General features: G+C 40.8%; 1 protein-coding gene across 7 annotated transcripts; it reads left to right on the top strand.

Annotated features, from left to right (window-relative positions):
• The first annotated feature begins 22,240 nt into the window (after positions 1-22,240).
• Positions 22,241-68,945, top strand: LOC119493451 (transducin-like enhancer protein 4). Of its 7 annotated transcripts, none has more exons than XM_037778747.1 (20): positions 22,241-23,077; positions 23,563-23,648; positions 25,395-25,458; positions 25,606-25,650; positions 39,593-39,655; positions 44,756-44,830; positions 46,179-46,380; positions 49,323-49,339; positions 55,766-55,888; positions 56,696-56,749; positions 56,851-57,003; positions 57,819-57,951; positions 58,110-58,297; positions 59,537-59,613; positions 59,715-59,964; positions 60,062-60,309; positions 61,756-61,903; positions 63,092-63,242; positions 64,554-64,630; positions 65,065-68,945. In XM_037778747.1, the coding sequence occupies exons 1-20, from the start codon at positions 23,033-23,035 to the stop codon at positions 65,170-65,172; spliced, it is 2,307 nt and encodes a 768-aa protein (XP_037634675.1). In that variant the 5' UTR covers positions 22,241-23,032; the 3' UTR covers positions 65,173-68,945. The 7 variants fall into 7 exon arrangements, 6 of the variants coding, with proteins under 6 accessions (XP_037634675.1, XP_037634674.1, XP_037634671.1 ...); XM_037778746.1 differs by having other exon boundaries at positions 58,095-58,297; XR_005207968.1 differs by lacking the exons at positions 22,241-23,077; positions 65,065-68,945 and adding an exon at positions 62,320-62,404 and having other exon boundaries at positions 23,127-23,648; positions 58,095-58,297.
• Positions 68,946-72,089: the final 3,144 nt, after the last annotated feature.

Below are 72,089 nucleotides of genomic sequence, written 5' to 3'. Positions count from 1 at the left end.
ATGCAAGTGAGGTACAGTAAATCATGCAAAAAAGATTAATGTGAGATCTTTCCACTAAATATCTCTGTTTGTATAACGTGAGGTGTGTTTCAGGAGTGAAAAACTGAACAGTTATCTTCATGCAAAGCCAAGAGACCTTTTAAAGCTCATGGAACTAAAACTGGAGACAGAATGGGAACAAATCAGAAGATAGAAGAAGAAAAAACTCCCTCTGACAGATTTCAGATCGCTCATTAGAAGTGTTGATTATGAATCTGTAGAACTTGTGCAGTCTGCTGTGGGCTACATCAACCACTGGAGGGCGCATTATCTGATAGCAGTCATGCATTAATTGGAACAAGCCTGTCAACAATTTGTGCATGTTTGCAAGTGCATGACTGTGTTGAACAAACCTTTCTGTTTGTGCTTGTGGCTGTGAAATGGACTGTGTTAGTTTATGGCAGTCAAGAAAAAAAAAGGATTATGTTTGGGAAAGAATCTTTGTTAGAATAAATTAAGACAGTGATGAAATTAGGCTAATTTCAACAACTCATCTACATTTGAGAGGAGGGATATTTGCGAAGGAGATATGAGGAAATAGTATAGAGCTTTATGCATTGAATTTTCTTTCCAATGGAGATTTTACTCTCGTGTCTCAAGTTCTTTATACTCTACTCGCTACCTAAATGCAATTTGGCTTCCGACAAACTGCCTAACCTCTCAGCAATTTCCCCAAAAATATAGTCCACGACTCTACTGCTGCAGATCCACCTCAAAGCAGAAAAAAAAGCCAAGTGAAAAATAAGAAGAGGCAGAGGGGCTTTGAAATGCGAGTAGGGTTACAGCAGAGATGGGAGGTTGTGACAGGATTGTGTGGTGATTCTCGTCCCGTCAAGCCCACTAATGTCGAGGTAATGCCACCGGCAGGCTGCAGTAAGACGGTGATAATGAAAAACACCGGGGAAGACAATATCAAACGGCTCCTCTACATCCTACAGTGGAGATTAGTCGACACAAAAGTAGGGTGGCAGAGGCAGAGGAGGCAGAGGCAGGCTTTAGTGCTGCTGATTGAGTCTCTTGTCGAGGGCTCCGTGCTTGCAGCATGAAAAGTTACTGTGACTGACATCCTTTATACAGTCTACTACATACACACACACACAGTTTGCGTTGCCTCTGAGTCTGTTTTCTATAGATACTGTATATACGGTCTGCTCAAAGGCGATTTCTCAATACAGAATTTATCCTTGAACTAGTTTATTCCTTCTCCCTGGAACCGCCCAGTGTGCATCACAGAGCATTTAACACACTTTTCCACAAAAAGGAAAAAAAGAGTGATTGTGTTTCTCCTCCAAACCTGTGCTGCCACACTGCTGCATACAGACAAATGCATAGCTTTAAGTGGAATATGGAGATTTCATGTGGATGAAGTGTACCCTGTTTGACACCATAGCTGCTGCAGATCTATTATCCAAAATGTATGTATTCCTGTTTAAAATAGTTCCCTAGCCGAGCAATCATTAAAGCTGCATCAATTGATTTTTATATAAAAATCTGAATTAATGCAGCTTTAACTTGGTCAAACAAGCTCTTCCAGAACCAAGAGCCCAATAAACGCGCTTGTAGCGGTCATGGACAGCATACAAATTCAGTCTGGGATTTGTTTAAAATCTTTTGTTGCAAGCCTTATTATGCTATTTATGAACACACTAGACTGTTTTGTTTCAGTTTATTATCAAAGAAGCAACCAACGGGAAAGACACTGGTGCCTGTCTGCTTACTGTAAATGAGCTAGTTTGTTCAACAGTGCCACAACAAGCACAGCACTAGAACAAAGCACAGATTCATGCTTTAATTACAAAGAGCAAAGTTTGAAATCGAGAAATTGTTGTTGTTTTTTTGAGTGAAATATCTCAACTCCTATTAGATGGACTGCCATGAAATTCGGTACAGACATTCGTGCTTCCCTGGGGATGAATTGTGATGACTTTGGTGATTACTTAACGTTTCATCTAGCGCCACCATCAGGTCCAAATTTTAAATTGTCCAGTACAGTCAAGTACCTGCAAGTACCTGACATTCAGCCTCAACTGTACTTTATGTTTCGTGTTAATTTCCTAGCATGCTAACATGCTAAACTAAGGTTGGTGAATGTTGTAAACAGTATATCTGTTAAATATCAGCATTTGAGCATTGTTATTGAGAAGATATTAGCATGCTGACATTAGCATGTAGCTCAAAGCACTGCTATGCAGCCTCACCGAAACGTTAGCATGGCTGTAGGCTCTGTAGATTGTTAGTTTTTGCCATAGACTGTCTATAAGAAGTGGACGTAGTCACCGTGACGTCACCCATTGGTTTGTTGACTGCCGTTTTGAAGCCTGGAGTTCAGCATTTTGGCCATCGCCATCTTGTTTTTTTGCTACCAGAAGTGACATGAGAGGGTGGAGCTAAGTACGACTGAACGCTGAATAAGACATTTTTAAGGCGGTTATAATTAACTTCCATAAAGTGAAAACACACTGTGAAAGGGTTAAGTTGTAAAACGAAAACACGGACAACTCCCAGACCGGACAACGCTGTGGTAGCGACCTGACAATCACAAGGCAGCCACGCCTTAAAGCATCCCCTGCTTTATGTTGTATTTGACTCTAAATGGGACCATAATTTACTAAATGAACATCATGCTGTATTGAAGAAGACTTGAAACTAGCAATTGAGACCATAAACTCATATTTACAATGTTTACTGAGGTAATAAATCAAGTAAGAAGTATAGGCTCATTTTCTCATTGACTTCTTTTTGCAACCAGAGGAGTCGCCCCCTGCTGGCTGTTAGAAAGAATACAAGTTTAAGGCACTTCATCATTGGCTTCACTTATCAGACCCGGAGGTTAGCAACTGCGGGCACCAGAAGGGCTCTTGAGGCCTCAGTAGGCTACATACTGTAGCTACACTACGGTTGCCCTCTGGTCTTTGTCCATGAGCTTCAGTTAAACTGACAAACATCAACAGTTGTATCCTGCTCCAAATCACTCAGGCCACTAATTTAGCTCATCCTATTACTTAATTTAGTAGTAAGAAGCCCGTCGGTCTGCTTTTTCTAGCAAACCACAGCCATGTGCCTCGCTAGTGGTGATCTAATTCACCATGTTAACGTACTGATTGTTGTACCCACATGTAATTAACTGGTGCCTGAGTGTAAACATTACCTACATACTGCATTTTATTTACATCCTGAATTTGTTTATTACCTCCATAATCTCTCTCACACAGGCTCAAGTATTGTTGGTAATTAAAAGCTGTCAGAGGTGCACAGTCCCTTCCCCGGCCTCTGTTATTATTCAGTGAGCTCATGAAAATGAATGTCCTTTATGCAACAGCTCATTTAAAGGCCAATCTGGTGATTCATGCAGGGAAATGAAAAAATGAATCAGAAGCACACAATTTAACACACGTCTTCTGTCTCTTTCTTCCTCCTTCACTTCCTCGTCTTTCTCTTCCTCATTTAGCTTCGTTTGTCTTTTCCTCTTTTCTCTGCCTTCCTTCTTCCTCTTGTCTCATTTCGCCTCACACTATCTCTCTCCTTCCTTTCAACACCGTCTAATATCTTTCTCTCTCAATTTAATCTCTTTCCCAGCTTCACCTTTCCCTTTCTGTGTCTGTCTCTCTCGTAAACTCATTGCTCCATGAGGCTAATCTTGTTAGCACCAAATGCACCATGTTCCGCTAGCTCCTCTTAATTGCTGTTGTGTTATTAATGAGTGGGGAGCGGGGAAATCACTCTTAATTAGCTTGTCTCATTCGGCAGGCATCTCGAGTGCAGCGGCGGCGGCGGCGCTCAGGCACAAACACACTGGGGATAATTAAAGCACTTCACTTGTCGGAGTATTTATCTAAACCAAAGAGCAACAAGCCGTTCCCGCAATTAGCCTTGTCATTCATTAGCAGCAGAGTGCCATTGATTTTAGTGTTACGTTGTCATTTTGCCACTGCTGACACTCATTCATTCAGAGCCGCTGTGGTACAAGTGTGCTTAACTTATCCATGTGGCATGGAGTTACTGCACTTTTGATTTTTATGGTTCTGCTGAGTCATTAACTACATTAAGGGCGATTTTAGACTCCTTTTAGGGATGCTCAACCACACCTAAATTTCATCTCGGCACCCCTAAAAAATAATTTTAAAATCCTCTCAGACCGGCAACATAACCCTCTTTAAGAGGCTGTAGCGGACTCAGTCTTGACGCTAGTGAAGATACAGGTATCATATGAAACTAGAAAACCTAAGGAATCCAATGGTACCTGTCATGGCCAGTTTCAAAGGGGTCCCTTGACCTCTGACCTCAAGATATGTGTATTAAAATGGGTTCTATGGGTACCCACGAGTCTCCCCTTTACAGACATGCCCACTTTATGAGAATCACATGCATGCAGTTTTTTGCATGCAGTATAAGGTGTTAGTTTCGCCTATTTTAAACCGTGTTCGTCGGGTAACAGAGGCTAATTTAAGCTCTAAACTAAAACAGTATCAGTGTTTCACTTCCTGGTAAACATTCTTAATACAGTATGAAACTTGTTCGACTCTGAACTTCACTGAATTTGTTCCAACTTTACTTAAATCGGCCCATATTTTGTCTTGAGATCATCATTTTATGTATGAAAAGTATGAAAGGCCCCCTTGTCGCTAAAAACCTTCAAAAATAATTGCTTGTATGAAAGTAAAATTCACCTTGGGTAACTATTGAAATGGTTGTATAAAGTAAGCTTATACACTTTGCAGACCTCAGCTTACAACAGTTACAAAAGTCCCTTAATACTTGGCGGTGAACTTCAGCATTTTTTTAACTGGTTGTCTAAATTGTTCAAAAATTGGCAAAATTGTTGCTCTAAATTCATGTGAAATCTTCCATTTCCCCTTTACATATTGCAGTTTCACTATAAGCTCAGTTGTGTGATTTATCTAACAGTCTTTGTCAGCTCTCAACAAACGGAAAATGAATCCGTTCTTGAGAAAAAATCCCCTCTAATTATGTGATATTTTTGGTGTGTGCAGTGTGCATGAATGAGCACACCTGTCTTTGCCTCTGTGTGACCCTGACATGTTCATGTATGATGAGAGACCAGTGTCAGTGCATTCAGACAAATTTAATTTGCACCTACAGCTCAGTGAGATGAGGGGGTGAACTCTTATGGGGCAGGACTAATTGCTGCCTGGGGATCTGTGCGAGTGTGTGTGCACGACTGTGTGTGTGTGTGTTTGCCCGGCTGTCTTTCTGCCAACATAAACACTTTAGTGAATATTTAATGCACGTGTTTTATCTGTGTGTGTCTGTCAGTGTGTGATAACAGAATGTCACCAGAGACACGGGAGTTAATGAGGCTCTTTTTTTTGCCACCAGGAGTGGATTGAGCGAGGTGCACACAGCTCTGTGGGCATTATTTCTGTGTATAATCATGACTGTCATGACTAATCTGTGCAGCCGTAGTATCAGAACGGGTCCTCAAATTCATCACCGGTACAGTAAACTAATCAATCCTCTCGCCAAACATAACAGACGATTCTGCAGTCCCAGATACATCATTCATCCGAGCACAGAGAGAGAATGGTATCTGCCTCATCTTATCATGATTAAACAATTATCACCATCTTTATTTTTTAGTTGTGTAAGGGAGGATAATAAGGAGTAATCATACTATACAAATAATGTTGTTATGATCTTCTTTTTTGAGAAGAAAGCTTTGAAAATGCTGCTTGTTGTAAAAAACTGTCCTCCACTGCCGAACAGCTTTAAAGGGGACATATCATGCTTATTTTCAGGTTCATACTTATACTTTGGGTTTCTACTAGAACATGTTTACATGCTTTAATGTTCATAAAACACAAAATTATTTTTCTCATCCTGTCTGTCTGAGTATACCTGTATTCACCCTCTGTCTGAAACGCTCCGTTTTAGCGTCTGTTTCTTTAAGACCCCCTCCTAAAAAAAGCCCAGTCTGGTCAAGTCTTGTTGCAATTTGTAGACTTGATGATCTAGTAGTTTTACCGCCCTGTTTTATATTTCTTAATTTATAACTAATTATTTTTTAACATTTGCTTCTCTTAAATAGCGTAGTTTAGTGTTACACATAAAATATTAGCACTGGATTTAACAAATTAAGATAATTTCATCTTGCAAATCATGCTGACTTTGACACATTAAACCTGGGGTCGGCAACATTGGAGAAACCAGCAAGAGTACGCTAGATTTTAAATATTATAAATATATCCAACCGAAAAACCCAGTCCAGTGTTGCCAACTCTTTTCCAATAAAAGCAGCTAGCAGCTGTCCCTTCAGGCCTCCGTCCAAAGCCACTCCCCCAAAATTAGCATTACGAACTTAAACATATCATGATGAACGTAAACAACAAACATGGCTATTGTTAGAGCTTATTGCAGTCCTACAACAGCCATAAATACCAATTGTTTTTCCTTTTTTTATGGTCAGAGCATTGGATTTATTGATTGCTGTCTGGGTATAAAGACAATCTCAACAAATATAACAAAAAAGGTGTCTAAAATACATTACCTACCCTAGCTTTAATATTATTTCGTCTTATGATTCTACTTCTATGAAAACATATTAAAATTCAGACTTCAATTAAAGCCGGAATTTTTTTTTCCACAGATATATGATGATAGGAACGTCTTGTAGTTTGCGATGATCCGATTCCTTCACTTATTGTAAGAACAATCTAACACAATGTCTTGTGTTTGCATTTCAGAATAAAGCGAGAGAAAAAGTACTGTCAGGGGTAAAACTTTTTGTTCTGTGTAATCTCATCTGATGCAGTGCTGCAGTGTTTCCTCTGTCTCTGCACGCTCATGTCCTCAGCAGGCAGGCTCATAAATTGGACAGCTAAGCCTTTCATAAAGTTTAATAAAGCGCTGTTTCGTGGCTCAGGGGAGCTGGTATTAGTGACGAGAGCCGCTGCTGCCATTCCAGCAAATCACATCATCATAATGAGGCTGTACTATGGGAGTAAGACACCTCCCTTACCACCCACACATCCACCCACCTCCCCTCCACCCCCTTTGTTTTCTTTATCATTCCTCTGACACAATGCGATGTCTTCACTTCACAGCATTTTTCCAGTGGGAATTTGGGGATAGCGTTGTTTAAACGTCGTGGCCAGTGGACAGGCTAGGGTTATTTCTCATTTAGTAAAGATCACAGACGCTGTAAATGCTCCTGCGGCACGCCGTGAATGCCAAAAGCGTTGTGATTGGCAGCTTGACGGCAGCGGCAGCATTTGCATGGCATTTAGCTGGGCGGGCGATGGCCACCCCTAACACCAAGGTGGGTAAATAAGATGACTTCTCTGTTCACACAATGTACACACGCACAAACACACAGACGCCTGTGCACTCGCGCATGCAATCTCACTCCTCAACAACCCCCAACCATCTTGGTCTGCCAAACCCGGAGCCACTCATAATTGTGTGGCATTTAGGCCGAGGAAAGGGACATCTAGTCGTGTGGGGGCGAGAGCACCGCTGAAAAGTCTGAGCCTCCCCGTTTTACACTTAAGGCTGTTATTTGAGTATAATTAGGCACAGTGGCAATCTCCCTGATCTCAAAAAAGTGGACTACAAATATTAATGCAAGCTTGGATGAAGCTTGTATATTTTGACATTAATAAAATACCTTTTAGTTTTTTGCTGTCGGCCTTATTGCTGATAATCCTGAGAAACATTTTCAACTGAAGGTGCAGCAACCTAAAGCCTTGGTCACATAAGACACTGTGAAAATATATCCACATTTATAGCTACTGTAATCAATATTTCTATATCAACAATGGATCAAATGACTGTGTAGTGATAGAGGTCGCTCGCAGTGTTGAACCCACAGATTATTATCACCCTCTCTGCAGTTCCCATCAACTCTACACAGCATTTTAGCATCTTTCAGCTCATTGTTTTGGTTTTTCAGACTGCAGCTTTACTGTTTTGTTTCACTTTTTTTCGCTCTTAGTTGTGTCATTTATACCAGCAGCAGTCAGCTCTAAAAACACCACCACACACTGCTCAGCCCCAGACACAGTTAACGACTAGCTGGTGAACATAGTGGAGCATTTAGCAGCTAAAGGGACAGACATTTCTTTTAAAGGTGCAATGCGTAGGATATGGCCAGAATTTTTTAAAATTTAAAACATTCAAAAAATGAACTAAAATTATCAACAGAATGTGAAGAAGTAAAACTTTTGACGTTATCTCAAAGACATCTTTGTACTGTGTTGCAGAGATATCTACTGAAATAAGCGTGCTCAACAGCTAGCCCCGGTAGTGAGTCACTGTAGCGTCCAGTCTGCTCTCAGTGAACATGAGAAGATTAAATTCACCAGGTGGCCAGAAATACGACTGCAAATGATTACTTATGTTCCCCCGTGTAAAAAATATGAAATTGTTTGCATGTTCACCATGCATGCTAATATGTAAATTACGTTATAAGCTTGTTCCTCTGTCCCCTAGTGTCCAAAAAAGAAAAATAAATAAATTCAGCTTTAATACCTTTAATTCTTCTGTCACAAACTAGCTATGGAAAATTTCCATTGTGAAGAGATGAGAGGCCCCAGCCCAGTGTCTCTGAACAGAATAAGTTGTTTAGAAGAGGAATGGATGGATGGACGGACATCATAGGGAAGAAAACACACAAGCCCCAATAAAATCAAACATATCATTTTGATGTTGGCACTTGGGATCATATGAGAGAGACTTATGTTCTGACATTGATGTATGAGAACAGAATTTGTTCAGCACTGTCGCAATAAATTTGAACCGCATTTTACATTTTTGTTGACGCATTCTTGATAGTTGTTGTCTGTACTCGGCTTAAAAAGAAAATTATGGTTTCAGTTCACAAGACAGCACACTATTAGCCGAGTTGAGGTCCTTTATCCAGACGGTAAAATTTGACAAAGATGCTGGAGGATACTACAGAGATAACTTCTTTTAACAACCTTAAACATGGCACAAGAAGCAGCCCTACCTCTGGTGGAATCAATCAAATCTGTTTAACCTCCTTTGTATTATCAGGCTCTGATAACAACCTCTACGGTCCAATGATGCAAGTGCTGTTTAGACAGTTGCTTTCCCTGGACAGGATGAGCAAAGCAGACAAACAGCTGGTTGCATAAGCACAAAGCTGGCTGGGGGCAGAGTGCACGGAGCCTCTATTCAGTGGAGGCAAAAGTATGGAGGGAAAAGAGCTTCCCGGTCAAGAGACAGGTACCAAATTAAGTGCATGCTACGGTGCAATGTGACCTCAAACACTGCAGTGCAGAACGAGAGTGATGAACTAACACTGCATACATAATGCCTATTCTTCTGGCTGATGAGAAGCTTTATTGTAGGTGTACTGTGTAGAAAAACTGATAAAGCATTGTAAACTAAATGGGAATCTTTATGCACATGCTAGATTTTAGACATGAATCAGTTTATTTCATTTGTTGTAATTTAGATTTTTAATTTCATTAGCCTACAGTTGAAGAGACCTACAGTTTTTTTGTTTAATGTTTCTTAAATGTGATGCGGTTATGTGTAGTTCAGGGGCTTTTGAGATCAGTCTCTTTAAGCCACATGAGCAATGACTCTGGCATTTATAGTTAAAACAATTAAAAGTCAAACCAACATAGCTCTCCAACGCAAGACAGGATAATTTCTGCTTATGTAAAGGTCGCTCTGAATTTACAAGATAAACACAAGTCAACCGTGACGTCACCCATTGGTTTGTGGACTACAGTTAGGCATTTTGTCCGTCGCCATCTTGTTTTTTTGCAACCAGAAGTGACAGGAGAAGGTGAAGCTAAGTACAACCAAACGCTGAATAAGACATTTTTAGGTCTGCCAAAATGTTTTCATGAACTGAAAACACACAGTGAAAGGGTTAAAGTTGTAAGACAAAAACGCGGACAACACCCAGACCGGACAACGGCGTGCTGGCATTATTTGTTTTGTTTGGAGTCGTGTGTCTTACCATCCGACGAATGCAAGCTCAATATTCACTCTCCTTTTAAATGCTCCATTATATTCACCAGCTAGTCGCTAACTTTGTTTGCTGTTTGGTGCTGGTAGTGTACATTGGCTTTGTAGAGCTTTTTCACTGAAAACAACAACAACAACCGTAAAACCGAATCAATCAGCTGAAGGATGTTGTTGGATTTGGGTGATAATTATAATCTGTGTGTTCAGCATTATGAGTGACCCTTTTCACATATAGGCATTTGATTTATTGTAAATATAGAAATATTTATTAAAGCAGCTTTAAAGGAGCAGAAAATTAGAGAGTATTGACTATTGGCAGAAGTGGAATATAATATTAATAAGTATATTTTCTTTAGTCTATAATCACCTGAAGAATTGTTGTGTTTTAGTTACCTTAGAATGAGTCGTTCATATCTACATACGAAGTGGGTCCTCTCTTCACGGAGCCGGCCGCCATGTTCCTACAGTAGTCCAGAACGAACAAACCAAACACTGACTCTAGAGAGAGCCTTTCGCATTTTCTTGTCAGCCACCGTAGTTTTCCTACACGCTTGACACTGGGGAGAAGTTTCAGTTGGTTGCAATCTGCAACCTCACCGCTAGATGCCGCCAAATTCTACACACTGTACCTTTAAGAAAAGCTACTGTATATTTGTCTTGCATGTATAAGACTCAGATCAGAATCACTAAATTGTCTGCATCACAGTACATTGTCATTCATTTTTTTGACTAAATTAATGGTTAATACATTTTTTAAATATTTTACAGATTTTATAATACATACATAAAGAGGTCTTTTGGGTTACGAGCTGACATTTAAGCAAACAATCTCTTTGGTTTGTGTACATCTCCTGCCAATGTAACCTTCTGAGGTTTTAATTAATGAGGAAGGACACCTGCATGGGACTGTTTGACCACCTACTGAAGAGCATCTGGGCCTAACAGCTATTTTACTCACTAACATTTATACATACAGTATATAACTGTAAGCAATTTATAAAATAGGCCACTAAATCTTTCACTTTCAGCTCTTGTGTGATGATTTATTTCTTTATACAGTAGTTTTATGGTATGATTTGTTATACTTGTTGGTGTTGGTAGTAGTAGAACTGGTAGTTTAGTGTTTTTACTCGTGGCAATAATGAACCCATTTCATTGTTCACTCCTTTGCCTCTATTCCTACTCCCTATAAATTAACATCTTTGCATATGTTCGCACACCTCCTCTTCCTACTCCCGGAGCGGGAGATGTGTTTATGTGTCAGAAGTCACATTAACCTCTCCGAGTCATCTTATTTTTCTAATATTTTATCCAGCTGCAGAGCAATCACGCGCTCGCATTTACACGCCGTCCCTCAACTTTTATTCACCTGAAATGATTGTGAAATGACATTACCGGTGACAGCCAGGCAATAACAAAAAGTACAAAAACTTCTTTGAAAAACAATAAATCAATAAGCCTCGCCAACACATCCTGTTACATCCCCGACTCCTTGACACCTGAAGCTCATTAAACACAGCCTAACGTCAACTTAGAAGAAGGAGAGTACACAGAGGCTCGCCTTTTCACAGCCTATCACAATAAGAGCTACTGAGCAACCTTGATATATTGTATATACTGGAAATAAATATGATTGTCCTTTAATCTGATTTTATTATACTGGGGACTCCCGCTGGCAAATCTACTGAGGGCTGATAGCCTGTAATCTTATTGCAGGGAGCGCGGCGTGTTTCATATCCCCTTCTTGATGGTGTTTTATCATGTCAGGACTATTATTGTTCCTATTGGTATATGTGTGTTTCTGCGTTTATATGCGCTGGTGTATATAACCTCATAAATTGAGTTATTGCACATTCTTGAGCGACTGTCTCTGTTTGCATATGCATGTTTGCGTGCACCCTGAAGTCCCTCCGGCTCGGATGTGGGTGCTAATTTTGCCCCTCGGCGTGCCAGGGTGCTTTGAGGGTTCTGCTCTGTTTATGAACGAAGCATATTGACCCAATTTGTGGCCTTGGTGCTCTCTCTCTCTCTCTCTCTTTCTCTTTTCTCCCTCTGTGTCTCTCTCTCTTTGTCCGCCTGCCGGGGCATATTGTGAGCCAGCACGGCTGGAGAAACGGGCGCACTCAGACTGAACTAAACGCCATCCGCATCATTGAGCAGCATTACCAACCTCTCCCCACTCATCACTCTCGCTGGATGCTGCAAGTGTGTGTGCACAGCATGTGTGTGTGTGCATGTGTTAACTAGAAGGTCTAATACATCAACCTGTCTGTCCACAACCTCCTCCCTTTCCTTCGCTCTTACCTATTCCCCCATTACTCCTCCCCACTCGTCTTTTTTTTGCTCCCTCTTTCTTCCTCCATCGCTCTTTCCATCTCTCTCCTGTAATTCTTCTTTTTAAAGCTCAGGGGGTGGTGTTGGAGGCATTATGTGCCTCCTGATAAATCACTGTCTGGGAGCAGATCAGAGTAACATGGCCATCTGCAGATCAACTTACTGTCGTGTGTGTGCATGTGTGTGCGGATATTCTGGCGATGCATCGTATCGTTCGAGTGATTGTACGCTTGTGTGTATTTGTGTGCATGCATGTGTCCCAGGTATTTGCGATTGTACATTATGTGCAGCGCGTGCATGCATGAAAGTGAATGCAGTCTCTCTGGCCGGTACTGATCTCCCTGTCCTGCTGAATGGTGGCTGATTGAGACACATGGACTGCCTTTGTGCCCTGATCTAGTTGCCATTGATTACCTATCAGGGTTTTTGATTGCATCCTGGAAGTAATTCTTTTAAATAGGCCCTAATGGCCTCCAATCTGGGCTGATGACGACCTCAGAGAGTCCAATCGCGGATCCATTTAGGCCCTTTCAGACCCCTTCACGTACACTCTGAAACTCCCGCTCGTTGCTCACATCCCCCGTCCACCTCCAACTCCACCACCACCATCACCACCACTACTACTTCTACCTCTTTGCCTTGTGTCGTGTCAGTGCCACATCTCTACGCTCTGTGACAGTGAAAATCTGCCTCAAACTTAGAGATCTTACGTATCCTTTATAGCACAGACCAGGTCTTGGTAAAGATTAGAGAAGCTGATGATGGCAGGAGGGGAGCAAAGTAATTGAGAATGACAGTGAGACAGATAGAGTGAGGCTGAGAGAGACGCAAATAGAGCGTAATCCTGCTTTTAACCGAAAAAGACAAAGTAAGAGGGAGAAAAGTCCAGGTTTCAGATCTGCAAAAAAGAGGAGGAAAAGTAAGGTATGACAGATCTGTTAGGGATAACGGAGAGGAGGGGGGGGGCTGATCGTCAGTATGTCAGGCTGTGTTATTATAGTCTGAGGGTTGGATGGAGGCATGAGAAGGAGGAAGAAGAGGAGGAGGAGGGGGAGTTGCAGTAGACAGGAAAAGGGCTCGCCGTCTAATCCTCCAATTTTCTTACATTACTGCTCCCCCTCCTTCTCTCCACCTCCATCCTTCTCTCCACCACCACCACCCCTCCCTCCCTCCCTGCTGCCAGACCTGTCGACAAATGAAACTGGAGATAGCGGCAGCTTCACAGAGATTGACTTGAAGGAGTAAAACACACAGAGAGAAAAGAGAGAGCGAGACAGAGACCTCCTGCACCCCCTAACAACATAAATGTACCTAGAAAACCCCAGTGGCTCGCTCATCTATTGTTCTGTACTGGACACAAAAAACACACACACACACTACAGGCTCCTACATGTGCTATATGCTCTCCGCAAACTTTCCTCCACCTCCAGTCAAATAGTAAACCACGGCCATACGAGCAGGGGAGCGTACTGATTTGAATGACTCGCAGAGAAAATGCAGTCGTCTTGTTGTGAAAGCAGAGCGTGATCAATAACTTCCTGCTGATGAGGAGAAAAACCTGATGACAGAATATTAAATTAAAGAGATTGTTTTACGCTGGGAATGTATTAACGGCTCACTTAGCAGGATTACAGAGCAATGATGACAAACAAGGTTCCTTTGCCAGGCAGTGCTGCTTGTTAATATGCTGAACCTTGTTTATTTATTGATATATTTTATTTTTTCTCCCCCCCAAAGATTGGATTATTTTATTCAATTCAGCCATACTGCACCTGGTTGGCCCGGCATTGATGTGATGAATGGCTGCTGCCTGATTTAAATCTGGTATTGGGAATGAAGCTGAGCTTTTAGGGGAATTAAACTCACAAATTCAGAGTTATGTTCCTACAATTTACAGTCGATTTCCTCAGATTTATAACAATCACATGCAACAGTACAAGGCATCGCCGTTGAATGTTTTTCTGCTAGTAACAAACCCATCCCAAATTGGCTCACTCTTGACCTTTAATTTCCAGCAAAACAAGCCAACATTTTTTATCTTCTCCGAAATAAAAGTTTACACAATATCCTCGTCCTCACCCTCTTCACCACAATTTAGTGATTTCCATTTCCCCGCCCTCTTGATTGATTTGCATTCCAATCACTTCTCATTGGGCGAGGCAGAGCCCTGACTGAGTGGGACTAATTTGCCATGCTAATGAGATGGCTCCGACAAACAGAGCCAGCTGGAGACCAGAGTAAATGATCCTGTCATCAGTCAAGAACACAAACATGGCTAACAGCTAATTAGCTCGCGGCAGTTTGTAGAGGTGACATTCTATCTGATCTGCGCCGCCGTGGAAGAGAAGAAGAAGAGAGGAGGGAGGGGAGACAATAAAGGTGGGAGGAAAGGAGAGGAGGGAGATTTAGCTTGGTAATGAATTTTCCCAAACACTCTTGTGGCATGTGATGTAAAACACACACACACAGACATCTACGTATAACTTCCCCCGTTTCCATTTCTTTGTGCCATGCGATGAGGATAAGAGCGAGCATGTGCCATCAGAACGAAGGGAGAAAATATGCTAAGCAGACAATCAGAGGTGTACCCCCCGGTGCTAAACAGCCAATCATGGCTGTCCCAGTGTGTGTCACCAGCCAGCAGGAGGCAGAATTAGTCCTGGTTAGCAGCCAGAGCCCCGCCGAGTGGCTGATTAGTCTTTTAGACTGAAGAGGAGACAGAATGTTAAAAGTCCGGCTGCATATCTGAGACTCTTCTGCACAGCAGACAAAGGCAAGGACGTTTTATATCGGAAAGAAAAGTTAGCAGCCTCGTCGTCGCCCTGTGAATGTGATACACTAAACTGAACAATAATCACATTCACCAGCGTTACACAGACGTTTTTTTAGCTGCATTATGGAGTTGATTTGCTACAATGGAGCAGACATGGATAGGTTGAGTTGGACTAATACCTTTTAGTACAGATATAAGAGGTATAAAAGTTCGAATTTTCACTGTATGCTATTTATTTGTATTTTTAAGTCCCCCATATTTAACATGTATAAGCAGTACATAACTGAGATAACTGGTTGCTCTGTAAATCCAAAACGTGTCGGGTACTCTTGGAAAACAGGGATAAATCAGGATAAACAGGAAAACAATCCAGGCACTCCAAAATATTAGAATAGCAACGAGGAAGAAAAAATATTAAAAAGACTTGATAAATGCCCTGACGAAGACCTACAGTGGTTGAAACATGTTGACTTTTTTAATGATTTAGCCACTATAATAAAAGGCTTTTTAATATTTCCTTCCTCTTTACCATTTGTTAATGAAGTTGTAAGCAGATATATGTGTATTATTAATGTATTTGTATTCTATAACTCCTCCTGTTGGTACCCATATGTGGAGGCTGAGGCTCGAATCTAAACACATAATTTAAAATTGCTCTTATATTTGCTCATACCTATATTATAGTGTGTTGTGAAGCATTTATTAAATGTTTACATATGGCTTATGGATACTAAATAGGGGGACTTAAAGGCACAATGAGTAGGATTTATTGGTCGAGGTTTGTAAACACAACATTCAAAGTTGGCCCCTCCTCCCCGGCTCAATGAAGGTCAGGATGCTCGCCAGCGGGTGAAAGACAACCTCAGATTCACTCTTACTTTGGAACGAGCTTTTTCCGCTTGGCGTTTCGCCTCGTTATATATTTGTGTTTCTTCTATGCAGTGTCCGCCATTTTCGAAGTTTCCTCTTGGATGCGTGCTTACGATCCGGCACCTGGTTGCTATGTTTTTATATAGATTGACACAAGGACTGCGAATCACCACGATACGAGTCACGATACGAATCAAGATATGATCTTATTGCGATTTCAAACATTATGTGATATGCTGAACATTGCGATTTATTACCTTTTTTCAACTGCAATTTATGCAGGTGGTCAACATCTGTTTTATGTAATAAGCTACCGTTTCCAATCTGTTCATCGCAGAGTTTTCATTCACATATCTTGAGGTCAGAGGTCAAATGGCAATGCCAGTTTTTCCTCGCCAAAATTTAGCATAAATTTTGAACGTTATTTTTCGTTCTTCCCGACAAGCTAACATGACATTGGTACCAATGGATTCCTTAGGTTTTCTTGTTTAAAATGCTAACAGTATCTGGCTTTAAGACTGAACCTGCTACAACCTCTGAAAGACAGAATAGCGTCCGTCGGATTGTTAAGATACTTGACGTCAGTGTATCAATACAATATTACCACGCAAAATATCATGATACTATGCTGTATCGTTTTTTTTTCTCCCACCCGTAGTTGACGCCAAGAAACGTCCTGAATACAGCAAAATAATAAAATACAGGGAGGTACAGACACAGCCACACACTTCTAGTGGGTCATTTGAGAGGGATTATTCTTGTATGAGTCTATGCATTGTTCTGTAGGAAAATCCTTCTCATTGTGCCTTCAAAGTAAAGTATTACCCGCGATACTTTGTTCTGCCATAAACCGATGTCATGATTAGCTCACTGCATTATTTAGCCCCTCAGGATTTCTTTTTTTTTCAGCCGTTGTCGATGTCACCACTTCCCTGTTAATTAATTGTGCTTCATCTAGGTCTGTCTCCCCCTTTTTCTGCCTTCGGCGTCTCGGCCTGTTTGTCATCTGGTCGCTGCACGCTATTTTGGTTTTTATCAGCACAAACACTTGCATCCATCCATTTGTAATCTAATAAAGAAATGGCAGCAGTCTGTATGTTCCTTTTGGGGGACTGGATGACTTTGAGCACCAGATGCTGATGTTCCCCCAGAGTCGTTACTGTGATGGAGCCGATCCTTAACTGTCTCCAATAAAGACACACAGTTCCTCACACACACACACACACACACACACACACACGTCGCCTCCCCTCGCTCTCTCGGTGCGGAGGCAGGATTAACCTGCTGGTAGCGGAGTAAATCCAACGCTGCCTCCGCCTCTCCATATCTGTGTCTGAGGAGGCCTGGTTATCCCTTCACACAAGCTCCCTGTTCAAAGGGGCGGCCGCCGGGGATTAATGACGTGTTAAAGGGGCGAGCATGAGGGATTTAGACGCAGCTTGCTGTAAGGACAGGAGATTTAAGAACACGGACCAGTGGTTAGTGCTCACTGGAGTATGATTAGTTAGACATTTAACCCCCGACACACAGACAATGACAGACAGGTGCCGTATTATTATTCTATATACCCAGAGGACGGTGTGGTGAAAGGACAATGTGCTTGTCGTATAGTTAATACACCTCTGCTGACCTATAGGACAACAGCAGAAGCCTCGACAAAAGAGCATTCACATCTTGCAGTGGCCTTTTTTTATCTTTTTAATTTCTTTTGAAATGGTTTCTATCTTTATTATCTGTATAAGGATATTGCCGTTGCATCTCAGGGGTTTTCAACGTCTGAGAAGTTGGCCTCCCCTCAGACAAAGCTTGGAAAAACGCCCCTCCTTAGTTTATTTCACTCAATTCCTGGATGCCGATTATATCATGATTATATCATTTGAACCCATAAACACAACTGAGCAAAGATAAAGCCAATATTGCTGTTTGGCATTGTATCAGATGACACCAAATACATAAAAAAAGTACAAATGCATCAGCCCGTTCGCACGAAAGCGTATGAATGCCACGATGATGCGCAAGGCATTTAGCATGCAATAACAATGCCTTTTCTTGTTTTTGGCGTGTTAGATATGTACTCCATGTAGGGTGTACTGACTGCAATGTAAACGCATCCGTGTAAATATGCTATGCTCAGAGCTAGTGACGAAGAATAAGTAAGGGATAATGTACAGCGAGCCGGTCATTGTTGTGAAAGACCCCGACGTGCATCGCCCTGTCTGGGATTCTTTCACAACAATGAACGCTAGCTGCACATTATCCCGCTTACAACACGGCTACTTACTGAAGAAATCAATATTTTGACTCAAAAACGGTCCGCCAGAGTCCGACATCAGAGCTGCGCCCATAGCAACGGTCTGTTATACATAGCAATGGTCTGTTATAGAGAAATTACAGACCGCAGAACGCCATGATTGACCAATCAGAATCGAGTATCCAACACAGCCGTGTAATATAAAGCGAGAAAGAACGCTTTTGGCGAGTGGATGGGGGAGGTGGATGGGTCCAACAAACACACAACTTTTTCACAGTGTGTTTTCAGTTAATGAAAATTAATTATATCCCTTTTTGGTTGCCTAAAATGTATCCGGTGTTTGATAGTACTTAGCTCCACCCCCTCGTGTCACGTCCGGTTCCAAAATAGCAAGATGGCGATGGCCAAAATGCTAAACTCGAGGCTTCAAAACGGCAAACCATTGGATGACTTCACGGTGACTAGGTCCACTTCTTATATACAGTCTATGGTCCTGGCTCATGATTACGTGGATTGCATACGAATTGATTACATGGGTGATACACGAATTATACTTTTTGTAGCTACAAACAGTGTATGACAACAGCTTGCAATATTATAGGAATGTAATGCTAAATATAGCATTTTATATATATATATATATAATACTCTTTTTAAAGCCCGACAGAGGGTAAATTCTATGACCAGTTGGCTGCGTGTGAGTGCATGGATGTCAACGTTAGTAATAGTGAGGGAGTATAAGCAGATATGTGTGTGTATTCATGTGTGTGGGAGAAATAGAGGAGGCAGGACTGGAGAGAGAGCTGCAGTGAGATTTAGAGACATATGTACAGGTGCTGATAGCTCGTCAGGATCAGTGCACTGAGCAAGATGTTAAGGCCGGGGTTTCTCGCCACCTCAACCCGCGTCAAGCCCACCACCTCCCCCTTAATCCCCCCTCCCTCGATAAGCCACTCAACCCCCCTCCATATACACACACACACACACACACACAAACACATTCAGCCTGCTACCCATCTACCCTCAAAATCTGCTCCTGTGCAATCTCCTGCGCATCAGCTGCCAAATGAAGTTCCTCTTTAGAAAAAAAAAAACTTGGCTGTCGAATCGCCCGAGGCGTCGTGGCTGGCGGCAGAGGCAGCCCTTGTGTTGAAGCCAATAATCCGGCGTCAGGGCTTCAGGTGCGCGGCGGGATGTGATTGACAGGGCTTGATATGAGGCCCTCGCCTCACTTGACATTTGGGTTTCATAAGGTCTGGAACAAAAGGCAGGGGCAAAATAATCAGAGAGGGGCGCAGGCAAATAAATCTGTTTATTCCTCCTCACCTGCCCCCCTCCCTCACCTCTGCACCTCCCCTGCTCGCCCACATCACGCCTCAACCCGTGGAGGGGAGAGAGGGAGGGCATGATATTACCTTTTCTGAGCCTTGGTGGATTCACGCAGACGACAGCAGGTCACTTTAGGCCCTGTGCTTACCTGAGATATTAGTTTGTATGTGTGGTAGAAAGAGATGTGTATTTGAATGGCTGCGGCGGTGTGTATGTATGTGTGCACAATGCCGTCTATGTATGAGGGAGAGGCAGAGACAACAGGATAGACAGAGAGACTGGAGGAGAGAGGATTGATGTGGTGTCATATTGTGGATCATTTGTACGTCTGTGTGTGTTTGAGCAAGAAAAAATAAAATGATAGAAGACGTCCTTTATCGTGTTAAAGCAGCTTTAAGACACAATTAGACACGATAACAGATCTGATCCTAAATGTAGCTATAAGAGGTGATAACACATTCAGAGACAGGGAGAAGGAATGTGAAGCGTAATGCAGCAGAAGATGATTAAGACTTCCGACACAGTCGGTTAGTGCAGCTAAATGACTGAACGCAGCTGCTGACCCAGCAACATCTACACACACTAAACATCTACTCACAATGTAGGCTGACATCCTGAATGATGTACTGTATATCTGTGTGTGAGAGAGAGAAAGAGAGGTAGTGAGCCAGTTATAATAGACTGTTTTTAAATTTGATCGGCAATAGGTGTCTTAATTAATTAACTCAAGCTCCTTTAAGTCATTTTACATGACTTTTTAACTTCCACTTATTTCCGTTTTCTGCAACTTTACACTTCTACTATTCTACTATACCAATCTCTTTTCAGCCAATGACCTCTTACAAGATAGAGGATATACCTGGGACCTTCTCATGTACGTCCCTTGGAATAATTGTTTTTACACTTCTATAGTCTTAGTTACGTGAAAGAACAACGCAAGAGAAATGTACTAGAAAGATATTAGACATGTATTAAACATATTTGAGGATGCTTCAAGAGTTATAGATTTGTTAGATTAGAATGTAATGCATGCTGTAGACTTACATTTTTTTTACATTATTTGATGAACTACAAAGTCTTTTTAAAAAGAAAATATTTTTATATATATCATGATGATTTAAATGAATGAATCTGAAAACTTTTCACGGACCCTCTGGCAGAGAGCCACGGACTCCACTTTGAGAATCATTGTACTATACTACTAATAATGTACTTTTTACTCCACTACATATATCTGATAACTAATCAGTTACTAGTTACTTTGCAGGTTGTGGTTACTACAAAATACAATAAACAAATAAATTCTCATATATTGGGCTGCACCCGTCGTGCAGCCCAATATATGAGAATTTATTTGGTCAGCACTGCCGCCTCACAGCAAGAGGGTCAGATAATGGATGGATGGATTCTCATATATAATTATAGGTTAAGATTAGACTTTATTGATCTGTGGATGGGAATTCACAAGCATATAAAGTATAGTACAAATAAAATGAGCTCCACCTTTACCAGCTGCAACATTAAAGTGATGAACACATTAATGCATCAATAATTAGAATCAATCGTAAAATATATATATTATTCTGAAATGGGCCATTCTGCATGATGAGTACTTCTGGTACTCTAAGTGTATTTTGATGGTAATACCTATGTACAATTTTGAATGCAGGACTTTTATATAAATTATTTGTATTTCTATACTGTGGTATTACTTAAGTAGTAAATCTGAGTACTTCTTCACCACTGGCAATCTGCAGGTGCATCAGTCTAGAAAACCATTAAATAGTTCCAGCACATTTCCTCGAGACAGAATAAAGGGGGTTGAGAAAACTTAATATAACCCACCTTTGTAATAATAATAATAATAATAATAATAATAATAATAATAATAATAATATGTTTTAATTTTAGATTTTTTTATTTCAAACAAATAAAAAATAAAAAAAAATATAATAATATTATATAGAATATAAGTAAGCAAAACAACACCCAGCAAACATATACTACAAACTCTCAATAACATCATAATTAAATACAGCATGTCTGAAAAAGGAAGAAGTGAATACTTATCAAGTCCTACCTCTTTCAAACTGAAGTGTTAACAATATTTTCTATATGTTTTACATTCTATATATACAAGCAGGCAGAGGCTCCTACAAGGGAGCTCAATGAGAATTTAATTGCAGGGCTGTATGAGTGCAATCTGTGGACATAACAGCAGAGTGTTTTAATAGGCGATTCAATTAAAAAAAAACAGGAAAAAAAAACAGGAGACACCTCGGGGCCATATGTTCTCCTCTGCCTGGAAGTCTCCGTAAAAAAAAAAAAAGCACAGTCAACAGATAGTTCCCAGATTAATCCCTGTGACATCTTTTTTTTTTTCAATATTATATTTATTGTTTTTTTCTTCATTTTGAAACAACAGACTAAACATTCACAAACGTCCCCAATAATAACATTCTCGGTACAAAGAAACTTAATAAACCTAATATTAATATAAAATAAGCCAGTATAGATACAGGAAAAACATATATATATAAAAAAATAGATATATAAGTAAAAAGAATATACACAAGTAAAAGAAATACTATTTTAAAAAATAAAATAAAATCTATTTATATATACATACATATCCCTGTGACATCTTTTAGTAGCAGCCCCACGTGGGGAGTCTGCATAAATTGCATCCGGATGGAGGTGATTGGACAACAGATGGATGATTGGCAGCAGGATGCAGCACTCATCTGTCTCCTATTGGTCGTCTTTAATGGTCGCTCCTCCTGCAGACCACACACCATTGGCTTTGGGGGGCTTGTAGTTCTTTGCAGCGGACGCACATCTGTAGTGCTTATTATCGACTAATAGGAATTAAACTACACGTCCCGACGTCTCTTCTAATTGTTGTGAATATGTAATTGCGCTCGTGTCGACTGGTTGCTTCTAAATTTGGCTTTTCTCAGTGTCAGGACGCAGAGTCAGGCTGCTCCAGTCGGTGAGGTGGTCGCTGTGCTCCTCCGGTGACTGTGTGCGAGGATGTGAACGTTATTAACGGAGGCTGGAACCGATAAACGACGCGGAGGAGCTCACTCTCGGACAAGCAAGGTCACGATGTGTCAAAAAGTCGATGCTTTGTAGAGAAAAACAGAGAAAAAGCAGAGGATTCGTTGTTGAGTGTTGAGCTTTGTGCGCATTTACAGAATAACGCGCTGGAGTTTTTTTTTGGAGAAGACTGAAGACAACTCCTGCTTTTGTTATCAACCTGAATGCACTTTATGAAATAGTGTCTAAGAGAATGATGATGACACAGAAGAAGTCTGAGGATGTTCCCACCACTCCTCTCAACGGATCCTGCACATAGCAAACAGCAAACCGTTCCACACTGACTGACTGACTCTTTTACGCACAGTGGAAAAAGATCCGTTTATGCTCGCACGTTTTGTTTTTCTGTGGATGAACTTTGCACTACATTTTTTTTAATGATTCGAGATCTGAGCAAGATGTACCCCCCGGCACGGCATCCGGTAAGTAAGAGAGCAGCATCAGCATCAGCCAAAGAGAAGCAGTGTGTCCAAAAACAGAGAAGATTAACAGCCTGATGCGTAATCAGTTTGGATCAAGTTTCCGTGCCACTGCGCGCTCTGCACGGACAAACGCGCTCATTGTCAAACTACTGCAGCTGTGTGTGTGTGTGTGTGTTTGTGTGTGTGTGTGTGTGTGTGTGTGTGTGTGTGCGTGCGTGTGTGAGAGTGTGCGTGGGTTAACGTGTAAAGAGACTGAGAGAAACCAAAAGGCCATCCATATCACAGGGGCCTATTGTCATCTCCAGTCTGTGTGCGTGTGTGTGTGTGTGTGTGTGCGTGTGTGTGTGTGTGTGTGTGTGTGTGTGTGTGTGTGTGTGTGTGTGTGTGTCGTGACACTGAACTTTGGTGGCTCAGTTCTTCCTCTCTTCTTCTTCTCCTCCTCCCCCTCACACGCCGGTTTGCTTCGGGTTGAGGTCCCCCACCAGCCGGGACAGCCGTTAAAGTTCACCGTCACCGAGTCCTGCGACCGGATCAAGGAGGAGTTCCACTTCCTGCAAGCCCAGTATCACAGGTGAGAGTTTGGATGGAGCATTAACATGGAAACATCTGCTCATCAGCAACATAGTGATGAAAAAATACTAAAGAAACGTGATTATAAATCTGATCTGTGTGATATTCTGGGTACAAATTAGAGCTGCAAATATTATTCGATTCATTATTGTAGACTAATGGGCATTTTCAAATTATTATTTATAAATAATCAGTAGATTAATCAACCCTAGTATAAACTGAAACCTCCAGAGTATGTGAGAAAAAATGGTCATTTCTGTGATGCTGACCTCCCTTGCACCATTCATGTATGAATCCCACAGTTTGACCAAAAGGTTTTGGGGAAAAGCATGATGCAATGACATGAAACACAAGACAGAAACTGATGTTTGTTTAGGATTTGATTGAGAAATAAAACTTCTTAGTTTGAGGTAAACACCCATCCGGAGATCCCATGAAGTGATTCTCCTCAGACCCTCCGTAATACGCCGGTCCATCTATCACAGGTAAACCCCATCAGCCTTGGTATGCACGTCTCTCTCTGCAAACCCAAGTGGTGTGAAATACTTTTTTACCCGACATGATGAAGTGTGAAATACATTGCCCGGGGGCAGAACCGTAAGCACGATACCAATGCATAATAATCGCCCACCTCTGGCCCTCCTGGTAATTATTGCCCAATCACCTGGCGAGATGAACCAGCGGTCCAGTTTGCCGGCCAATCCTGGAGCTGAATGAGCTGAACCGAGGATAGGCTCCGCTGCATGCGTAATACTGTGATCAAACCTCTGCATACGCGTGAAATCCAAACTGCAGGGAGACAGTGATTTGGTAAAAAAAAAGAAGGAAGGGTCGGTCACATATACACGCTGAATACACAGCATCTTTTTCTTTGGAGATTTTTGTTTGTCTTTAGAAGTAAAATGTCTTCTGAAACTTTCTTTGAGTTAAAGACATTTATGAAAGTAGTTATTCAATCAACCATCACATGTGATTTTAAATACCTGGAGAAGCTTATTGACGTTCATATTGTGTGATTTCTTCAACTTAGACTGATAGCTGAGTAACCTCTCCAACCTTCTGGGTTGATGAAAAGCAAATGAAATGTTCTGAAGATTCAAAATGCCAAAATTCTTCAGCTGATTCTATAATTTACATTTCAGTCACATGCAAAAGTGTCTCAATTAGTCCGTCAGCATCCTAACTTTACCTGAAACATTGCACACCTGCTGATTTTCTCATAAATGAAATGCACAGAAGCTCGCTGTAGTAATACGTTGAGCCTTTCCAGTAACAGACGACATATTTTAAGCTTTTGTGTAACCACAGTTGTAAAATGGATCCTCATTATATGCCTGCTTTTTTGTCGATGGTGCAGTTCGGGCATCCACTCACACTGTAAAGAATATATGATGAGGTTTGTGTGGTCGTTTATTGATCCATTAATTACTGCGCTGCACCTGCTGAGTAAGTGTCTGCAGGGGAAGCTGGTGTGATCCGGCCATCGTTCTTTGTTGCACTTAAATTTAGAAATGCAAATTCAAAGTAACAGGATGTAGTTACTTACTTACAGGCTCAGCATTCTGCAGGTGACATGTTTGGTAAAGTTGCGAGAAAACATGTAAGGTATCTTGTAGAGTATCATGATTTAAAGTCATGAATGATTCCAGGTGTTTTTGTGTTTACTTTTGAACATGTGTGTGTGTGTGGGTTTCTGTGTGTTTGATCGTGTCGTACTCTAACACAACACTTTCCTTCTCTCTCACAGTCTGAAAATGGAGTGTGAGAAACTGGCCAGTGACAAAACCGAGATGCAAAGGCACTATGTGATGGTGAGTTTCATTAACCACGTGTGAGTGTGTGTGTATGTGTGTGTGTGCATGAGTTCATGAGTTCATGAGTATTTTTGGCGTGTGCAAAAAGAGGAACAGAAAAGACACGTTGGGTTGACCACGCTTTGATCTTTGTTTCTTTTTTAGTACTACGAGATGTCGTACGGACTCAACATCGAGATGCACAAGCAGGTAGGAAATGTTTTTTTTACTAGAAGGTTGAAAAGAAAACTGATTCAAACCACAGCGTAGTAGACGTCAGAAAAATGCAGATAAGATCAACATGAGATTTGGGTTTTAAATTTTGTTTTTTGAAATCAGTAGTTGTTGCTGAATTCTACAATATTTATACTGGCCTGTGAATTTTGAGATGATTTATTCATCACCACCAGCGCTACAAGGTTATATCATTAGAAACTGCGATCACTTGATGGCAGTTTGGAATTTTAAAAACTAAAATATCTCAGATTTCAAAATGTCTCGCCATATTTTTCGAGGCCCCGCGTTTTATACAAACTGGCAAAAATACATAAAGTTTCTACAGGGGCTGTCCTCGACTAAAAACATTCTTAGTCGACTTACACTTGCACGATTTTATTAACTAATCGATTGAGATAAGATAATCCCACAGCGGGGGGAATTTGCAATGTTACAGCAGCAAAGGGGACAGTGCAAACATCAAGAGGCATCAGTAAAAACTAGGGCTGTCAATCGATTCAAATATTTAATCACGATTAATCACATGTTAATCGCACATTTTCTGTTCAAAATGTACCTTAAAGGGAGATTTGTCAAGTATTTAATATTCTTATCAACATGAGAGTGGGCAAATATGCTGCTTTATGCAAATGTAGGTATATATTTATTATTGGAAATCAATGAACAACACAAAACAATGACAAATATAGTCCAGAAACCCTCACAGGTACTGCATTTAGCATAAACAAATATGCTCAAATCATAACATGGCAAACTGCAGCGCAACAGGCAACAACAGCTGTCAGTGTGTCAGTGTGCTGACTTGACTATGACTTGCCCCCAAAACTGCATGTGATTATCATGAAGTGGGCATGCCTGTAAAGACATTTAAAACAAGTCCAGTATGTGACTATTCTTAAGAAGCTGAATAGTCCTGAAGATGTGACTCGTGGGTACCATTTTCAAAATTTAGCACAGGTTTGGAGCATTATTTAACCTCCTTCTTCTACAAGCTAGTATGACATGGTTGGTACCAATGGATTCCTTTGGTTTTCTAGTTAGTTTCATATGATGTATCTTCACTTTAGCTTTAAAACTGAGCCCGCTACAACCTCTGAAAGATCAATTGCGTTATTGCGTTAAAGAAATTAGTGGCGTTAAAACGTTTTGGCGTTAACGTGTTATTATCGCGTTAACTTTGACAGCCTTAAAAATAATGCGTTCGTATTTTGATTGTGTTTTACAAGAAGAGCCGTTTCTGGCTGCCTGAATCAGGAAATACAGTCACAACTTGAGAACCGGGGTAAAAAGTGCAACATACAGAATCTGTTTTCCATCCAGAGGGTCAGACGAGTCTTTGAAGATTTGTGGAAACACCTTCAGCACAGCGGTCAGTTTTATCAAACAACCTTCTGGGTCTTTCAAAGATCGCTGGGTAATTATTTTTTAGGAAAACCGGATGCTTAGCTGTGACTTGAATGTAATGGTAAAACATGAGAGGAACAAACTGGGGCCGGAGTTAAAGGAAAGAAATCATCCCCAGAATATACATAAAGGAGCTGCATTTCATAATGGAAACGTGATACATTTTGCAGCAGCGCCGTGGCCTTGCGAGGCTGAATAGTAATTCCACGTGTGAATAATGATTTCATCAGCTTAATTGAAGGAGAAAACGGGCTGAAAAATGACTGGAGTGAATGAGGATTTGGCCTTTAACGAGCCTTTACATTACCGCTGCCTTTTTTTTAAAGCGCGGAAGGTCATTAGCATAAATGTCTGTGTTAACCACACATGAGCTGCCAGCAGGCTAAATGGGCCACGGCTAACCAGCTACACGTTCATTTCCACACAAATGGTGTGTGTAGTGTGTGTGTGTGTGTGTATGGGAGGAAGTGATAAATGCTTGGCCTTTGTTTTGCTGTGTGTGTGATTTTCTGCTTGTGTGTATCTATACTGTGTGTTTACTGTGCTGTATGTGTGTGTAGGAGTATCTGTATATCAGCCTGTATGTACACTATACTGTACACGTTTACTCACTGTAGTAGGTGTGTGTGTTTGTCCGTATGCACACTGTTTATTTAGTCGTGTGTGTGCTATTTGTGTAATAGTGTGTGTGTGTGTGTGTGTGTGTATGTGTGTGTGTGTGTGCTGATATATAGTAGACCTTTTTTTGGCCGTGTGTGTTGGTCTGTGTGTCTATTTCTGTTGTAGCGTGTGTGTGAATGTTGCACACACATGCAGCTTTTTGCCGGCACACTAATCAGACTTGTCTGATGAAATATGGGGTGTCTACTATAAATCCTGCTGTGTGTGTGTGTATGTGTGTGTGTGTGTGTGTGTGTGTTCTTGTACAGCTATCTTTGTGAGGACCAATGTGAGTTTTAGACCTTCAGAGTGAGGACATTTTGGCCGGTCCTCGCCTTCGGACAGACCTTCAAAGGCCTGTTTGTGGGTTCAAATTTGGTTTTAAGGTCCAGGTTAGAATTAGGTTTAGGTCAGGGTTAGGGTCAGGTATTTAGTTGTGATGGTTAAGGTTAGGGTAGGGGGCTAGGGAATGCATTTTGTCAATGAATGTCCTCACAAATATAGAAGTACATGGCTGTGTGTGTGTGTGTGTGTGTGTGTTTATTGGGGGAAAGGGAGAATAAATAAAGAGAGGTAAAATGTGGCTCTGTAGCTCTGTGTGGTGCCCAATGATTTCTGTCAGGAAACAGTTTTGGAGAGTGAATCCCTAATTTCTGCCAGCGCTGTGTGTGTGTGTGTTTATGTTTTTCTTTGTGTGTGTGTGTGTGTGTGTGAGCGTGTGCGTGTGAGTGTGTGTGTGTGTGAGCTCTGGAAGCAAATGATTTCGATGTGCAGGCTGTGTTTGTGTGCACTCCAGCGTGCATGGGCATTAATGTGTGTCTTCTAGCATTCGATATGATGCTACGACGTGTGTGGCTCGTTGAGTGGATGCCGAGATTGAAGAGCGTTGGGGGGTGCGTCGGGGGGGTGGAGGTTGTGGTGGTGTTGAGCTTCAGTCCCATTAAGGCAGTCGGCCTCCGCTACCAAGCGAATTGCTAATATTGCTTGTTTAGCATTTTCTGAGGGTAATAGGCCCATTGATTTTTGGCTCGGCTCTGTTTTATTTACACAGGAGGGCTCTGGTGCCCTCGTTAAAGAGAAATTGACTCATAGATGGAGGAGAGGACGGGCGAGAGGGGGGGCGGGGAGGAGGGGAGGAGGGGAGGAGGAGGCGGGAGGAGGGTTCGAGGGGTGTAGAGCATGGGACTGAGCTGCCAGAGGACAGCTAATCAATTGCAAATTAGCGAGGCTGAAAGAGAAATAAAGCAAGCGAGGGATGGGGAGAAAAAGGGGAAGGAGGAGGGAGGAGAAAGTGGTGAAAGAAGGAAGTAATAAGACGTTCTGATACTGGAGACTGGCAGCGTTTTCAACCAGGTCTGACAACTCATTTTACAGCGGCGGACAGGGAGCCATTTGTTTCATTTTGAGGATTTTGGTCACGTAATGTCTTACTTCTAGAAAATGCATTTAGAGCAAGATTATAAGCACGTTGGAACCTTTGAATTACAGCAAATAAGATTTTAAATGACAGACTTGTAATCATTTCTTAATATTCTCTGATGGTTTCATATAAAGCATTTTAATAATCTCCAGATTTAGGGTTTACTTTAAATGTAACTTCTGTATGTAACAAGAGGGTGAAAATATCGTCACGCTGGGTAAAACTGTGGCCTTGTGTTTTACAAAGGGGTTACAAGATGACGGATGAGATGGTTCGACATTTTGGGAAATGCATTTATTCTCTTCCTTGCTGAGAGTTAGATGATTAGATTGATATCACTCACGTATCTGTCTGGTAAATATAAGGCTGCAGCCGGTAAGCTTAGCTTCGCATAAAGACTGGAAACAAGGGGAAACTGCTAGGCTGACTCTTTCAAAAGGTAACAAAATCCACCTTCCAGCACCTCCAAAAGTCACTAATTATCAGCATTTTATATCTTATATTTAGAATATGATCACCACTTTACCTCGCCATCAGACAGCCCTTTCTGATGGGGAATTGAAGCTGTATATCGCTGTCTTCAAAGCCACCAGACTCCATTCACAAAAACAGTAATTTTACATCGCAGAACACAGAGTCGCTGGTCTACCGCTGCATCGATCAGGTAGTTTGTGTTATTGTGTGACTTTTGGATTTCAATGTTCAGATTTAAATACATAAGGAACACCACTGGGAAGCTACAGAATGATATAAAAACCTAAAAAAAGCGAAATAATGGAACCGCCTTTTAAAGTAATTAGAGGCCAAAAAGAAACAGCTGGCATATTTATTTGTGTTGTCACATATGCAAATATGTCAAGACTGAATGTACTCTTGTTTATAGTCAATCAAGACAGTGTGTCACCACTACTAACCCTGTCAGGAGGAAGAGAGGGTTCATTTTAAACTTTAATAAGGTGAAAAAAATACTGCATCATGTACATTAAGCACTAATTTTGCAGCTTGAGCTGACTGTATAGCGCCCTTTGTTTTCCTTCCCTACCTATCGAGCTGTGTCTTTCACACACACACATACAGTCACAAGGGAATACAGCCGTTATATGGTGGGGTCCATTAGGTGTATTAGCTGGTGGTGAAAAGTGGTGCTGATGTGGTGCTTACAAAGCTCCACAGGGGAGATGGACATCTGATCTTCTATCTGACCCAATCTGACTCCAGGGCTCCTGCCTGATCTAATTTCTCTGTTGTTAGGAGTTAAAGTGAGACTATTTCAGCTGTGTTTTTCTTCTTCATTCTTTTGTGCAACATCTTTGGTGATAAGTGGTTATTGCTGGGGTGTTTTTGTGCTGCGCTAGCTCGCCTTCCCGTTATCACAGAGAGAGAGAGTACCGTAATCCAAGAAGCTAACAGACAGCAAGTAGGTGCTCTCAGGTAAATAATGAAAGCATATTCAGTTCTGCAGTAGCTCTTTTTACCGTTCATAAAAGTCAGGCAGATCACAGCATTTAGTGCATGTTGTTGATCTGATCACAAGGGGGCAAACCATAAAATAAGAAGTGTGATGTTGTACAGCTGCTCACTAGTTTTTCTCTTTTACTGGGGGAATATTTTCTCCAGCGACTCACACCTCGGGTCAAAGATAAATTCAGCGCACATGCTCTCGCCTCTGAGGTTAGCAGGCTTTATGTGACCACAGAGTCCTCTAATCTAGCAATAAGCTCCCTGGATCGACCTGAGTTTGAGTCCTAACCTCTCTGGCAAGTCGTTTCTTGTTATTTATTCACTGTCGAGACGGCGACAGGTCCAGGTCGAAGTCCTGCTCGCTGCAGAAAAAAAAAATCTCTAGGTTTACACAAACCACAGGACACGTTTTGAGGATAAAAAAAAGGAGCCCTGCTTTTTCTCTTTTGGTCTGTGTGTGAACAGACGTGTTGGCCAAACAGGCTGACATCCCCTGCACTCCGACCGACAGTCACGATCGTCTGCCATTGATGTAAAATGTCACCTGAAATTGGTTGTGGAAAAGCATCTCCATTTCCTTTTCTGCTCCAGTGCTTTTGTTTCCTTTTTCTGCGCCAACATCTCAGGTTCAAAACCAATCGATTGGAGGTTCAGTGTAGTTGTTGTTAGTGGAGATCTGCGTCTTTGCTTTACACTTTTTACACCTCGGGGGTTGTCTGATAGTCTTTTTAAAAATAAAACCATTGTAGTTTTAAAGTACTATATTAGTGGTTTTGCATGTTTTAGCCACAAAGTACATTGTAAGGGTTACAACTTTGTCATTATCGATTAATCTGTTTGTAATGTCCTCAAGTAATGCTTGGTCCATAAAAAATAGTAAAAGAAAACCAAAGATAATTTGTTTAATAGCATAGAAGACTAAGAAAACCAGCAAATACCCACTTTTGAGAAGCTGGAGTCTGTGATCTTTTTCTGGCATTTTTACTCAAGACGAGACACCCCAGACAAAAATATTGTTTTTCATGCATTGGTCGCTATTTTCCTTCCATAACATGTCTTCTTTCAGACTAGTGGAAAGAAAACATCCAAAATACACATTAAGATGTTTATTTTTCTACTTTGTCTATTTGCGTCTGCAGAGTCCTCCTAAATACATCAAAATTTGTCATCAGATAATGCCTCATTTGTATATTTAAATATAAAATTTCAGAAAACTTCTTATACAAAAAATAATTGTCTTAATGTGCGTAATGATCTGGGGGAGATTCAAAGTGATATCTATTAGTTATTCTCCTGTAGTGTTTTCAAAATGTATAAAATATCACAATCCATATCTTAAAAGGCTGTTTTCTATAAAAGAAAAGCCAGCCACTTACATCCACCAGACTGCCGAATTTCATTCCTATCTATATTCTGGAGGTTTTAACAGAGGGGTTTGTTCATGTATCATTCATAGCCTGATTTATACAACATTTTGTTCTTTTTTTTAATGGCTGTTGACACAAGTATTTTCTGATTTATGAAGTGATAAAAAGAGATATCCAAAATCACTTCTGTGAAAGCTTTTGACTCTAATATGTCAACGAAATGAAACAAGAATTTCCAACCTGGCTTTATTCAATGCTTAGATTTCTGTTCAGGAAATGTATGCAAATTAGCACACATTTAATAAGATAATGCCTCATTTAAACATACATTTTCAGAAAACTTGTAATACAAAAAATAATTGCCTTAATGTACATAATCAGCTGGGGATGTTTTCATGGTGATATATATTAGCTAAATCTTTTACCCCATTCATCTGGGGTGTCTCCCCTTAAAAAGATTACTTAAAAAATAAATTTCCTGTTGAACGTCTAATTGTTTCAGCTCTAAATTACATATATTTTACATTAAAACCATTAAGAAAAACGTGCAGTTGTCTTCCAGACAGTTTTCATTCTTTTCTGTATGATATCAATTAGCAGATTCAACAGTTGAGCATAAAGTTTGCATTTATTTTTTGTCAAAGTTATACCATGCTTGCCACGCAGTAACAGAATGAAGACTTCATCCATCTCTCTCATCTCCTGTCAGCTCTCTAATAGAGGAATAAAATGCCCCCTTAAAACTTAAAAATCAATAATAATACTTTTGGAGCTTGATAGGTGGTGTTTTTCTAATTGTGGCGTTGCCTAGCAGCGATCTCATGTCCAAGCAGATGTGGCAACATCTCAAACAGCCTGATCCTCACCTCTGTAGCCGTCTGCCATCCATTCACTGCGTCCTTGAACATCCATTTCCTTATGCTAGACCAGAGGAAGAAGCACTTCTTTTATTCATTCTCTTCTCACGGTGCAAACACTGAGCACGGCCTCCTTTGCCCTCAACACATCGCTCTAAGGGACCCTTGAGCAAGGCACTTAAAGCCCAACTGTTTCCCAGAGGCTAATATGTGCCGGGCAGCTCCCCGGTGTGTCTGAATGTGAAGCAGAACCAAGCTCAAAAAGGGCATGTGTGCACAGCGAGTCTTCCCTGGATAAACGTTAAATCTAAAATGAAAATGTCAGTGTTTTAGGTTGTGTGTGGGAGCGGCTGCAGCGCTGTGTTAATCACAGGTGAGTTGAACTGCAGCCCTCCTCAGAGTTCCCCATCTGCTTGACTCTAAACGTCTCTACTGATAGCTGCTCCGACATCCTGAGATATGTTTAACATCATCTATCGCCTCTGAAGTCTTGTCTTAAAAGCTCAGCACAACACTCGGTAATAAAAACACATCATGAGGAAGAATGAGAGCCCTTGGATGTCAAAGATGTTTCCTGACATGGTGAGATAGTTGTCAGTAAGTGAATCGTCAAGCGTGAACATTGAATGAATCGATGTACTCAGTGGAACCTCTTCAGTACATTACGCCTCAAATCTGTGGGAATAAATGACTGCAAATGTCTGCAGAGTGAATATGGCTCAGCTTGAAGTTCTGCTTCTGCACTTATGATTGTTTTTGTTCAGTCTGTCTGCTGTCTGGCTGAAGAGAACATGGCTGCTTTTTCTATTCTGCAGCATCTACTCTCAACTGGAGAAACCTTCACCTGCTGCTTCTTTGGCAGAGCGCACATCTTTTGCCTGAACAAAGACAAATGAAAAAGAAATGTAAGAGTCAACTTTCAGCCTTGGACTGCTGTTCTGTAGCACTGAACACGTCCGAGGTATAGTATTATTGTGAGACTAAACATTATTATACCCCAGCGACAACGTAGTCGGGGTTATATAGCCATCCTCTGTCCTTCCTTCCTTCCTTCCGTCCGTCCGTCCGTTTCGTTTCTGGAGCAGAACTCGGAAACTATTTAACTTAGGAACTTCAAATTTGATATGATGGTTGACAGTGTGGTCTAGTTGTGCACCCTGGACTTGAGGAAGGTGAGCTAATAACAAGCTACATTGTGTTCAATACACTAATTCCATTTGTTCCTAAAGGGCAAAACCTTTGGCTCTACTTTAGAGCCAAATGCTCACTTTTGCCTTGTTTATATAGCGCTGTTTGAACTTAAAATGCAGCTGGAAGTGCTTTTTCATAAATAATGTTGGTGTTTGCATTTAGTGTAAAGACAGGTTTGAAATGTTCTATCTGAAATCTGGTGTCTGGTAGATGTCCAACGATACTGGTCACCATCATCCACTCCCACCGACTGCTGCTACGCAATTTGACTTTTACCTGTCACGTGCATTTTTTATCAATGGCGTTTCAGAACCAGGGACAGCGCTGTTTGTTGTGTGTAGATGTGGCGCTGTCCATAGTACAGAAATGATGATTGATTAATTTCACTGAGGCGGCCGCAGGGAGGGTCTGTTGAAAGATTTTTAATAAAAGACCATAAGCAAATGCTTTTTATTTGAAAATGTTGTATATCAGCCACCATCCAAAAGTTCTGTCAGGCTAAGCTCACCATCGCTAAGCGGACACCATCCCTTTTAATTGTAGCGCCGTCTGCTATAACCCTCCAACATCGCAGCTCTAGTCACACTGTATTATACCCCATAGCTCAAGACCGTGTCCTAGCCTCCATTCAATTGTCTACTAGATGCCCTCAGACCTTTCCACCTGTCCCAGTTACCTGACTCCCGCTTCTAGCCACTCCCATCTTCCTCTGTTGTTACCCCTTTACCGCCCACCTGCTCACCTGTTGCCTCATCAGCTCTGCAGTATATAACCGGCCCATTTCAACTCATTCCCTGTAAGATTGTCCTTGATGCTTATGCCTTTGCTTCACATCTATCTGAACCTGATCTGTTCCTGACCTGCTCACCTGTCCCGGATTTGTTTGTTCGGACTACCATCCTGTTGCCAACCTGTAAGCCTCATCAATATCTTACTGGAGTTTTTTTTAAACTGATTTTTTCACTCTGCATTATTATCGCGTGACAACCGCCTCCAGGCGATCTTGTTGTTAGGAGATGGCTTCTTCTGAGCATCACTAGTTGCAGTGCTGTTTGCATCCTGTTGTTTTTGCTTTGTTGATGGCTTTTCAATCGTCAAGTCAAACCGTTTCCTGTTGCCTGACATCTTGTAGAGTTTATATGACCAAAGAAAATACTGCTGTAAGTTTTGGAAGTCAAATTATTTGTAAAACCGGTACCGAAGGAGCAGAGCCCCGGAGGTCTCCGACCATCGTGCTTGCAGGTCACGTGACCTCTCGAGGAAAGACTGTCTGTTATGTAGTTGTACGTATTTAGCCTTACAAATCAAGAAAGTGATGTTTATCCCCGTGTGCCATTTAGTGTGTGGTTTTCTGCGAGTCTGTGTCTTTTTTCTGTGTTTGTGTTTGGATTGGAGTTGCACTACTGGCACTCCCTTTGGGACAGAGGATCAGGCAATTTCCTGTCGAAAAAAAAATCCTACCTGATGTGGAGAGAGAGAGAGAGAGAGAGTGCTGTATAATCTTTAAAAGCCAACCCTTGGGTTCAGTAAAAACATCTGATGAATACAGAGGAGGCTGTGGAGGTGTGTGTACGTGCAAGTGTGTTTATGTGTAGCATCCTGCCGCAGTGTTGCTTGTGCAGACTGTCTGATGGGTTTGTATCGGTGTGTGTCTGCAGGTTTGCTCTCATGGCCTCCGGGGGCGTCTGGTACTACTGATACCAGAGCAAAGTTCACCTCTGTCAAGGTTATACACATGAAACAAGCCCTTGACACGGAGCTTCTTCTGCATTGGTGTTGGACTTGGAGGAATTAGCTCAGTCCGTGATGGCTTCTTCAGTTGTAATTTAGTTTAATTTAGCTGATTAAGTCGACAAAAACCTCTCTTGTCTTCCTTCAGCTGTCTGTTCGAGAGCTCTCCCCTCTCTGTACTCGTCTAAATACTCAAGAGGACAAAGTCTTGGGTTTATATTCACAAATCATCCATCAGGCTGATGCTGATTGAGGTTCATAAAGTGCAGCGGTGGAATAACTTTCCAGAGATACTGGAGGATAAGTAGCAGAGACCGATACTGGAGTTTTGAGGCTGATATTGATATTTGAATTGAAAAAAATCAGATGGTGGGACAACACACTCTCACTCCCAACTCATCAAATCCCGCCGCTTGGCTAGTGCACCTCGGCATTGAACCATGGCGCTCTAGGCACCCCTCTAGCATTAATTTTGGACGTGTCAGGGACGACATGTCAGTATACGCTTGTCACATGCATAGTGTCCTTTCAAATTAAACTTCTGTTTTCACAGGAAGTTAGGTTAAGGCAACACAAGCACATAGTTAGGGTTAGGAAACAGTCGTGGTTGACGTTAACTTCACTGACTAACGATTCACATGACTTCAGAGTGACTAAAGCCTGGTTTATAGTCGACGTAGTGAAGCTGGCGCAAGGTGCGCTCACCAGAAAATTACGTCATCGCGGCTTTCGCGTGGTGCGTGAAGGCTCCACAAGTTGTCACGCCGCTTGGTAGTGCACCTGTGAATTTTTGTAACTATGCGCCGACTGCGACTTTCATTTCAACACAGACGCCTTCAAGGGAAGACCGGCCGGGCAGGTAGGCCTGCACAGACGTCTCTACGATTGCAGACGTCTCTACGACATGTTCATTGAGAGAGACTGAAGATGAAAGTAACCTGTTGGTGTGGAGTTAGCAATAAGTGAGCTTTACCAGACCTCTGCAGCCCGCTCCTCATCTCTGCTTGAAGCTCGCAGCTCAAGGCTACATAGCACACAGCTGTTATGATGCGATCAGGTTGCATCGTGGGTGCAATGTTGGTGCCAGGTTTTGACAAGGAAGAAGAATGAATGGAATAAAAAAAACGCTCTCTGTGATTCAAACAATCCCATTGTTCTCCCTTTCTGGCTTTTGCTCAACAGACTGACATTTATTTCTTTTCCATTATTCAGTCTTGACTGGTTTAGACAGCAGAGTCCAGAGGAAGTCTACGGCATCTCAGCAGAAATGACACATGATATATATAGCATGCAACAGTGATTTTTAGTAAGTTAATAAACTCACTTGTGCTTGTTAAGTTAGGGGACAGTTTTTAAACAACTAATTATCTGAAGAAGCACATATTTGATGTAGAATAACTCAAGATTGATGAAAAGCTACCAGCTGACACATCTCTTAAAAACATGTGAATTTCATACTGGAGTTGATTGATTTGGCTTCTGTGTGTTCATACTATTCGGTGTGTGTATGTAGATATATTGATCGATAGAAAAGATGAACACATCAGCACTTTTTCATGGCCAAAGATGAAACGCTCTACATCTAGAATGATGATCATGAGTTTTGTATTATTGTCAGTGTAAATTGTGTGTGTGTATGTGTGGGGTGTATTTAGGGCTGCACGATATGAGGAAAATATGTGATATGCGTTAAGGTTGTTGAATATCCTGATAACGATATTACTTTCAATAAATAAAAATGTATTAAAGTGTACTCAGTTCTGCCTTTCTGCTGCTTTCAGTATACTGCTAAAATACAACAAATTGCTTGTTTAATTAAAAGAAACAGCGGAAAATTATCTCCATCATTCTTTTATTGAACAAATTGAAATGTCACCAGTAAAAAAAAGTGATAGGGATTTTTTCGAGTTAGTTGAAAGAGAGCATCCGTAGAAAACAGCATTTTAAAATGTAGTGCAATGAAGCGCAATATCACAGTTGACATTTTGATGACGTTAGATAATGTATTGTGCAGCCTTATAGGTGTATTAACTAAAACGTTTGATTGGAGTGATTAGGTTTGTCTATCTTAATCTTAATCTCATTGAAGATCATCTTCAACCAGGTCAGCAACCAATGATTAGTTTCACTTTTGATAATTCTTACAATTTATTATCTTTTAGTTTATAAAATCTAAGGAAAAATGCCAGACACAATTATCATCACAGTTTATTTTGTCAGCAAATCCTCCCATCTGAGAGGCAGAAGCCAGATAATGTTTGGCATTTGTGTTTGATTAATAATTCAAACATTTAATCGATTGTCAAAATAGTTGCTGAATGAATAGTTGATTCATTTTCAGTCCATCGACTGATTGCATCATTCATTTAGCAGTGCCTTTAACCTGACAAGGTTATACAGATCATAATGCGTTACTAACTCACTCCCCGGTTGACATGAATAAATAATTCTGCTTTATTCAGACTTCTTTGCCGACAATCTGTTTCAGAGAGCTCTTTCTCTGTCAGGTTTGTGTTTTCTGTTTTGGTGACATCGGTGCTACAGTGAGCGCTCATTACCGCGCTGCCTGCGCCAGAGATCATCTTTAAAACACACAATGTGGGCGGCACTTTGATGGCTCGCATTTGTCTGCAGATGAAGTTTCTGGTGGTTTTGCTCTTTGTCGTGACCATTGCTGCTCATGCTATCCTCCCAGTTCTTCTTCTTCTTCTTCTTCTTTTTCTTCTTCTCATTAAAATGCTTATAACTTAAAGGGGCCCTGTGGAGTTTTCTTGTAAACAAACAAAAGTTATGTTTACAATCAGTGTTACTCATTAAAACACCTTGTGTGTATCCTTGAGGTCTAACAAACGTGTTAAGTGTATTTCTTTACTCATAAAACGTTTGCAAAGCCTGTGGGCCAAAAAGAAAAACCCACCAGACATGGGCTGCGATTGAAAAGTCAAAAAAGTCTTTTCCTAACCACTTTTCCTTGACCTCGATGGAAAAGGTGATGAGGTCAAGGAAAGATGAGAAGGAGAATTCATAAGGATTTAAGAAAAGACAACCGCGGTGTTGAGAGAATCCGACTGCACTTAAATTTATAAGCTCCGTAATTATGATGCAACGGCGGCAGGATGTTATTGACGTGGTAAAAGTACAATGTTCTGAAGATGGACTACAAAAGACGCTGCTTCCCAACGTACGTGATTAAATAGCTCTTTCAGATACTGCAGGTCCTTCTGGTGCTGTAACACTTTACATCAACATATAATAAAGGATTATCTGACCTAACGTGGACGAACGGTGAATAATATTATGCAAGATATGCATATCGCTGGTAATCATGAATGGCCGAATGGTGAGTCACTTTAAAAGTTGCGGCCGCAAAGAATTGTGGGATGTTAATGACTCCTTTCCTTCGGTAAAGGATGGTCCAGTGTATCCAGTGTATAAGGAGATAAGAAAGGAAGCATTAAAGCTTCTTTCCTTAACATTTCGAGGATTCAAACAGCTCTCATCATGGCTGCTTCTGAGATACTTCCGGGTCATTTCACTCCGTTAGAAACCTTCCTGAGCAAAAAAGACTATTCGACCTCAGCCACAATGTTTCTAACGACACACGTAAAAGCTTTCAACGACTGAGAATGCATCAAATTACTATTGTTTCACACGATCCGGCCGTTATGTGAGAACAAAGTGGGCTTTGACTTTAATTTAACACACATTATTACGCCGAGTTTGATGTGAGCGTTTTGTAGGTTGTGTGAGGAGGACGCCGCTTCCTCCTCGTCTGTTGATGATGATTGTGTTGTCTGCGCCCACCTCTCTCTCTCTTCTTTTAGGCGGAGATCGTCAAACGGCTGAACGCAATCTGCGCCCAAGTCATCCCCTTCCTCTCTCAAGAGGTAAGACTCAGAAAAACGCCGCCTGTCGCTGCGAGTTAAGACGGAGGTGGGTGAGAAAGAGAGAGAGACAGAGAGAGACAGATAGGAGCCATAGAAGGAGGAGAAGTGTGTGGTGGATTGTGAGGCAAAACAGACAAGATATGCACACACACACGCACACACACACACACACACAGATTATCCTGGGCTAATCCTCCCTGCTCGGGATAGGCAGATATGCTCTGAACTTATTAAATGTCTCCCACTAACATATGCAGGAGCCAGCGGCTGAGCGAATGTGTGTGTGTGTGTGTTTGTCCACCTGCATGCACGTAAAACACACTGTAAATGTGTGCACGTACAGCAGTGGGTGTGAGAGGTGTGTTTCATACATACATATGTTTATTATGGAATCTTTAGGTGTGTGTGTTTAGCTGGTAAATCCTTCCTCTGGAGGAGTTGAAAGTGTGTGTGTTGCGGGGTGGGAACAGCAGGAAGGAGTGAGTGTGGACTCCAAAGCTCTCCTCCAGATTAGCCATGGATTAGGAGGGTTTAGGGTGGATTAGGAATAATGGCATTAGACTGTGGTGCTGCTACACAGCCCTGAGGCCCGCGGAGAGGGGAGGCAGGGACCGGCTTTGTTTTGATGCACGGCCTCGTTTTACTGGCTGCGCATATGAAATGTAACACAATCATATTATTATTATTGTTGTTGTGCAGCAAATCACATCGACGGCGTGTGAGCTCGTGTTTGTTGGAGCTTTTTGTTTTGTCATTTTCTGATGTTGTTCCTTCTTACAGTTTGGTTATTTCGTTGACAGCAACATTGTTGTCACTAACAGGATGATGTATCGAGAAGTAATTGCTCAGGAACATTTGACTGTTATTAGAATTACGCCTAATACTTATAATTGTGCATGTATAGAATATAGATAGGGTTGGGTCTCACACTCTGTATGACAACTGGCGCTGAGGTCCTGGGTCATAGTTGTGTTATGCTCAATCTTTGATCAGATATTTCTTGACTTAAGGGGAGATACTACAGGTGAAATGAATCATATTACAAGTTTTCTGAATTGTTAATATTTGAATATGCAAATGAGGCATTATCTAATGCTAACTTTGGTTGAATTTAGGAGAAATCTACAGATGCAAATAGACAATGTGTAGTAAAATAAGCACCTCAATGTGTATTTTGGATGTTTTCTATCAAAATAGCCCAAAATCTTAAAAACTGACCAGCATGAAAAACAGTGTTTTTGCATGGGTTGTCTCCCCTCATGAATTTGCTGAATGTATACTGCATGTTCTTTAAGCAAAGTTATTATATGCTCATGTTTGTTTGTTTGTTTTTAGGAGAAAGGGTTTTGTAGACAATCGTTTGTAGTCTGCAAGTAATGGTTTTGGTATCGGAGCCAAAACTCAGTCACCATGGTAGCACTGGTATTAGAACAAACCCCTATAAGCCTCAAATCCAGCATACTTTAGTTAATACTAACTAATACATACTGATCTAATAATGTTGGCCATTTTGTCTGATTAAATGCTACAATTACTATCCAATTGTTGATTGAATGGCTCAAATTAATTTTCTTTCTTTCTGTGGATTTCTAAAAGTTTTTGTAATGATTGCAGGAAGCTTTTGATATTTACAGGCTTGTTTTCCCCTGCAACCAGAGCTGCAACAATTATTAGATTAGTCATCAACTAAATGAATCGCCAACTATTTTGATAATTGATTAATCGGTTTGAGTCATTTTCTGATTCCAGCTTCTTAAATGTGAATATTTTCTGGTTTCTTTACTCCTCTATGACAGTAAACTGAATATCTTTGAGTTGTGGACAAAACAAGATATTTGAGGACGTCATCTTGGGCTTTGGGAAACGCTGATTGACATTTCTGACACTTTATAGACCAAACAACTAATTGATTAATCAAGAAAATAATCCACAGATTAATCAACAGTGAAAATAATCGTTAGTTGCAGCCCTAGTTGAAACAGTGTAAATGTGTGACAGTCAGCACTTTACATGGAAGCTTTCAGTGATCCACCCACTCTAGAAAAAAACACAACAACAAAGATGTTTAACAATGTTATGACAAAAGTAATTACCTTTCCTGTTTTTTTGCATTTGAGTTGAACTTGTGCTCATCTCCGTCAGCTATCGCAGACACTTTGAAACAGCGTTTTTCTAACAAAGCGTGTTTTAGACATTTGTTCCTGCATCAAATATCATGTTACAGTATCACAGGTAAACTCTTAATGGCAGTGTGATTTAATGAAAAGCATCTGATTTGGCTGAAATGTCAAACATAATTGTTGGTTATTGAATATCTGGTGTCTGTAATTATTACAATTATTGATAATGATGGTTTAGAAGCTATTTGCCGATACATCCATCAAACCGATGGATCTTTTCATGTGTGTGAGTCACGTCCAGGCGGGTTAGACTCTAGATGTCTGCAGAGGTGCAGCTGAACTCGATGGTCAGGTTCATTTCCACACCGGATAAGCTCTTTCTTCTCTGCCCTACTTTGATGTTTTGCGCTCCTGGATGAATCTTTGCTGCTCTCTCTCTCTCTCTCTCTCTCTCCGCCTGGATCCGTCTTTCTCGCTTCGTACCCTTTGGGTGACTTTGCCCTGTTGGCTGTCTGTCTCTCTTACTGGCTATCTGCCTCTTTCTCTCCACAAATACGTCTGTTTTCTCTGTGTTGAAGTGTTCAGCTACACCATTTTGAGATGTGTGGGCAGGAAACAGAATTGTATAGAATTTATAATTATAGCTGCTGCGCCATAAACATGTTGAAAAACTGATGGATGTAAAATGTTCAACCCTGTCTCCTACAAAATTACATCCCCCATACAACTAAACTGCATTCTTAATTACATTACAGGGCAAACATATTTTCTCCTGGATTACGGTAACAGTTGTAAACAGTTTTAAACACGTGGTTAACGTTGTGGATTGAAACAAAGCAAAAAATGCAACAAAACTACTTTGGTTTAGGCAACAAAACTATTAGTAAAAAGACATCATGGTTTGGCTTAAAATTACTACGACATTGAAACAAAACAACTTTGTTAGGTTTAGGCAACAAAAATAAGTGAACGTTGACTTTTAGTTTCACACTGACACAAACGGCGGTCTCCTGGAGGAAAGTCTGCCCACCCGTAGTGCATTTTCTCGCTTGTTATACTCGTTGTCATTCCATGTAACTTTCATTAACGGTTGCTGAATATACTACGCCACCTTCTCTGCGCGTCGCACGTTGTACCACGTCACGTGCTGTGGCTTTCTGCGGACTATTACAAACAAATTTGTGATAGCCTACGTCAAAGACAAACGTTTCCCTCCGAACGTAATTAAGAATGAAATTTTGTTGTATGGACATGTCATTTTGTAGGAGACACTAGGGTTGAAAATGTTTCACTATCCTAAAGTGAAACATCATCTCCAGCGCAGCGTACATAATGATATGCATACACTTCTTTATAAGATATTGTTGTTGTTTATATCAGTATGACCACTCGTACCACAGATTATGTTGGACACATTAGTAAACACGGATCTCGAACCGTCCCCTCGGTTCTCCACTTGTTTGGTTTTCAGATTCTGCTCCCCGAAGACAGAATTAACTGGCCTGTGAACGTTACACTTGACCAACTAGTAGCTACACCCCAATTAGCTGCTCATGTTTTCTACCCGGTGAGTTTTAATGAACACACTGGTGAGTTTATTTTCTAAATAAAGAGCAGAGTCTGACTCCGCGGTACTTGTCTGATGGCATTTAATCTGGATCTGGTTCGAGGTTCAGTTAGAGACTGTAAAGCTCACTTTGTTCAGGCTGTTCTCATACACTATTCGTAGCTTTACCAAACAAAAAGTAATGCACTGTAAAGCTTTGGTTATACTTTCCGCAAGGACTGACGCACGGAGATGAGCTGATGTGGCGTTTGACTCTTCTGTACTCCTTGCAGGTTTCTCCTCGTGACATTCTCAAAGCTCCTCAAAGTGCTCCATCTTCTCTGCCCTTCCGCGTCCGCATAGTTAGAACATGTTGGATGTGCACGGACCGGCGAAAACCTGCTGCACGGAACCCCCTGCGAAAGGCCGTGTCTGATGGTGTGACGTCACTTTGGCAGTGTGGACACTTGTGGATGCGGCAAGCATAAATTAAGCATAATTCGTATATATATCCAACAAAATCAATTTGGATGTAATCCACGTAATCGTGAACCAGGAAGTACAAAGAGCCACAAACTAGGGAGGACTTTCGCACAGGAGATCAGTCTTTGTGTCCCGTGTGACAGAAGTCGACGTGGATTTATTTGTCACGTAACTTCCGTACTTAAGTAACGCCACTTCCGGAGTTATTTTAACCCAAACCTTAATCTTGGACGTGTCTAGAAGGTAACCCTTAAATCGTCAAAACTTGCAAAAAACTCTCACGAGACTCGCTGCCCGATGACCTATCCCAACCTTGATCATCTCGCGAGAGTGTTGCAATTTGTGTTGTTGCTTAAACCTAACCAAGTTGTATCCTGTGAAGACGGAAGTTTATTTTGCAAAGACTGTATGCATGTAACGAGCGTAAATCGTCGCGTATTGCTGGACATTGGTAGGAAAACGCCCAAAAAATGAGGAATAACTTTTTGTAAGATATCGTACGAACTGTTGTATGAGGTTATGTTGTTCTGTTACTGCACATTTAAGGCTGGTTTAATGAGATGTACAACAGTTTGTCAGGTTTTATGATCAGTGCATCGCTGTGTATTGATTGATAAGTGTAAATCAGGCTGTATAATGTTGACGTCTGACAGCTGCCATTTAGCTGTGATTCAGGTTTGATAGAAAAAACAGACTGATGGAAAACAAGCATCACTTTGATGTGAGGTGTGCAGAGACTCTTAATCACGATCTTCATTTATACCATAGAGAGGACTGCGTAGGAGGAATACATTCGTTGTTGTAGTTCCTTCTGTTCGTCCACAGAGGTCATAATCTTCATAATCCCTCTTTAAAAATCCAGATGTCTGGATATAAAGTAACAGATGTTCTTTTCTGCGTCTCAGTTGCTGTTTCGATATCTCACTTCTCTCTCTGTGTGTCTCTCTGCAGCATCAGCAGCAGGTGGTGCAGGCGGTGGAGCGGGCCAAGCAGGTCACCATGGCTGAACTCAACGCCATCATAGGAGTGGGTGTATTACACACACACAAACACACACACACAAACACACACAGTAATAGTAGATGCTGTAAGACAGATCTAACAGAGATAAATGCTTTACATAGAGTGGGAAAGATATTTTTAAAGATGATAGTGGAATTAAACACTGACTGCTAAATGGACCAGTTAGCTGCTTCCTTTTGAAGAGAAAGACATGAATAATAATAATTTCTACCTTATTTATTCACTAAAATTCAGTAATTGGCCATTTTTATTCTTTTAACTATTGAGTTTTACAATGTGAACGATAGGTCTTTCAATATTTGTTCAGCACAGCAGTGTGTTTTTAATATTTCCAAAAAGCACCTGTTGATTGATTTATGCAAAGGGTTTAGAGCCGTGGATTTACATCGGCATGGCAGACATCATCGACCAGTTTTATACTATCACAGATTATGAGTATCAGCGTATATGTCGGCTGTTAGGTAACAAGGAATTTCAGTACAGAAATGGCAAACATACTGTATATTTGAGGTAATTTGGACACAGTGTCATGAGTTTGTCCACCAGAGAGCTCTGACAAGTTTGCTTTTCAACTGCAAAATGTCCCGCCTTGAACAAATCTAGCTAAATTTAAAGGTGTAGTGTGTAGGATTTGGCGACATCTAGCGGTGAGGTTGCAGATTGCAACCAACTGAAACTTCTCCCGTGTGCCAAGTGTGTAGGAGAACTACGCTGGCCGACGTGAAAACATGAACGGCCCTCTTCAGAGCCATTTTTATTTTCAGGTGATTATACACTAAATAAAATATACTTATTAATATCATATTCCATTTCTGCCAATTGATTCCCCTAAATGTTGCACACTTTTCCTTTAAGAGATCCTCGGAAATGTACATTTACTTTTATTTCAAAAACAACAACAACAAACAATGTATATTGAGTGATATATATCTATATTTTTTTATTTTTTTTATTTTTTTATTATAATAGTAATGAAGAAAAACCTCCTGCACACTGTCTTGCTTACTGCTGGTATCTTTATTTATTAACGACATTTTTTTTTTTAAGCAAGAGTAAGCAGAGGTTTTTAAATTTTTTTTTCACATTGTTCTGCCCTCCGACACACCTGTCATATTTTCAGGTGTCCAGAGATTTAAAAAAAAAAATTGAGGATACTTTAAAATATATCACCTCTAATATCCAGTCGTGGTCTGGCTCCAGATGTTTTAGGTATTATGTGGTGCTCCTAATGTTTCTTCTTTCGTCCCTCAGTTCTCCTTCCCGTCTGTCTTCTTCTTTGTCTTCAACCGTACAAAGTGCTTCAAGTCAGACTGCAACATCATAGTAATCATTATTTCTGTGTGCGGTTCAGCAGCAGCAGCTCCAGGCTCAGCACCTCTCCCACGGCCACGCCATCCCCGTCCCGCTCACGCCACACCCGGCGGGCCTCCAGCCCCCCCTGCCCCCCGGAGCCGGTACCGCCAGCCTGCTGGCTCTGTCCTCCGCCCTGAGCCACCAGCTGCCGCTCAAAGACGACAGGAAACACCACGACAACAATGGCGAGCACCCGAGAGGTAAGACCTGCTCTGTACTGTAGGTGTTGATGTGTTTATGTCTGTTTTAGCAGTCACTATGTGAAGTTTTGTTTTTGTTTGGTTACTTCCTCATCCATTTTTATTTAATACAAATATTAATTTTAATTTTACTTTACAGCCGTATCTAGGAAAGGTGCAAACATATGAGAGGGGAATATATAAATCTTCAAAGCCTCAAAATTCCCCTCAAACATCCCATTAAATAAGATTTTCATTAGATTGCTGTAAATCTTTATGCACTGACAGATTATTTATCCTTTTGTTTATCTGATAAACCTAATATAACATGTCAATATTTAATACAAATTGCACAAACTGTTTAATGTCGTTCATAAGCAGATACTAAATGCATTTCATAGACATAAATACTGAAGCTTTTTTTTTTTATATATTTTTTTCAATTAATAATGATCCCAAACTACTTTACATGTCTGGAATATTCAGTCAAAGTTGTGAGTTATACCACCACTTGTACTGGCTGATGCTTAATTGTTAGTACTCTGAATGAACAGCAGTTAAAGCAATTAAAAACTGATTTGTCATTATGCTGTTTTAATTGGTCTAATAGGGAGCGATACACCACCAAAATGATGCACAACGCACACGCACAACGCCTCTGATTCTTCCACGAGCAGACTGACTTTGAGCTCAAGCATTTAATTACAGTACATAGAGACTGTGTGTGTGTGTGTGTGTGTATAGAAACAGTGTGTGCCAGCTCTTAATTACTCTGTAGCAGGCAGCATGACTGTGAGTGTTTTTACAGTAGAGCAGTTAACCTTGCCCTGTAGCTGCAGTAAAGCTAACAGCTGCTAACACAGGTTATACTTCCCCCCATTAGCAGCACAATCAATAACAATCAAATTTCTCTCGCTGAGTTCCTGTGAATGGGCGTGTATGTAGAATAAGAGCTTTCTCTATTTGTATTTTTAAATGCATTCGTTCTAATTCATGCTGTTTCCTATGAGGTCACTTTGTTGCCAAATTTGGTTTCGTTTTGAGCCCCCTGGGCTCCTTAATTTACAAAAAAATCCAGCAACTTTTCAGACAACATCCCCATTTTCAGTGTTAATATATTGACCTTCAACCTTCAAAGCATTCGGTGATAAATACAAACAGTTGATCATGTGTACATAGCAGAGGTGTGGACTCGAGTCAGACTTGAATCCAAATTTGATGACCTGAGACTTGACTTTACAAAACCCAAAATAAGACTCGCAACTCGACTTGAACTTGACTTCACTTCCTTTTGACAGGAAATATTTGATACCTTCCTCCCAAGCCCAAAGATTAAAAAGAAGGTTATTTAAAAAGTTTGCCACAAGAACAGGATTCATGTCTCTTCATTTCCTGAATCAAACGTTAACTCCATTCATTCCCACCAAGTCGATACTTAATTCTCCAGATACACTTTGTTTGAACCGATCTGACAGCATCCAATCAAGTTGCAGGAGAGAACCATGAAGAACTAACGTTACGTTACTGAGCACCGGTTGGAAAAGTGATACCAAAGTATTAATTATTAAATATATTATTATTAAACTATGCGATAGTCAACAAAAACTAATTGCAATATGCAAAACAGGCGTGTCAAAAATTACAGCCGAAGACGCAAATGGTATTACATTTAGTGAAGAGCACATTATGACTTGTTTAGGACTCAAAACTCAAAGTTTAGGACTCGGGACTTGACTTGGGACTTGTCAGTCATGACTTGGGACTTGCATAAAAAGACTTGACTTACTTTTGACTTGCAAAACAATGACTTGGTCCCACCTCTGGTGCATAGTATGTACATTTAGTCTGCTAGCTTGATCACAGAACTTCCACTGGAAAATATTTATTTTTCTGCTAAGAGAAAGAAATGTGACCTGATGTCGTCTTGCAACCTCTTGCAAGACGGAACGTATTAAAAATCCACAGTGCCTGGAGCACATTGGACAACGTCTAGCTGTTAAAACTAAACTAAACTAAACTGTCATAAACAAAGCATTATTTTTTTTACATTTATTAATCAGAGCATTCACGATAATCACTCCAAATCTGCAGGGGGAGGTGCGCTCTCTCTCTCTCTCTCTCTCTCTCTCTCTCTCTCACTCTCGTAGACTGTCCCTTCACTTCCCGGTTGTTTCCCTCCTGTCTGTAGATTGCTACAATGGAATTAGGGCCGAAAGTTGTATTTACAACCACGAAAAGCAAGCTTGTGTTCTGTCTCTCTGTCTATCGATGTCCTCCGCACCGTTTCAGAACTCTGGACAGCACCGCATCTACACACACCCGAATTTAGCCATACTCATTTCACCATTTCACAGCACAAACGCCCACTTGCTTACACTAGCTATTATGTTTGTTTTTATACAGCGAGAGGTACCGGATCCATGCAAATAGGTACCGTAACACAGGCAGTCAAAAACCGAGAGGTCCCGGATCCTGTTCTGGCACAACTTAAGCTCTGCTTGCAGGTTTTGAGCAGCCTTTGGCAAAAAAAGAAATTCAGGAGAGAGTTGGTTGACGACCATCATTAAACTTTCAAACTGCTTTTTGTTGCACCAGCAGCTGCTGAAGTCCTTCTTGTGTCTTTCTTTATGCAAACACTGTTTTCTGAGTATAGCCAGCCAGTATAGTCGTGTATTTCTGCTTTGTTTCCAGTGCTGCAGGCATGAAATAACAGGAAAAGTCTGAGTGAATGTACTTTTATCTTTAGCTGACATTAATGAGACCTCAGGTAATATCATCACCAAGCAGAATCAGTATCAATGGCAACCATCATTAGCCATATTCCTCTATTCCTCTGTGTGTGTAATGTGTGTTTATGTGTGACTTATTGTCTATCTTTGCTCATGTATTATTGCTCTTGTTGCTGAGAAATTAATTTCCTTAATTAGTCTTTTTTTTCTGTCTCCTGCCCTCCGCCTCCTCAGACAGAGACTCGGTCAAGGTAAGTTCTTCTCTTCATTCTCTCTGTTACATCGTGACGAGTTTGCTCTACAGTCTCATTTATTCTCACTCACCTGAGCTTTATAAAGACTTTTTATTAATTAAATAATATCTAAATTCCTTTATCAGGTCACACAACCTGCAAAACACCAATCTCTTTCTTTCTTCATTCCTTTTCATTCGTAACTCGCCTGCTAGTAGCTGAAGACTAATATTTGATATCAAGAACATGAAGTGAGGTTAAAAAAAACAAAAGATAAGAGTCCAAACATGTCAGGATTAAGATGGTATGCTAATCATTTACTTGGCTGCATTTATTTGAATATTGTTTTGTAGGGCATTCCTCGGCCAAAGAAATTTTTAGTCGACTAATCTATTAGTTGATTTAATCGACAGATCTGTAAAACTGAGTTTCTCCACAAAGAGTCACACAAAAGCACCACTTTAAATCTGGTGTTTACCAGACATGTGCTCAGAAGTTTCTTAGAAATAAGTCACTCAGACTAAGACCAAAACAACAGATTAGTTGACTAAGAGGGGGCAGCACTCATTTTTTGTCAACTTGATGTTTGTTATAAATAACTGTAATGGTTCTATATAATTTTACAGCATGTTCAGGTAAAGCATATCATATGATATCATAAGCAAAGAACATGAAGTGAGACTGATAGATGATACTTGCCTTCCTAGTTCAAAACTGTGTCAACTACTGTATGAAGGAAAAAAGAGTCCAAACGTGTCATGATTTATATATACTATGCTAATAATTTGATATTAATAGCTAATTTTCAGGTAAAAGTATAAAATCAGAGAGTAGTTGTGTGTGAAAAACATTTCTATCTTTAACAGAGATGTTAAATATCATATATACATCATATACTTAGATATAACACGTATTTGATGTTCACTGCTTCATATTTTAACACAAATTATTGTGTTAAAAGTGTTGATAAGTATTTATAGAATTGTAAATGTGGCTCATTACTTGAACATTATTTAATAATGATCAGAATCCTCTGCCAGGGCTGCAACTAACGATTATTTTCATTGTCGATTAATCTGTCATTATTTTCTCGATTAATTGATTAATTGTTTTGTCTATAAAATGGTGAAAAATGTTGATCAGTGTTTCCCAAAGCCCAAGACGACGTCCTCAAATGTCCTGTTTTGTCCACAACTCAAAGATATTCAGTTTATTGTCACAGAGGAGTAAAGAAACCAGAAAATATTCACATTTAAGAAGCTGGAATCAAGAGAATTCTGATTTTTTTTTCCTTAAAAAAATTACTCAAACCGATTATTAGCTCTATCCACCGCCATCATTTCCCTCTCTGAAGATTAGTTTCCTCTGATCCACTAGTCGTTTATGTATTCCACATTTTACTGCAAAAAAAATCATGTATTTTAAAATATTCAGATTTGTGGAAACGGAGACAAAGAGGAAGAAAAAAAGAAGCAAAAAGCCCAAAAAAAGGCGCCCGTGTGACTAGTGAAGGAAGGAGGCAGTTCAACAGAGCAACATTACATCCAGCACTTGTAGTAATTAGTCCCTTAAGCTGAGCTTTTTTCCCAAGGCAAACATTTGGTTTGTTGAATACTCAATGAGCAGATTAGCATTTCTTTATTCCGGCAGCTCACACACACACACGCACACACACACACACACACACACACACACATGCAGGAGTTTAGCAGGTTGTGGGTGTTCTCTGGTGTTTTGGAGGAGGTGGAGACAGGAGGAATGTTTAATATGTTATCTCCTGCCCCCCATGTAGTATATCCTCCTCCTCCACACACACACACACACACACACACAAACACACACACAAAGCTGTAGGCACCGTGATGGGAGCGATTAGCAGTGTGTATGTGTGTGTGTGTGTGTGTGAGGTCGTCAGAAATCAGCGGTAAAGATAGAGCGACCAGAATGATGAATGCCTTTCATTAGCGCCCTGTGAGAACACACACAGCCAACAGTCACTTCATGAAACCAATAAGCCCCTTGTCAGTGGTCCACAGTTGCCTTGGCAACGGTCCACCGGGTACAGTGTGTGTGAATTGCATGAACATCTGCGCCTTAATGTCCTTGGCGTTAGCACCTCGCGCGCTGATAAAGGTATGTGGGCGCAGACGTACACGTGTGTCTGAATACTTATTGTTGCCGATGCAGACAGTCTATTATGCAGTCGTGGTGCGTTCAAGGACTTGCACCTCCTCGGGCCTTTCAAACGTACTTATGTAATGAAGCTAATTGTTGGTTCAGCTGTCAATGCCATTGATTTTTTTTTTTGGGGTGTGTGTGTATTTGTAATATTCCCGTTTCAGTCCACTATGTGATGAAAGGAGATACGTGGTTTGTAGCAGATGCAATTAAAAGATTTTGTTTGAAAACACAATGACCTTAACACTCAAGGTAAAATCCCGCTTTAACAAAGTCGACATCCTTGATGATGTGCCGTATGTTTAGAAAAGAAATGCGGAGAATGATTTCCTAATGAGGCCGCTGTCAGGGTTACACTGACCTTCAGAAGGAATCACTTGTTGAGAGTAAACACGCTGCAGCTTGTTGTTAGCGTGACCGCTGCGGTGGCCATCACACTTCTTTTTTTCTACTTTTTCTACTAAGCTGCAGTCTGTCTCTTTGTTAATGTTGGGATGCTCTTTTTGTTTTTTAAAAAAAAATCTGTATACGGCGAACAGTCCGGCCTTCCATGCTGTGTTGGCTGCAGAATCAGAGACAAATTGAGTCGAACAGAAGGATCAGAGATGATGGAGTAAACCAACTGACTTGAATGCGGAGTTAAAGGGTGTTTTTGGTGTGAACAGAGACGTCGTTTTTAGGGGATAGTTAGCGAAAGAAGCTGAGAAACAAAGAGAATGAAATACAGGACATTTTCAAATAGTCTCTTTTTCACTCACAGTGGCAAGAAGCAAACTTGTGATGTCTTTCTTAAGGGAAGGTGGAAGAGAAGAAATAAAGTAAAGATGTAATATACAGTTATGACATTATTAATACTGTATCCATTTAACATATTAGTATAAATGGCTGAATTTGTTTTTTAAGAAAACACCACAAGGTCCAGTCAGAAGCTGTTGATGATTGTTTCAATGATTTTGTTTGTCTTCTCATCCATGTTGACATAAAATCTGAGGTTCAGAGTTAATTCCTGATCTTGGAAACAGCAGTGGAGAAAGCTGCAGCCACAAATTGATATATAAAGTATTTACATACACAATATTATATCACATACTGTGTCATATATCACAGTGTTTTCTTTTAGCATTGTGATACATTTCAATTTAGATTTATTTAAAAGAGATTTTGGGGGCAGTGGTGGCCGAAAGGGTGGAAAAGTGAGCTTGTGGCCTGATGACGCATTCCCACCAGATCCGGTGATGGAGGGCGTCTCAGCACTTCATTTCCTATGGAAATCCAAGGCCTATTGAAAGAGGCTGGGCTACGGGGTATAAAACATGCGCAGTGTAACTGTAGCTGTGGCCGTGCGTTGTTATTGGCTCAATTTCGGCAGGTCAAGTGCAGACTGCACATGTGTTATACCCCAATAATATGAGGCGATGACGATGCGTGACATCTCCTCTGTTCACCGTCCTTGTGGAAAGCAGGACAAGCAGTCAGCCAATGTATTGTGGGAGTGTTGCAATGAGTTGGAGAGTGTCTGTATTTGCATAGAAAAAAATCTCAACTTTATGCAAATGAGCAACTTTATGTTTTATTCGGCTCACAAAACTTGGACCAAGCTGTCAAACTAGTTCTAAAATGAAACGAGATTCAGCAGTGGTGTAGACTATTTCTCTGGTGGATTGTTTAGACGAAATAACAGAGAGTTTACAAGCAGGCCGCCATGTTGTTTCCTGTTGAAACGGCAAGCAGAAAACCAGGGATCAATCCGGTGCATTCCACGATCAGGTACGTCACCGCTTGAACGGCCAGTTGTATGAAGCAGCGCGTACCGTAGAGTCCTCACCGGACCTGGTGGACAAGTAGTGTGAGAGTTGCCGGTTCAGTCCCTGGACTGCCAGGATAAATCTGAGTGAAAGTGAAAGAGCGACTCTCTCAGAACCACAACTGAGGTGCCCTTGAGCAAGGTCCTTCACCTTCAACTGCTCCAGCAGAGCTGTTCTAGGCCCGTCAGATCCGGCAGCTTCCTGATGTGAACTGTGTGATTGTGAGCAGGACGTTCCTGAAAAAGAGGAGCATTACAATCAGTGGTACTTAGTTCCCTGGGAAGATAAAGCACAAAAAAACACAAAACTACACAGTAAAAGTAAAAGTACAGAATGTTATCACGATGATGTTGAAAACATCTCTAACGGCTACAGGTTTCAGCTTTTCATTGAGTTTATTCCCCTCTAATTTGTTTTTAATAGCCAAACATCCACCTTGAGGACTGCTGGCCACGACTTCACGGTGCTTAACAACATTAAGAGGTCAGTCTGGGCCTCTCATTACAACAGAGACACCAAAGTTTTTTCGCCAAACTGTGATGGAGCAAAGCAGTGAAGGTTACAGGTATCATTATCAGGACTCACAGAATCAATTTGAAATGGGAGGCAAATATAATTATGATGTGCTGGTAAATTAATACTTTCACCCAGTCACACCGCACGGCTCTTCACACTCGCGGCGCATGTACTGCCGGCGGAGCCTTCATTTGTCTCGGCAGCGAAATTAATTTGCCTTGATGTTTTTCAAAGAGCTAATTTGCAGGCTAATTAATCTAATCAGTCTGGAAGAGAGAGAGAGGAGGGGGGGGTTCAACTTGCTCTGTCTCACTCACAAAGAGACACCTGTACACACACTGACATCTCAACGCTGTTTGCACATGCAGACTACTAAAATGTAAACAGGTACAAGTGCTGGCCGACCACACACACATATATATACACACACCCAACCTCACTCCTCCCCCACCGAATCTTTGTCATCAACACTTGCAGCACGGCAAAGGGCAGTGGAAAGGTTACAAGCGTGAGTTAGTGGAAAGGTCGAGTTAAAGGTCCTGCTTTATTTTGCTTCTCTCTGTCCGTCGTGTGCCGGGTATAAGGAGAGCCTCCCAATGAGAGACAGAGAGAGAGAGAGGGATCAGCAAGAGAGGGAATGTTTAGCTGACCTTATTTTGATCTCTGCTTCTCAAAGAGGATTAATCCTTCAGTAATGGTATTTAAAGGATGCCATATTTGATTAAGAAAAGAGAGACATCAATGGATCAACTCTTCCCCCACATTTCTAAAATAATGCTGCTGAGTTCAAGTCAAACTGTCAAGGATGCGGCGCTGCTTTGGTATTGTGTCACGCAGACAAAATGAAAAGCAAGAGGAGGTTTTAAAGTGATGTAGAAATCCAGCCGTGGAGTGGATGTTCACATTGCTGTCTGGCTGCACGCTCTTAGGCCAGATTTGTCCTAATTGAGCTCAACTCAGAAGTCTTGACACATTCAGAAGATTTGCAGCATTTAAGTCGTAGCTCACTTGTGCTTTTCACCCCGTCCTGGGCAGAAGATTTCAGTAATTTTCCTCGACCAAAAACGGTCTTTAGAGAGGGAAAGGAAAGTCCCTGTTCTTTGCTCGGTAGTCTCAGTTCAACTTTTTCTCATCTTCCAGCCACTTCAGGGATCCACTCAGACATGCCCGAGCCATCTTATGCTACGTGTCCACAGCCTCCGTACTTTCCCCGCTTCCCATTCATTGTCTATGTAAGCAGCTGTGCAATGCATTCTGGTAGCATTCATGCATTTCAAACGTTGGCCGCTCCTCATTTGCATAAAGGTTGAGGTCTGGGCTCCTTTATGCAATTCAGGGGCGTCCGGCGTGACTCGCCGCCGCCTCTGGAAACCCCCGAGAAACTTTTAAACTATCCGTTGTCGATCTAAAAAAAGACAGATTCAGCAAAACCTAAAATGTTTTTAGAAATACATTTTGGTGAACTTTTTCGTAATATATGAGAAAGAAGTTTCCAAACAAGCTGCCATGTTGGTTCTGGTTTGAAAGCTGGGAGCAGCAGCCCAGGAGAGAAGGCGATCCCTCGCATCCCCTGTGGACACATACCATTAAACTTTAATGTTTCATTTCTTCAACTATGTCTTTCTGTAGAATTCCTCATTGGGTATTTTTATAAGCTATAAACCCAATATGTACCGAGGTTAATTGAAATATAGCCTGTTACTCTGAATAATTCACAGAAGACGCTGACAACTGTTTTAAGTGGGACTGTTTATCTGGTAGAAAGTAGTTCCAACGAAGAACAGTTTAAAGAGCGGCTTCACGGCTGCTTCTAAGACATACAGATGATAAAGATGGTTACAATATATTTAAATGTACATGCAGCATGAATGAGACATTTTTAAACACTGGAAGGATGTTTTTTTTTTTGTCTGTTTTTTAAGTATCTGGTTCTTGTTTCCTCCAGAGCTCGTCTGTGTCTCCTTCGGCCAGTTTTCGGACCCGAGAGAAGCACCGGAGTTCGAGCGATTACTCGTCCGACAGCAAGAAACAGAAGACAGACGATAAGGAGCTGGCCTCGACGCGCTATGTGAGTCAACGTAAAGTTATCTTTTATGACTTGATACGTATATTATTTTATTTTAAATTGTTATTTCTGAAGGAAAGGCAGAAGTTCTTTATCTGAATGTTTTGTGATCAGAACTACATTCACTACACTTTTGGCCAAAATTAAGTCTCAAATATTCACCACTTTAGAGAAAAAAGAGGAGCGACAGCTTTCTAATACAAAGTCCACAATAAAACAAAGACACCCTGACAGACAGTATGTGAAGTTATCTCACATGAGCCCCATTCAGACCCACACAGTGAGTGAGAGAGCTGACATGTCAAAGGTCGTAGCTCGGATTTGAACTCAGCTTGTTGCAGTTTATGACTTGTTCTTCATCCAGATGATGAAACATCTGGATGATACACAAAGGAACCATTTCCACCACTTTATCTGATAATTAAAAACATGCAAAAATACAAAAAGCCGTAATAGCAGAGGAATCATTAAAATAGTCTTTATGGTCTTCTTTTAGGGCAATAATTAAATCCTTGATTTTATGATCACCCTTTTTATCTCGTGTACTATTAAAAAAAAGGCATATTGAATTGGATAAAAGCACTGATTATCTGTATTTTTACTGATGTTTTTTCCTATCATACTAGTTTTTAACCCCTGAAGTCCATACATTTTTTCCAAAATAAAACAAAATGCTGAGAACATGAAATGCATGTTATAAGTATATTAGTTTATACAGTATTAGTGTGTGTAAATTTAGCACAAAAATTGTTCCCAAATGTTTTCACTACCGAATGAAAGTCCAGTGTTTGTCTTCTATGTGTCTGTCAGGAAAGTGATGGAGAGAAGAGCGACGACAACCTGGTAGTGGACGTCTCCAACGAGGTACGACACAGTTTAGCAGCACGACGTCTTTTTGTGTTAAAAAATAAAATAAAATAAAATCTTCCTCTCTCATCTGTGCCTGCTGCGCTCACCCTCCACAGGATCCGGCGTCTCCGAGAGGAAGTCCCGCCCACTCGCCTCGGGAGAACGGATTGGACAAGAGTCGCCTGTTGAAGAAGGATGCTCCGCTGAGTCCGTCCTCCATCGCCTCCTCCAGCAGCACACCTTCGTCCAAATCCAAAGAGATTAATCTGGTGAGTCGTTGGGGGTAATTTTAGCCCTCTGATCTCCTTGTTCATCATCTCTCGGGGTAGTTTTCTATTTTTAGGTATTGAGATAAATGTAGTCATTGTGAGTAAAGTATAGAAGAGAATGAAGGTTTGATGTTAATGAAGACAAACTCCTGTTGGTCTGAAGATGATCAACTATAAGTAATGATAAATGTAAATAAAGGGCAAAATAAAGGTGATAAATGCTGGATTATATCAGGTGCAAAAAGCGTTAAACACTTTATACGTTTTCAAAGAATATCAATTTTATGAGTCATGAACTCCGTCACAGCATGAATAGTTCCTGTATTATTTAAACGTTTCTGCTCTATTACATTTGTAAATGGCTGCGTACGTCTTTTAGCTCTAAAACCATACTGCAAACAGATCTCTGCTCCATCTGAAGTAGGCTGCACGATAGGAGAAAAATATATAATATGTGATAACGTTGTTGAATATCGCGATAACGATATTACTTGTGATTAATAAACATATATTAAAGTGTACTCAGTTCTGTTTTTCTGCTGCTTTCAGTGTTCTGCTAAAATACAACAAATTTCTTGTTGAATTAAAAAAATGAATGAAATTATTTCCATTCTTTTATTGAACAAATTGAACATCGAACTGTCAACCTATAAAAATAAGAATGATAGCTACATTTTAAAATGCAGTTTTCTACTGATACTCTCTTTCAACGAACTCAAAAAAATCCCAGAGTGCAATATCGCAGTTCTTCGCGAGGTGTTTATCGTGCACGTTGACATTGAGATTTAAGATTTTAAACTTTTTTTGTGTTACAGAATGAGAAATCCACGACGCCCGTGTCCAAGTCCAGCACCCCCACATCCCGCTCTGACGCCCCGACACCCAGCAGCACCTCCACCCCGGGTCTGAGGGCTGCACCCGCTAAACCGCCAGGAGTCGAGACGCTGGGTGAGTGTTGCAAACAGAACATAACACGTCTCAGCGTGCATCAGATATGAATCAGTGAGAAGTTTGACTAAATATCTTTCTCAAAATGCACACAGATAAAACAGGCCCTCTAACCTCCAAATGACACAACTTGTATCAAACAGCGTTTTGTCTCGCAGCTCCAGGTCTCCGTACGCCGCTGGCGGTGCCCTGCTCGTACCCGAGTCCATTTGGAATGGTTCCTCACCCGGGTATGAACGGAGACCTGAGCGGAGCCGGAGCCGCCTACACCGGCCTGCATAGCATCTCTCCTCAGATGAGCGCCGTGGCTGCTGCTGCGGTGGCGGCGTATGGACGCACACAAGTGGTACCCAAACACACACAAACACACATATATTGTATATGTGTACATGCAGACCGACAGTCTGAGTGTCGAATTGACTTCAAGTTTTGCTCTGCCAAGGACAGACTGGTAAACAAACAACAACTCAAATCAAATCATACATCCTGTTTTTTAAGCATTCTAGTCATTTTCCTGCTTCTGCCGCTCATTCCAGTTTTAATTATTTAAATGTGATTTTTTTATTGACTGGATTTACTTCTGTTGACACCTTATGTGTGATCAGAGGAAATGATAGAAACATATGGAAAAATGTGCCGTGAGTGAGAGAGTATTATTTTATTGGGTAACTTTATTTATCTCATTCCTTTTTCTTTATTGCATTTGTGCAATACTGTTGGAGATACTGTCTCCTACCAATCATAATTATATAGGACTATGGTTTATTTATATACTATATTACTTATTGTCATGTTAGCTCATCATTGTCTTTCTATCTTATTAATGTAATTCTATCTTATTACTTTCATTTTATCTTATTTTATCTTCTATATGACTAGTGCTCTTATATGCAATTTAAAAACATCTGATTGTACCGTTGGTCCTGTGTTAACCTACATATGATTAATAAAACTGGAACTTTTTTTATACTTTTATTGCAATCCACACAAAATATCAAACATGTATTTGCAGTTATTTTTTTTTTGTATTTTATACACCCAGTGGTACAAACAGAACAAGAGAACAAGAAAGAAAAATAAATAAACAACTGAAAAAAATAAATGAATAATCTAATAATCTAATTTTATTAGATTATTACATTTTTTTTTTAGTTATTTATTATTTTTTCTTTCTTGTTTTCTTGTTCTGTTTGTACCACTGGGTGTATAAAATACAAAAGAAAATAATAACTGCAAATATATGTTGTTGTTTTTATATGTCTGGGTTACATATAACCAACAGCGTTTAAGTGAGGACATTTTAGTTGACATATTGTAGTTGTTATTGTCATTTAAATGCTCTTGAAGCAACATTTATAACTTAAGAAGTCTAAAAATAAAACTTTTATGTTAGTCTGGCACTATCCTAGACGCCTAGACATGTTTTGACCTGCTTACAGCGTGGGGGCTGAGTAGTTCATGGTGCGCTGAATACAGAAAACAGCATGATACTCATCTTGATACCAGCTACAACAGCTCTAGTTTTTGTGTTATTTCTTTATTTATTGTGAACTGTATTCTAAACTCTCTTTCTCATATTCTCCAGGTGGGATTTGATCCTCACCACCACATACGTGTCCCGGGCCTTCCTCCCAACCTGTCAGGCATTCCTGGTGGAAAACCGTATGTTTCCTAAATCACCATTTATTTCCTCTTCTTTGTCACATTTGCATGAACCTTTTCCCTTCTCTCTTCTCTCCACGTGACCCTTCTCCTTCCACCAGAGCCTACTCCTTTCACGTGAGCGCCGATGGACAAATGCAGCCTGTGCCTTTTCCCCCGGACGCGCTGATCGGCCCCGGCATCCCGCGCCACGCACGACAGATCAATACCCTCAGCCACGGGGAGGTGGTGTGCGCGGTCACCATCAGTAACCCGACGCGTCACGTCTACACCGGCGGCAAGGGCTGTGTCAAGGTGTGGGACATCAGTCACCCGGGAAACAAGACCCCTGTATCCCAGCTGGACTGCCTTGTGAGTGCAATGACCCCTTCATAGAAATCACACAACATGTTTTTTTTATTGTTTTACTGCATACAGCAACTAGTTTATGCATTGATTGTCACATCAGAACAGAGATAACTACATCCGTTCCTGTCGACTACTTCCGGATGGGCGGACTCTCATCGTCGGCGGCGAGGCGAGTACTTTGTCAATCTGGGATTTGGCGACACCGACTCCACGGATCAAAGCTGAACTAACTTCATCAGCTCCTGCCTGCTACGCTCTGGCCATCAGCCCCGACTCCAAGGTCTGCTTCTCCTGCTGCTCCGACGGAAACATCGCCGTGTGGGATCTTCACAACCAGACTCTGGTCAGGTACGGAGCTGGGAAGGGGGCTGATGTGAGGGTTTTGGTTTTTAAACCAGATTTTACTAATTTAAACCAGTTATCAGAACTTCATACAATTAAACTGAAAATAGCTACAACAACCGATGGCATCCAACCAACTCCTGAGTCCACAGTCAAGTCCAGAAGTCCACAAATGATTGGTCTACCATACTTTGCAAGACAGTCATCTATAACAGTCATTCCCAAAGACTGGGTCGGGACCCACGGGTGGGTTGCAGGAGATTTTATAGTCGCCAAAAAAACATAGTCCAGTCTTTTATTTAACATGTATATCTGCAGTACACCTTTGAGCCACATGAGGGAGCCTGAATGTTCGTATTATTCTGATAATTATAGCCTACTCATGACATTGAATCTAATATGAACAGCTAGCGTTCATCCTGTTTGTTTTTACTGATGAGAGGAAAAAAAGGAGAGCCTGTAAACTCTGCCTAAATGCATTTATTTGGTCTTATTTATAAAGTATTTAACATGTGTTTATGTTTTCATAACAATTTTAACAATGGTCAGGAACATTCATTTATACACAAAATGTGCTCTTCTCACGGTTTAAAGATGAGGCCTGTTGTGAAATGGGTCGCAATTGTTTGTCATTTTTAAAAAGTGTCTCCCCAGAAAAAGGTTTGGGAAACGCTGAACTATATGTCATTAACTTTTAACATTATTTAATTTTCAGTGAGAATCACTTTTATATTCTGTTTTTACTCACTGCATTATGGGGTGTAAACTTTTCTTTTTTATGTCTTTCTTACATAATCTTGACATTGTGAATATTGTTTTATAATATTTAGGTAATGAATAGGGCCTTCTCATGCTTTGTGTGTGATCTCCTTTCACATTATAAGTTATTTTATTGTCCGAAGTGTAATTTTAACTTGTAGTATGTAACAAAATGCCTACAATTTTTCCTGTAAATTGGCCTGAGGCTTAACTGCCAGAAATCACTAACGCATTGCTTTATTGTAATTATATTGATTTGTTATTATGTATACCAGTACTGGTATGTGTGTGTGGTGAGAAGACAAGTAATAGTTCTCGCCGTGTAACCCCAAATACCGACTTTATCTGACAAATTCTCCCAAGAATTTGAGTTAAACATACGAATTTGACACATTAGTCTTTCATACCAAAATGCCCACCTTTTACAGTTATATTAGAGGTTATGTTATTTGGAGTAGCAATGTGATCGATGTTCAGAAAGGGTCATTATCAAAGAATTCCTGACATGTCACTCCATTGGGTGCTGACTTAGAAGATGACAACTAAACTTCAGCAACAAATCTTGCAACCTGAGGTCTTCACACTGAAACTGTAAAGACACTTTCTTTCCTTTTGTTATCTTACAAGCTTCTCTTCACGACAAGATGCAAATATTCATACGTGTCCTTTGATTTGATGTTTTTTTTTCTGCAGGCAGTTCCAGGGCCACACCGACGGAGCCAGCTGTATAGACATCTCTAATGACGGCACCAAGCTGTGGACCGGAGGCCTGGACAACACCGTGCGGTCCTGGGACCTGAGAGAGGGACGGCAGCTGCAGCAGCACGACTTCACCTCCCAGGTACACGAGACACTGTTTTACACACAAACACACCGTTTCTGTTAAAGCTGCAACCTGACAGAGCTCCTATGAACTGCTGATGTCACAGTATGCTAAATGTCTGCTTGGATCCTAGTTTGTAAAGCAGTAGAGTGGAATTAGTTTGCAGGTGTAAAATGCTTTTACATTACTTTTTATTGTTATTTGGTGGTTAAAGTAAAATGCACAGATTGTTGAAAAGTGTGCATCACAGTAAAAGTCACAATCACTCACAGTTTGTGTGATTACACTCTCTGATTCTGCTTTATTGCAGTAATTTACAAGCTCAGTTCAAAACATTTAACCCTCCATAAAGGCCAGAATGAGCACCGGTTTTCTGCTCAAATACCTTTAACACTAATAACACTGGCAGTTAGAATTTAGTTTTTTTTTTTCAGGTGAGGAGAAGAGCAGCAATAATAGACCATTACTGCAATTTTCCTGAAAAGACCCATTTCACAATGTCAGTGTGCACAGGAGGAGGTGAGTGTGCATTAAAGAGAGGGCAGGGCAGACAGACAGGGACAGACGTGGCCAGTAGAGTGCTAATGCTGTCCAATAATATCTGTTGTAACCCTCCACCCCCCTAAAAGCTGCTCAACACCAGCGATTTGACAAAGTAAAAGAAATACAGTAGTGTTTACCAGGTTTATCAACCATCAGGTGTCTTCATAGTCTGGGGAAATATTGTTTCAAACATGAGAATTCACCTCATGTATAGATGTATAATTGCTGCTGGCAGGACTGGTTGCGTACTTAATACGATTTTAGAAACTGAAGCAGCCATCTGCTTTGACAGATTAGTATGAAATGCTTATGATGGTGTAGAAAAGCACACAGTGGACTTCTGCCAGCATCCATAGATATGTAAATATCGGTGGCCGCCCTCGCAGACAAACACAATCTTCATGCACGGAAAAAATCAACCAATATAGAAGATGATTATGTATTATATTTATATATACACTATAAGAAATAGAACTACCATAACTGTTGGGTTTCGCTCAAGATTCTTTATTGTTCACAGTACGCATATATGGAAGTGAAATATCCCCAACAACATATACAACAGACGAGACACACCTTTAAAAGTATTCACTAGAGAAATAGCTAAAAGAGACAGGTATATATATAAAAAGAAAAGTAATCACAGATGATAAATCGTTGCAGATCTTCTCTCTGGGCTACTGTCCAACGGGTGAGTGGCTGGCGGTCGGGATGGAGAACAATAACGTGGAGGTCCTGCACGTCACCAAACCTGACAAGTACCAGCTCCACCTGCATGAAAGCTGCGTGCTCTCACTGCGATTCGCTCACTGTGGTAAGAATCACCTATTCTGTCTTCAAACATGTTGAGCGGTGTTTTTGAAAAGGTCTTTAAAGAAGGAAATTAATGTACCAAGTCTCGGGGTAATTGGCTTGTTGATCAAGTTCTGTGTGAATTGATGAGAACTGTTGCTTTAGCATTAGAACTATGTTGAATGATGCTATACGTGGTTTATAGTGCTACTTTACATGGTGAGTAAAGGATAATGTGACTAAATGTGTCAGCTTTGTGTAGGAGACGCGATTACAAAATTTACAATGTAAATGAAGGTGATTTTCAGAGGAGGCAGTGTACAGCCAGAAATCATGTTGGACCAAGACGTAAAAATCCAAACAAATAATAAAACAAGATTACTTTGTTGTCCCAAAGGAAATTTGTCTTGGATACAGACAGTATCTGCATACATGCAGTACATACACAGGCTGTCGCCAGTCCACATGCACACAGACACAGTACCTACATGTACATGCATAGACTGCCACCAACCATCAAATTGCACACTGCCCGTCATATGACACACAACTTGTCAGCTAGTGTTAGCATTGAGCACCAGTATGAATTTATCTGCAGGAACAAATAGATGATTTTGATGTTTACATTGTCATCACTTTTAACTTCTTATGAAACTATCTTAATTAAATAACTGATGCCTCTATATGACCCACATAAGCAAACAAGACCATCAACTCATTGCCCTGAAGGGGATTCTTTCACAACAGTGACCCGCTAGTTGTACATTATCCCGCTTATTACACGGATACTTACTTAAGAAATCAATAATTTGATACAAAAACGGTCCACCAGAGTCTGACATCAGAACTGCGCCCATAGCAACGATCTGCTATACATAGCAACGATCTGCTATACATAGCAACGGTCTGTTATAGAGAAATTACAGACCGTGATTGACCAATCAGAATTGAGTATTCAACACAGCCGTGTAATAAATATAGTTATTCTTAATGCCTGTCATCGGGTCTGATTCCCCACAAAATCAGACGAAACGATTTAAGGCACGCAGGTCTTCAGGTCAGACTCCAGAGGGGCCTCTGGCAGCGACCAGCCCACCGCGGACAGACCCAGATCCGGCTTCGATGCCGCCTTCAACCTGTAGTCGGGACTCCGGCGGGAGGTGGAGAGCTCCACACCGTTTGAGCAAAAGCTTTTATTAGAGAAAAAATAATTTTCAACTATTTCTAAAAACTTTAAGTTAACTTAAAGTACCATTTACAGTAAGTGTTACAGTAACAGTTACAGTAATATTTTTGCTCGATGTGGCCTCATATAGTTTGTCTTCCTCTGCAGGGAAGTGGTTTGTGAGCACAGGAAAAGACAATCTGCTCAACGCATGGAGAACCCCGTATGGAGCCAGCATATTCCAGGTAAGTGTGAAAGAATGAATCACCATCAAGGCCAGATACAATCCTCTACAGTCTAATAGCAAGGAGGTTACTGCCTTTATTGAAATATCTTTAAACCAGACATATAACACCTTTCAGCTTTCAGTGAGGAAGGCGGTTGATAAAAACACACAAGTGGAGTTGCTGAATACAGAAAAATCAGAAGTAGAAATCCCTGTATTGACATACAGGGATTTCTACAAGGACACAAACATTTGAACAAGAAGCCGTCACTGGGGTTTCAAAAAGAAAAGATAAAGCTGCAGTGGGAGCGAAGTGTGTACTCTTTACGGAGAAATAAATCTTCTGTTCAACACCTGTCTGTCAGACACACACATGTCCTTAATCCCTTTTGGCTTTTTCTCAGTGTCAAGTGCATGTTTCACATCTTCACACATCTTTTATTCCCCTTACAGTCGAAGGAGTCGTCCTCAGTGCTGAGCTGCGACATCTCCATAGATGATAAGTACATAGTGACGGGCTCGGGAGATAAGAAAGCCACCGTCTACGAGGTGAACTACTAGGAGGGCCAGGCCGTCCTTCCAGCCGGCGTCTCCACCACCTATGTACGATTTTTAATGTGTATAAAAATGGATTTGAATGGAACTAACCAAACAGACTCTTGGACAGTGACCTTTTTGACCTTTTAGCTGGTCGTGGATCAAAACGAACAAGCAGAACCAAGCACAGAGAGATGATTTTGTTTTCCTACCGAGTGGCTTTTTGTTGTCGTGAGGATGAATGAGTGAGTGAATGTTCATGTGCACTGAGTCTGGAGAGGATGCTGTTGTTACAGCGTTGGCCAGATAACATTCCTTTACACTTTTAATTCCTCTTCTTTTTTTTTACCAACGTTTGCACGGACAAGCAGTTACAACATGAGCGTCGTCGTTCACATGCTCGCATTCGTACTTTGTGTGTTTCTCTCATAATTCTGAGTGAGGTGTGAACTCAGCGTCTGTGTGAATGTGTGTGTGTGTGTGTGTGTGTTTTGACCGCGTGGCCGTTGAACAAACTAACCAGATTGCCCTCGGTGCCCTCACTACTGAGTGACCTTTGCCCTTGGTTCTGCCACCCTCAGTTCAGACTCCTCTGGATGCTTTCAGTGGAACTCTTTTATTGGTGTTTGGAGGCCAACCAGTCCTTCATTTCCTGCCTGGAGTTTTTTTGTTTGGACCTTTTGGACACTTCTGAGAAAAAAAAAGTGGTCAGCGGTATGCTCGTGATTTCTCTTGGACTTCTATTGGCTTGTAGAAATAACACAGTGCCTTTATGCTACTGCGCTTCGTCCCGCTGAGTGTTCAACTACGCAGAGATGAGAGGTGACGGACTCTGCTGTTGGAGTGGTTTTTAAAAAAGACAGTTTTTTGAGTGCAACATTTAAGGATGGATTTTATTTAAAAAAGATCAGTCATGAGCAAAATAACACAAACGGTAACTCAGATTATCCGGTCTGTCGTCCACTTTGAGGTAATCAGGACCAAACTCCTCTTTGTGGACGTGAAATACACTATTCATGGCTGTTTCTGTCTGATGGTTGGAAGCACGGTGCCATTAACTAGAAGTTTTTGAAGCAACAATCTTCACTGTACTTTTTCTTTCTGCTTTCAAGCTTTGTTCTTGTTGCTTTTGTGTTTGTGTTTGTGCTGCACAACCCCATGCTCAAATGACTCTCACCTACAGGAAGACATCTAAAAACACAGCACATCAGTAGTTATTGGTAGAGATGCAAGTTCCCGCTAGATTCTGTGACCACAAGCTGACGCCAACCTCCCCGAACCTTAAACCTAAACAACCATTTTAAAACTTTATAACCAAACTTAATAATCTAGAGCAGGGGTCTCCAACCTTTTTTCCTCTGAGAGCTAATTTTGCTAAATTCATCAGAATCAGGTTTATTTTGTACATACATACGTGGAATTTGACTCCGGTTTTATGCAGCTCTCTCAATGTACTTACACAGAATAGAAATAACAGCTAGGAACAGTAACGATCAACAATAGAATAAGAATACAATAATAAAACTGTAAAATAAAATGTCTATGTACAAGTCGAGACAAGTGTAAAGTGATCGAGAGCTACTCGTGGCGCCAAATTTCACCAAATCTCCAAGAGCAGACTTAATTCCTGTTTTACTTTTAAGATCCTTTAATAGCGTTTCGGCCAACACAATCATCGCCTCTATTACAATCCTGCCCTAGGCGAAGGGCTTTTTTGTGTTTCGTTAGTATGTGAGCCACTTAACGTTCTTTCAGTTTGGTCAACAGAGACCGCTGTCTTTTGAGCATTATCTTCAGCTCCTTTACCTTCTCTGTTCGTAGACTGCTACCAGCCGGAAAGAAAAGTTGCTGTGGACTTTGGTTAAGTGGTGCCCAATGTTACATCTTTGACACATTAATTGACACGCTCGGTCTGCAAATGAGACACACATTTGTCATTCAAATTAGTGAAAAAACTTACTTATTTCTCATGAAAATAATAATAACTTTATTTATATAGCACCTTTCGAAACAAGGTTACAAAGTGCTTTACAATAAAACCATGCTAGAAGTAATTAACATCCCGAGCTTAAGATCTAAACAAGACAAAATCATGTAAATAAATAATAAAATTGTATATTTTTTGCCTTTTATTGGCCTGGCAAATTTCTGCGGTCATTGTCAAATCTGGTGTGTCCTCGCCAGTCTGCTACCATCGCCTGACGTTACGGCGTCATTGATGTAACCATTTTGTGTCAGAAGGGAGCTGGATGTCTGTGAATTTGATTGGATAGATATTTTACAGTTTTACAAAGTGACTTTGTTTTATAAAAAATGAATGTACATATTCTTTGAACCTTTAGTGAGCCACTCAGAAACGGGTAGCGAGCTTGCGAGCTACTTGTTGGAGACCCCTGATCTGGAGGCTCATCCTTAAACATAATCATTTTACATCCTGGTTTAGCTGCTGCCCATAACCCTTAATGTGGGATCCATCATGTTTGCATCACCGAAAGGTTATTTTGAGACTGATTAATGTATCAAATATCACTGGTATAGTTATTTTAATCCCAGAAGTTGCAGATTATAGCTTTAACTTCCAGTTCTAGACCCTTTGAGTGCAAAAAGACATGATGAACCTATAAATCAAGAAGGATAAGAAGGCAATGAATAGAAAGGTTTCCCCTTTTTACTGTTTATGGGGTTAAAATAATATAACGATCAAATTAATAAGAAGGCTATTGTTTATCATCGTGATGTGATATAGCTTTAAACCTATTTCTCTGGCTCAACACAGTTCTTCCTTTCACTTACCTTTCACAAGGGCCCCCTCTGTCAGTACTGACTGCCTTATAAAAGATCAAATAACGGACAAATTTACACGTGTTTAATGGTTTATCTCTCAAAATTACTTTTCTATTTTATTTGAATCTGAAAAAGATGAGTTTGTGTCAGCCTGGGACACTCTCATGCAAGTATTAACTCTTCTCTTTCTGAGCACGCCCTTCTTCAGTTAAATGCCAGGGAGAAGCCTGTTTAAAGATTGCAATTTATTTTTTAAAATGTCTTTACATTATTAATACTTGTTTTGTGGCTGTGACACAGACAGAAACTACTGATAATAACTGCACTGGTGTGAATGCAAAGGGACATTTTGCAGCAAAGCTACCTGGAGGGACCCTATGTAAGATATTACACTGTTACGACTGATATTTTTGTAATTTCTTTGACACACACAGTGACACTGTACATTGTGAAGGACTGGTCATGATATTGGTTTGTTTCTCACAGTGTTTGCCTTATTCTGTGCTTTCTTTCTGAATCGGAAACATTTCTGTGTGTGCTGCAATCGGCTACGCTTTCAGATTAAAACGACGATTCGTTCACCTCGCTGTCATCGACTGCTCAGCTGCGTTTTCTGCTCTTGAATAAGTCATAAAACCTCTACCCTCTGTACTAAATAGCTACTGTGCAACCTACGCCCTCTTTAATAATGGATAAATATAAAATACACTTTTGGTTACGCTGTCAAAGAGTCAAACCTCAATGTTACTCGTCTCATCTGACTGCTCCCAGTTAGCTGGCTAACATGACCCGATACAGACGCGATGTTATAATGATGTGTAGAGCTTTTAGCTTGACTGAACTCATGAAGGTGTTGTACATTTACTGTAAACATGTACTTAATAATTCAAGCTTACAGTGGAAAGAAACTTCCTGTTGCTAGTTGACTTTTTTTCTTTCCTCTTCAATACAAAATGCCTTTGCTCTCTTTTTTCTAGTCTGTGGTTGATTTTATTAAATTATTGTGTCGAGTATTTTGTCTGAGACTTTCTGAGAAGTTTTGCAACATTGATTCTTTGTCCAGATGTTGAAGAAAAGTATATCCAGTGGTGGAAGTACTCTGATATTTTACTTAAAGGAACAGTGTGTAACATTTCAGGGGATCTATTAGCAGAAATATAATATTCATTACTATGTTTTCATTAGTGTATAATCACCTGAAACTAAGAATCGTTGTGTTTTCGTTAGCTTAGAATGAGCCCTTCATATCTACATAGGGAGCAGGTCCTCTTCACAGAGTACGACATGTTGCTCCGCCATGTTTCTACAGTAGCCCAGAACGGTTTTACCTGAAGGCCACCGTAGTTCTTCAACAAGCATGTAAAACTGCAGTAACGTGAGTCACAAAGTGCAATACATTTTACTGAAATCTTTTAGACTTTTTTTGGAAATTTTGTGGAATTTTTTCCGGACGTTTTTCAAAGTTGTGTAATATAGGAAGGATGGGCTCTGAGCGAAGTGAGCGGCGTTGCCATGTTTTGCACTCGGCGGCTCAGGTTACTGCAGTCTTGGAAAGGGAGTAGTGAGCGGAGGGGTACTCAGTTGGTTGCAATCTGCAACCACACCACTAGATGCCACCAAATTCTACACACTGGACCTTTAAATGGTGCAATATTTGGTGCAATATTTGCCTCTGAAATGTAGTGGAATAGAAGTAGCGAGTAGCATGAAATGGAACACAAGTACCTCAAAATTGTACTTAATTTTACTTGAGTAAATGTACTTAGTTATCTTCCACCACTGAGTATATCTGCATTTCTGTGGGACATGTTCAACTGAAAAAAGTATATTTTGACTCCTCTTTTCTCACCCAGCTGAAGAAAATGACCTTGTTTTTCCTCCGTGGTGTTACAGTGATGTATGAAAGAAGGATTTTCTCTTTAAAGAGTATTCGTGGTATTTGATCATAATAGCAGAAATGAAAAATGGATTGCGGGTGTGATGGACATTTGACACACAGGTTAACCAACAGTCACCGACGGCAGATTCCTTCCCTCCTTTCATTAAATGTTCATGACACAACACTTGACTTGTCCGCTGGTCTCCACATATTTCATTCCTCAGTTCACACATTTGTGTACGGCGACCTCTTAATGGACTCATTAACAACCTGCCTCTTTTCTGTGCATGCCCACAGCATTAATATTCTAATGGTTTCCTTGACAATCTAATACAACTACCACACAATTACACCGGCTACAGCCTGCTGTCAGCCATAGCAGACATTTAATTTTGCATTAAAGGTTACGGCTTTCTGCCCTTGAAAGAAACTTGCAGCACTGTTATGTGGCAAAACAACCAGAATAACAACTTTTACAGTAGTTTGTCCTTTGATTTGTCTACTTTTCAGCTGTGAATTTACCACTAATCTACACACGGTCGTGGCTAGAAGCTAACACGCAAATTGTGAAACTCTCGCAAGATGGTTAAGGTTAGGCATTGACCTTGAATGGTTAAAGAGGACCTATTATGCTTATTTTCAGGTGCATACTTGTATTTTTTATTTCTACTAGAACATGTTTACATGCTTTAATGTTCAAAAAATGCTTTTTCTCATACGAGCTGGCTTGCAGCACCTCTGGTCGTCCGAACTAAACTCCTCGGACTCCGCTCCTGTTCCGCTCTAACTAGCTTTGTTTGAGGACGTGCCAAATTAGCCGCTGCGCAGGTTTTATGCAAATGTGTTACTTGGTGACATCACCTTTCACAAAAAAGGATTTCAATCAAGGCATTTCAGGCAGTTCAGGAGCAGTGTTTCTGTAGAGAGTTTCTGGGTAGAGTAAGTCCCTTTGGCGTGGACTTTGGTTTTGTAACTTTGCAGACCTTTTAAATGCACAAAAAACTATATAAAACACTAAAGGAAAGGGAAGGAGCACAAAAGCCTGATAGGTCCTCTTTAAGGTTCGGATAGGTCGTCGGGCAGCGAGTCTCGTGAGAGTTTTCTGCAAGTTTTCGCAATTTGCAGGTTACCTTCTAGACACGACCTCTACACACCCTTTTCTATAGCTGCCCTAACCTACTTTTGAACTTCTAAACCTGCCTCTGAATCCTCTCTATGCTTGAGATAAGTCAATATAAAGTATCCACATTGTATCTGTTACTGCTACTGAGTTCATTCACATGACGTGACTGGCAGTTTCAAACAAATATTCCAGCTTTTATTCTTTATTATTCTATATTTGGATCACCATTAGCTGCCACTAGCAGCTACTCTCCCTCTTTATCACTTTGTCCTCATTACAAACTATCACAAACCTATATTGAAAAAGCAATCGACAGACAGTAGTACCAGTAGTAGTAGGATGACATGATCAACACTAATACACAATAATTATCACAATTAATCTTCTATGTCCTCTGTACAAACTTCTCTGTATTTTGACTCGTAGCTGTGTGGCAGGCCGACTCCACATCCATATTAAGTGAGCTGGGAAACGAGGGTTTCTAGTGTTATAGTGTGGCATTTTAGTGCAAGCTGACAGGTCAACGCAGGTCTCCGTCTCACCTCCTATTGTGAACGTGCTGTGAATTCACGCAGAGCGCAGCGCCGGACTGCTGAAGTGGATTAAGTGATCTAAGTGAGGGCTGTGGAGGAGGACGCTCCACCATTACAGTGAATGATACTCCTGTTACAGCCCTCCAACCGCCACTTCAAACAGCCAAAAGTGGGAGAGAAGGAGGAAAGGTGGGGATGTAATGTGGGAATGAGCCAACCCTACTTCAACATTTTATATCAAGAGCACTTGTGACTTGCAAATTGCCCACTTTCCTGACAGACATCGAAGTTGGATTAAACAAACAGGCCACACAATAGCAAGATGGCGTTAGCGTGTGTTGCGTCACGTTGCTGGTAGATTTGAGTCATAAAGCTGCAAAGATAGAATTTACTTCTCACCGAGACTGAATGTTAAAAGGATGTTTGTGACTACCGCTGTTCAAAAACATTCGTGACCATGTTGGTGACCTCAGTGTCTGCTGGCATACAGTAATGTTTGCAAAGTGCCACTTTACAGAACCATTACTACAATACTCTGCTAACTTCAGAGCACTGTGAGAATCACTCTTAATGAATTCACTTCACTAGAGCACTGACAGCACACTTTGGAGTCTCCTGAAGA

This window comes from Sebastes umbrosus, chromosome 8 (genome assembly GCF_015220745.1).
Source record: "Sebastes umbrosus isolate fSebUmb1 chromosome 8, fSebUmb1.pri, whole genome shotgun sequence".
NCBI lineage: Eukaryota > Metazoa > Chordata > Actinopteri > Perciformes > Sebastidae > Sebastes > Sebastes umbrosus.
The sequence above is the reverse complement of the archived record's forward strand: the minus strand, read 5'-3'. Positions and strand labels throughout refer to the sequence as shown.

Excerpts from the sequence above, each read along its gene's own strand:
- LOC119493451 (XM_037778742.1), top strand. The coding sequence starts at position 23,152 with ATGCGTAATCAGTTTGGATCAAGTTTCCGTGCCACTGCGCGCTCTGCA. Across the intron at positions 58,298-59,536 it reads CGTATGGACGCACACAAGTG|GTGGGATTTGATCCTCACCA; the intron begins GTACCCAAACAC and ends CATATTCTCCAG. Across the intron at positions 59,965-60,061 it reads TATCCCAGCTGGACTGCCTT|AACAGAGATAACTACATCCG; the intron begins GTGAGTGCAATG and ends TTGTCACATCAG.